General features: G+C 34.8%; 6 protein-coding genes and 2 pseudogenes across 11 annotated transcripts; 5 read left to right on the plus strand and 3 right to left on the minus strand.

The window, feature by feature from the left end:
* The first annotated feature begins 714 nt into the window (after positions 1–714).
* LOC147404152 (uncharacterized) lies at positions 715–7,515 on the plus strand. The gene is made up of 8 exons (XM_086439998.1): positions 715–1,125; positions 1,803–3,602; positions 3,699–3,789; positions 3,933–4,090; positions 4,229–4,280; positions 4,799–4,885; positions 5,013–5,105; positions 6,315–7,515. Exons 2-8 carry the CDS (start codon positions 2,583–2,585, stop codon positions 6,866–6,868), a joined length of 2,055 nt encoding a protein of 684 aa, XP_086296124.1. The 5' UTR covers positions 715–1,125; positions 1,803–2,582; the 3' UTR covers positions 6,869–7,515.
* Positions 7,516–9,745: 2,230 nt separating this feature from the next.
* Positions 9,746–11,399, plus strand: LOC147404153 (uncharacterized). The gene has a single exon (XM_086439999.1). The coding sequence runs from the start codon at positions 9,870–9,872 to the stop codon at positions 10,872–10,874; it is 1,005 nt and encodes a 334-aa protein (XP_086296125.1). The 5' UTR covers positions 9,746–9,869; the 3' UTR covers positions 10,875–11,399.
* Positions 11,400–13,677: 2,278 nt separating this feature from the next.
* Positions 13,678–22,775, plus strand: LOC147404154 (alcohol dehydrogenase 2-like; annotated as a pseudogene). The gene is made up of 9 exons (XR_015177282.1): positions 13,678–13,815; positions 20,553–20,689; positions 21,051–21,097; positions 21,212–21,536; positions 21,635–21,717; positions 21,824–21,899; positions 21,940–22,118; positions 22,207–22,302; positions 22,404–22,775. The product of XR_015177282.1 is annotated as an alcohol dehydrogenase 2-like (transcript).
* Positions 22,776–24,052: 1,277 nt separating this feature from the next.
* On the plus strand, positions 24,053–31,570 carry FAS2 (Transducin/WD40 repeat-like superfamily protein). The gene is made up of 12 exons (XM_086440000.1): positions 24,053–24,675; positions 25,538–25,649; positions 25,878–25,904; positions 26,044–26,116; positions 26,206–26,309; positions 26,396–26,607; positions 26,702–26,804; positions 27,819–27,891; positions 29,300–29,388; positions 29,705–29,843; positions 29,969–30,069; positions 31,145–31,570. Exons 1-12 carry the CDS (start codon positions 24,562–24,564, stop codon positions 31,357–31,359), a joined length of 1,362 nt encoding a protein of 453 aa, XP_086296126.1. The 5' UTR covers positions 24,053–24,561; the 3' UTR covers positions 31,360–31,570.
* A 1,661-nt stretch (positions 31,571–33,231) lies between these two features.
* Positions 33,232–35,802, plus strand: LOC147404156 (pentatricopeptide repeat-containing protein At5g04780, mitochondrial pseudogene; annotated as a pseudogene).
* Positions 35,803–35,986: 184 nt separating this feature from the next.
* Positions 35,987–36,859, minus strand: LOC147404157 (uncharacterized). The gene has a single exon (XM_086440001.1). The coding sequence runs from the start codon at positions 36,792–36,794 to the stop codon at positions 36,129–36,131; it is 666 nt and encodes a 221-aa protein (XP_086296127.1). The 5' UTR covers positions 36,795–36,859; the 3' UTR covers positions 35,987–36,128.
* Positions 36,860–41,186: 4,327 nt separating this feature from the next.
* Positions 41,187–42,166, minus strand: LOC147404158 (uncharacterized). The gene has a single exon (XM_086437709.1). It carries the CDS (start codon positions 42,100–42,102, stop codon positions 41,338–41,340), a length of 765 nt encoding a protein of 254 aa, XP_086293835.1. The 5' UTR covers positions 42,103–42,166; the 3' UTR covers positions 41,187–41,337.
* Positions 42,167–50,860: 8,694 nt separating this feature from the next.
* Positions 50,861–66,924, minus strand: LOC147404159 (zinc finger CCCH domain-containing protein 55-like). Of its 5 annotated transcripts, none has more exons than XM_086440004.1 (6): positions 66,764–66,920; positions 60,609–60,776; positions 55,569–55,686; positions 54,914–55,352; positions 51,350–54,152; positions 50,861–51,250 (listed from the first exon to the last, which is right to left on the minus strand). In XM_086440004.1, exons 4-6 carry the CDS (start codon positions 55,288–55,290, stop codon positions 51,221–51,223), a joined length of 3,210 nt encoding a protein of 1,069 aa, XP_086296130.1. In that variant the 5' UTR covers positions 55,291–55,352; positions 55,569–55,686; positions 60,609–60,776; positions 66,764–66,920; the 3' UTR covers positions 50,861–51,220. The 5 variants fall into 5 exon arrangements, with proteins under 5 accessions (XP_086296130.1, XP_086296129.1, XP_086296131.1 ...); XM_086440003.1 differs by having other exon boundaries at positions 55,787–60,776; XM_086440005.1 differs by lacking the exon at positions 60,609–60,776 and adding an exon at positions 62,406–62,518 and having other exon boundaries at positions 66,764–66,917.
* Between the last annotated feature and the right edge of the window lie 4,602 nt (positions 66,925–71,526).

The following is a 71,526-nucleotide window of genomic DNA, read 5'->3' on the forward strand; positions in this document are numbered from 1 at the left end:
GAGGAGAATTAAAGAAGGAAGAAGAAAGAGCTAAAGATGGAATAATAACCAACTTACACAAAAAGGTGGATACAATCTTGCTAAGGTGGATTGAAGAGTAAGCTTAAGATAACTCCCTCTTTGGCTACAAGCAAAGAATATGATTGTTATATTGTCATGCCACCAAAGGGCAAGAGATGGAGAAATATTAAAAACTACTTACTAAAAGTTAAGGATTTTATCTGATGAACCTAATTGAAAATTTCCTATCTATGTTGATGCTGTCGTCAATGGACATAAAAGGATTCGACCCTTGAATGCACCATTGTTGGTACTTACTATAACCCATGGTTTCTACAACAAACAAATGCCCCACACGAAAAAGACCATTTTTTACTTTGAATGATCGTAACAAATCGTGCTAGACTCCCCAATTTGGGCCAGAGCTTTAATACCATCAAGCGAGATCATTGTGCATCCCTAAAAAATGTGTCACGACAAGATCGATCGATGATCATTGGATTGACCTATCAATGGGTGGGTTGGGTTAACGGGTTGGTTCGTCCAATTCGGAGCCCATGACCCAAACCCTAGTTGCACCCCTAAACATTCCAAAATTTGTAAACCCAAGGAAACAAGTCCTTTTCAGGAGAGGACTAATCGGTAATTTTATCATACATTCTTCAAAACGACATGAACCATTAAAAAAGAAAAATTGAAAAGTGCAGAAAGCCATATCGGTCTTATCAGTCTTATCTTCTAGCACCGTTTATTTTCACTTCGGATCGGACAGCTGAGGCCATTTCCATACAAACCCAAACGGATCTCAAAAACCTAACGACCGTACGTACGGCTACAGACAAAGCGCCGCCCTCTTCCGCCACGTGTGCCCAAGACACACGAACGAACCTCTGTACTTTAGTCTCTCTCTCATCGAAAGACTAAAAACCCTAGATCTGTATATGTTTTTGATTTTTCAGAGATGTGAGGATCGAAAGATTGGTTGGAGATCACAAAGGAAGTTGTTTTTTAATGGGGGCGGAGAAAAATCTATTTGGATTCGAAGTGGTTCTAAATGATTCCGATTGAAATCTGATTACTGATTTTTTGTTTCGATTTGAATGCGGTTTTGGATTTAAATTTGTGGTAAGCTACGATTTCGAATTGTAGAAACCAGACTAAAAAATTGGAGATTTGTCTTCCAATTATTAATCTCAAAAAACTAAAGCTTGAACAATGTCTTTAATGACGGATTTTGTGAGAAATTAATGGATTATAATTAGCATCGACAGTCTCTGTTCCGCTGAGATTGTTTCCTCTTTTAGCCGAAAATCAGATCTCGATTAAAGAATTTTTAATGGCAGAAAATAACAGGAACACAAAACACGAAACCCTAGGATCCTCGGTTGCAGACGAATGTAGGTACACAATACAAATGAGAGAGAGAGAGAGAGAGATACCCTAGGTCTGACTACGGTTGACAACTGTCGGTTATAATCTCTGAATCGAGGGATCGCTTTCGCTCGCTAGGGTTTTATCAGGCTAGAAACCTAGCTAGCTAAACCTACTCCATCTTCTTTTGTTTCTCACAGCCTGTCTGGTTCGTTTTCTCTTCTGTAATTTTAAATGGTACCATTAATGCAATTAGAAAGTTTGATCTATTGTTTCTTAAAGCCTAAAAAAGCGAATCACAAAAAAAGATTTTTACACGTAATGCAATTAGAAATAGTTCGAAATCATTTATTAAATATTGTGGTTTTTGGAAATTTAGGATTTTTAATTTGTTAGGTTTATTTAATTTGGATTTTTTTTGGTTGTTTCAGAAATTGGTGGGCTTTACAGAGACGATTTCTTGCAGAAAATAGATTCTTGTTTCCCGGGCCACACCCTCGTGTTTGTCGCTCGTGCGCTTCTGCAATCTTCAAGTCCAGATCTCGAGGCCGACGTTTTCGCCTACTGTTTTATATAGTGGTGCCCTGGTTTATTTGGCTGTGTGTGTGTTTATGTGTTCCTCCGTATCCTTTCCTTTCTCCGCCATTTTCTGTGTGTAAAACAAACCTCCAATCCAAACCCATTGTGTAGGGTTCAATACAGAGGATTCTGGTTTCGTTGTTCAAGGTGTGTAATTGACCTGAAAAAGAAGCAATTACAGGTGCAAAGATCACAAACAAAGGTCGGTGAGATGATGAATATTGTTGTTTCTTTATATGGAAATCGAGGTATTTTGTTTGAATCTTGAAGGGTTTGATTTATGTTTCTAGGTTTGATTATTGCCAAGTTCCGGGTTTTCGGATTTTATTCTGTTTTTAAGGGGAGTGAAGGCTCTCCCTTTGTATGGAGTCTCTATTGAAGCTTTAGAATATAAAAATTGTGCCTTTTGCGGGTCTTCTGGCCTAGATACCTAGTACCCAACCCTTCATTTAAAAAAAAAAAAAAAAAAAAAAAGGAAATATATTCTAATTGTTTCAGTTGAATTGTTCTGAATCATCCTATTGGACCACGTTGTATATGGGTTTTTAGGTCTTTAAATGGTTAGAGAAGGGCGGGGGAATCTGTGATTGGGTTTGGATGTGGAATTTTGATCTAAAACTTCAGAGAAAAATATGCTGAGTTCTAATGATGATGGAGAAGATGTTTTCTTTGATTCCATTGATTATATTCGAAGTTGTAGTTCCTTGTCTTCTGAGGAGTCTGTGAGTGGGAGTGTAGAATTGGATTACGAAATTTGGAGAATGGAGCCTGGGAGTGTTCGGGAGCGTCGCGAAAAGTTTATTAGGGGAATGGGTTTCAGTGAATTCGAACCTTCGATATCAGGTTGTTCTCAAGAGAGCGACGAAAACATACTATCTGATATTGGGTTGGAAAGGATTACAGAATGCAGTGGGGCTGTCCCAAGTTCGTTGGGTTCTGTCAGTAACAGAGGAGATGAAGTCTCAGTTAGTAGTAGAAGGGATTTGGATGGTAGAATCAAGTTTATGACTCATGATTTAGGCCAACATGGGTCCGATGGACATGTGATGGGTTGTGCGTTTGAGACGACCAATGGGTCTTCATTGTCTTCTCCGCAACAAATGCATAGAGAAGATACAGTTCACAAAGAAAAACATGATGGGCATCTTGACACTAGTAAGAAGAAAGTCAGGAGTTGGTGGAACCATTTTATACACAAGACGATGAAGGAAAGAAAAATTACTAAGTCTGATATTTCCACAAAGAATCGCAAAATGCCTAGTACAAACCGAATGAAAGTCAGACACAACAAGAAGAGATGTATGGAATTCACCGCAGTTTACATGGGGCAAGAAATTCAAGCTCACAAGGGCTTCGTCTGGACCATGAAATTCAGTCCAGATGGTCAGTATCTTGCCAGTGGTGGTGAAGATGGGGTTGTTCGCATTTGGCGGGTTACGTCTACAAGCGCTTCTTACAAATATCACACTTCAGATGGTACTTCGACATTGGTTGATAAAGAGAAGGAGAGCAAGTTTGTTCTTGGAAGAAAAAAATCAAATCCAGCATCTGTTATCATACCTGAGAAGGTCTTCAAGATTGAAGAGTTGCCAATGCAAGAATTTCATGGCCATACAAGCGATGTCTTAGATCTATGTTGGTCCAAGTCTAACGTGAGTTGGTCTATCTAGCACAAAAAAAGAATATATAGTGTGTGTTAACTTGCTGATTTGATGTAAAGCTGAATCAATTTTATTTTTTGCTTGCAGTGCCTGCTTTCATCATCCAAGGACAAAACTGTTCGTCTGTGGCAAGTGGGTTGTGACGAGTGTCTTCAGGTTTTCTACCACAATAATTATGGTAAATATGAAAAGCTCAGATGTTTTCTTTTAATGTTTAAATTTGTTATAGTTGGAAATGAGCCTTCACCCGTAGATATTTGCTTCTGATGCTAGATTTTTCAGAAAAATAATTGTTTTTGCTCTCATTTTGAATGGAATCAGTGACATGCGTCCAGTTCAACCCTATTGATGATGAATACTTTATTAGTGGTTCCATTGATGGGAAAGTTCGAATTTGGGGAATTTCAGAGAGTAGAGTTGTTGATTGGGCAAATGTACGAGATATAGTAACTGCTATATGTTACCAACCAGACGGACAGGTTTTATTCCGACTCAGAAATTTCTTAGGATACATTTTTTCTATGGCTTGTTATTGTCTCCACTCTTTTGCTATGTTTTGATTTTAGAAATTCACTTCTTCATGGTGGTAATTGTCTTGTATTATTTTCTCCCAGCAGGGATTTGTTGTTGGTTGCATTACAGGCCATTGCCGCTTCTATGATTCATCAGGTACACATAGTTCTGCTACGTATGCTCCTAGTTGATTGGGAACAAAAATTTTGAATATAATTTTTTTTTTGACATGCAAAAATAAGATGTGATCTAAGATGGAACTGCAACCTATATTGAAGGATATATTCGTGTCTAGTTCCGCAATTTGGGATTAAAATCCGTATTTAGATGATAATTAGTTTCATCTTTTATTGTGAGGGTGGTTTGATCATGTAAAAATAGGATTCTTTCTTTGTCGGTTTTGGGAGAGCAGTATCGGATAAATTTTACATAACTTTATGTACTTTCATTAAAAAAAATCATGAATGCTTTTTTCATCTTGGACTTGACACTAAATTACTCATTTTTGTCAAAATTTTATAAATTCATGTACCACCATCATCATCTTCTTCAAAGCCCTAATCCCAGTACCTAATTATAGGTGAATTTACTAATAGGACACTAGTGGTTTGAGTTTAAATTACTCGTTATTGCCACAGATTATACGTTAATCAATTATTTATATGGTGGAATAGGTAATAATCTCCAGTTGGATGCACAAATATGTGTTCAGGGTAGAAAGAAGTCGTCATCCAGCAACAGAATTACTGGCTTCCAGGTTCGTTCTATTTTTAAACTTTTTTTTTTCCCATCTATTTTGATGCTGGATTTCTTATCCTTCTCAGCTTAATCTTATTTCCCGGTTCTTTTTTTTATATATATATTTAAATGTTTTTCTTCTCCTTGCAGTTTTCCCGGAAAATTCTCAGAGAGTTATGATCACATCAGCAGACTCTAAAGTTCGCATTTTTGATGGGGCTGATGTCATTCATAAATACAGAGGTAGATAGCATTCTTAGTTGGACAATGTTTTTCAATTTTTAGTAAATTGAATTCCCGACCAAAAAGTCCAAAATATTTCTATAGATTGGTCATAGTAAGGGGCAAGAACTTCATGATGTTTTAAGTTATATTCCTCAACTAGTTACAATTGTAGAATTTGTGCCATAATTTTGCATTATAAGTGCCCCGGTTAACCATAGGTAGTTTGATCATTTTTGGTTCATATTTTTATCTATGAATTAAAAACATGTTACCATGAACTTTGAACCATTGGATTTGTTTAACTGTAGGATAAAAACCAAACCCAGTTTTTGACTGATCGTAACTGATTTTCAATTTCGGACATAATTGCTTGTTTGCAGATCTATTAGTCATAGAAAAGTATTGATTTGTCATTTATTAGAAGCTGCTATATTTTTGTACAAGGACCTCCATGTATAACTTGATGGAAAAACTGTATCCTTGGAAGGCTTTATGTGATGGTCAACATCGAAACTTGGACTTAATTTATTTTCTTTGGCCGACCCCAAATCTTCGGATTAAGGCTTTGTGACTTTTCTTCTTCTGGATTTGGGTGCCATCTAACCCTTGGGGAACTTCGCTATCTGTTCTAGTTGTTTGTTTCCTTCAGTTCCTTCTGCTAAGTGAGTTGTTCCCTCTCAAAAAGTATTACTCAACTTGCTTTTTCAAACAGGAAGGGCAACTGTATGAGTGAATCCTCCTCCTAATGTAGTTCTAGAAGCAAAGGATCATGAATTACCTCATATGGCTAGGCTCTCCCACTGCCCACTTATGTACAACTGTAAAACCTCCTTTTGCTGACAAGTTTCACTAACCGTAACATTACCCGAGACGTGGTGGTGGTTTATAAGTGTTAGTGGCCAGATTCCTGTTTGAGTCTGATGTTTAGAGCTCCTTAATTCGAATGACATGTTTTTGTATATTATAAAAGGGGGAAAAAAGTAAAAATGATTAAACGGGTAATAGTAGCTGGACTCACTTGCAATACATTATTTATTCATCCTATTTAGTAATATACACAAGTTCAATACATAATTTTTTCCTACTTAAATTCCTTACGTTAATAATTTCAAGTTCTTGTAGCAATTAATTACCTTTATGAATTGGTTTTCCGTACTTAATGTTCTCTGTATTTCGTTATATCTAAAGCTGTCCATCTTACTCTTTGGAACTATTCTATATGAACAGGCCTTCGGAAATCAGGGAGTCAGATGTCTGCTTCATTCACCTCAAATGGTAGACATATCATCTCTGTAGGCGAAGACTCTCGTGTTTATGTCTGGAACTATGATGGCCTTTGTCTCCCATCATCCAAGCAAGCAAAATCCATACGTTCTTGCGAGCATTTCTTTTTCGAAGGTGTGTCTGTTGCGATACCATGGTCAAGGACTGAACCCGAACCAATGAGGTTGGGTAGAGAGAGTCTCACGTGTTCTTCGCAAACACTGGAGCAATTCGACACTACTTCATTGCCAAGAGATTCAGAACGTTTCTCTCTTGGAGGTTGGTTCTCCTTAGATGGTCCATCAAGGGGTTCTGCAACATGGCCCGAGGAAAAACTTCCATTGTGGGATGTACCGGTTGCAGAGTGCCGTCATAACGATCAGCCTCGGCAGGATCACCACCACCAACATCATAATCACACAGCCCCGTCAGCAACATGGGGTCTAGTGATTGTGACAGCCGGATGGGATGGGATGATCAGGACGTTTCATAACTATGGATTACCTGTGAGGCTATGAATCAAAAACACAGATCACACATTAAAAATCGATTATTTGCCACATATCCAACCTGGTGAAGCCATCTGAGAATGCCAGAGCCAATAGTACATGTTGGAAGGCTCCTTGTTAGACCGCTGTTGATCTGTCTATCGTTGAGAGCATATGGACATTCTGCAGGTTTAGTCCTTTTTGGCCATCTCATCCCCTTTTTGGCTTGTTCATTTTGGTCCATATCATAAAACTTAGGTACGCGGTGGACATCGATAAAGATATCTTTATCAAAAATAAAATGCCACGTGTCACGGTATCACCCCCAAAACCGATCAAATTCAGTGGTTAGTAATAATCTATAAAAGAATTCTCGACTCAAAAGGGTTAAAAATTCTTTGATGATGCTGAATTTTCATGTGTAGGTTCACCAATTCATGGGTCAAGTAGTCACATGTTTAGTAGATCCAAACTGGACCAGTTCCTAGTCTTTTTGGTCCGTTTGGGTGCGACCAGTTTGAAGAAGCAGGTCTGTAAATTTTCAATTATTTGTACTTTTGTATGTCAAAACCTGATTTATTTTAGTAGAAAAGAAGAATACAGAATTACATGAAGTTTTATAGAAATCAGTTATGAGGGTAATATAAGGTGGCCTTGGGAGAATTATTTTAATTTCATTAACTGCTGATGCAGGTCTCTAAACAACAGGGAATGAATTTTAGTTTTACTTACTTTGGGCATTTTTGTGAGGACATATGCAACAAAATTTAGCCTGGTTGATACTTTTCTATCCATTGGATTTGAGCATTTGTTTTTTAATCATGGTTATACGATATGGGTATGGATTGTGGTCGATTTGGGACAATAAGGAATCGGATTAGTACAAGGTTCAAACAAGTTTTTATCGGATTTCAAAAGAGAGTTGCTATTGCCACACCATTCTTAGTGATTTACATAGGACTTGGCATGGCATTAACAAAAGTTGGTGTGGCAATAATAGCTCTTATCTAAAAATTAGGATCCGAATCCAAGCCAACTAACAATCGCAAGGATTCCAGATTGGATTAAAATTGATTTGATGTATAAAATATAAATTACTTTCATGTGTGTAAAAAATTATAATGTAATTTACATACTTTCTCACAGATAGATTTGAAAATGGTTGGTCCATAATCAAATCAATAAATTATTATATCAGATCCTTATTGGAATCCCAATCCCCAATCTAGATCGAAAGTTATTTTATTTAAACCAATCAAATTTTAGATCTAATTCGATCCATTGGTAGTAGTATTACTTCTGAGTGCCACGGCTAGACATGTATAATGTGTGATTCAAAATAATGACATCACCTCGTAGCAAAAAGAACTTTTAAGCGGTCGTCTACTTCATACAATTGGAGGAATTGTTGGAACTAATGGCACGTATGTGAACTCTTGGGGAAGATCAGCCTGTTATCCCTAGAGTAACTTTTATCCGTTGAGCGACGGCCCTTCCACTCGGCACCGTCGGATCACTAAGGCCGACTTTCGTCCCTGCTCGACGGGTGGGTCTTGCAGTCAAGCTCCCTTCTGCCTTTGCATGGGTGTGCCTCTTTTGAAAAAAATAAAATATATATTTATAAGTTAATGAAAAAATGATTTAAATGATAAAAGAAAACATAGATTTTTTTTATTTAAATCAGCCATCTTCAACCTCTTTAATAAGAAGATGATAACCACAAATGATGGCCGTGACATTGAACCCATCTTTCATTAACTACACGCGTAAATTAAGGTTAAAGAATATGTCATCAATTTGAATATAAAAAGACCATGTCTCATGTAAAGAAGAATTTTGAAATGGTCAGGTCGCTTGGGATCAGACTCGTGTTGGTGGTTTAAAATTTGGAGAAAAGGTCAATCAGACACTAATAATGGTCATATCAAGTGAAAAATCATAAATCCTGAGGCAGGGTCGAACTCAAATATTTTCTATTAACCTTTTAAACTCGACTTCAAAATTAACTAATACCAAACCTGGCCTGACCTGTTAGTATATTTTATGATAGTTAGATGTATGATTTCTAACAGAAAAATAATTACCTTCCAAAAAAGAGACACAAAAGTAATTTATTTTCATACATGATAAGTATATTTTCTTCTATAATCATTATTTCAATTAGAATAAAGATTGGATCTCTATAATGATTAAAAATAATGTCGAACAATTTCAAAAAAATGCATGAATTTGATCTAGTCCAATCCATAAAAGCAAAGGTTAGGGTCTTGGTCGTTAGACCGCTAAGGCAAGGTTAGGTTAAACTTGGCCTATTAATATAGAGCCGTGTTCGAGTAATATTGAATATACATCGTTTCACGCATTGCTGACGTAGAGGTGCCCACAAAACCATTGATGCTTTTCATCTTATCCTGATGAAAAATATCTATGGCTCCATACTCACATCCCTGTCTGTCATGTGTGAAACGTATACAAAATTACTATAGCATTTTCCACTAACATATTTTATATATGTGTAGTTTGATGTATGATTTTATAATAAGAAATAATTAATATACATAATAAAACAAAAGTCTACTCTCATCTGTAACCATTTTTTCAACTAAGATGGAGATTGTACCTCGATTGTGATGAAAAGCGATATCAAATGACTCAAAATGATATTAAAAAAAAATGGCATGATTTTTTTTATTATAATAAAAGTCCGGTGGCTCATTAGGGTCAATTTTTTAATTTGATCGTATGGTATAAGATTGGTCTAAGGTATAATCTGCCTCTTCATAACCTATGGTCCAAAAATATATTAGTATGGGATATAATTTTTCTTTCATTTTTTAAATTCTTATCTTCTCAAAATTATTTATTTACTATTATAGCACACACATCTTGAGGTGGTCAACTTAAATTTTTGGCCCCCCACATTATCTACCCTACATTAATTTAACTAAAGCCTTCTAATACTAATGTGAAAGCTTTTATATTTCTTCTCATTTCCATTTCTTTCCTCTCCTCCATCTCTTATCTCATAATCATGGACTCCCTGGAATTCCCGACTTCCCGGCGAGAACTCCAGGGACCTCGTCCAACACCGCTTAAAGTTCGAAAAGATTCTCACAAGGTCAAGAAGCCACCGATCGCGCCACAACCATCACAACCACCTCAACATCGGCCGCCAGTCATAATCTACACCGTCTCTCCTAAGGTAATCCATGCCGACGTTAATGATTTCATGACACTCGTCCAACGTCTCACCGGCTCTTCTTCGTCGTCATCATCATCATCATCATATTCTACTACTTCATCATCTTCTCATATTAGTACTAGTGGTGCAATTTCACCTGCAGCCCATTTCGCGATGATCGAAAAGACAAACTCATCCTCGAAGAATCAAAATTTGAAGATGGGCAATCAAGGTAGTGTGGATGAAGTGGATCGAAGAGGCTTGTTTCCGGGTATTTTATCACCCGGACCATCTTCACTTCCACCCATATCTCCAAACTTCTTCTGTGGACTGCCTGATCAGAATTCAATTTCCTTCTTACATGATCTAAGTCCATTATTTCATGGTAACAATAATTATATAGAGAGCAACTTATTAGTGCCTCAAGCCCCATCTTTCTTTCCAAATTCTTTTACTTCATCATCTTCTCATATTAGTACAAGTGGTGCAATTTCACCAGCCGCTCGTTTCGCCATAATCGAAAACACCAACTCATCGTCGAAGAATAAAAAATTGAAGATGTCCAATCAGAGTAGTGTAGATGAATTTAACATGGATGCATCCATGGATCGAATGGGCTCTTTCCCGGGTATTTTATCGCCTGTACCATCTTCACTCCCACCCATATCTCCAAACTTCTTCTCTGGATTGCCTGACCAGAATTCACTTAACTTCTTTCATGATCTAAGTCCACTATTTCATGGTAACAAAAATCATATAGAGGGCACCTTAATACCTACACCCACAACTTTCTTTTCAACTCCTATGATTTCTCCTACTACTTTTGATCTCTTCAACCAATTCTTAGATTTCTAGTTTTTTGTTTAATTGAAGATAGAAAGAAGATTGAGGAGTGGTTAAGGAGATGTCTGACTTGTGTAAGCTAAAGAGGGTGGATTTTCTTTCAAGTGGTGCAGTTGGTGAGACTTTAATGGGCTTTAAATTTGGAGGGCCAGGTTATGGATGGGTACTTTCTATCCACGTCTATCATATCTTATTCACATATTCCATTTTCTTGTCAAAACACAAGGAGTTACGGCCTATAGTTTGCAAACATGATCATCTCTGCTTTATGTATTTATTTGCTTTTTTTGTTTTGTTGAAAATTTCTCCAATCTTTATCAGGTCATCTCTTAGCTTGATATTGTTATTTTGACATAACTAAGTAGTCATCGATACAATGGGTTGACATTGAGACATGGATCGTATTTCACCATTTACTTGGAAACTTTGCTAGGTCATGTGGAAAGAGATGCAAATGTTTAGTCGTGTATCATTATTATCATCAAAGCCTTATCTCAAAGATTTGTAGTCAATAAAATAAATATTAATGTTCCATAATTCAATTCTGTCAAGAGATAATATGTTCAAATCCCACATCTTTGAACACGCTTCCGCTTGCAATTTTTCTTTTCACAATTTTTAGCCCTATATTAAAAGCTTAAAAATGTCCCTAATTTTTTAAAAGAGTTTTTTGCAATATGAAATACTCGATTCCAACAATTGATATCGAAATGCAATTAGTAAATTGGATCTTGATTCTAAAGTTTGATATCAGAGTGGTCGTAGCATAGTATGGAGTTTGGTAATGAGCTTTAAGGCGATTGAAACTTTGAGAAGAGTATCACAATGTTTCTTCTTTCTTTCATTCTTTTTTTTGAAAAATTGACATTACGACAAAAATGTTTAAAGAGGATGTTTGATGTGAAGATGATGTGAGAATGGAAAAGTGAATCCTAAACCAAGAAAAAAAAAAACCGATAAAGCTTCAAGCACCATCAAGTCGAGGTCAAATAGTGCGCTCAAGCGTATCCCATAAGTTCAAAAGTGGCTCAGATCTCCTCTATTATCAAAAGATTAACTAATTTGGATTTGAGTAATTAACAAACTCACCCTTCACTCATTAGAATAGTTATTGTAATTATAGTTTTAAAATTTTAAGATATCTCTCAAGGTTTTAGTATATATTTGAGATACCTGAATTTTAAGCTAATTATATAGCCCCCCTTGACTGTGGACTTATACAAGAGGAAGAAAAAGAAGAAGAGGGGAAATGCCTCCTTCAGCATCTTGTTTAAAAACCTTGATTTCTTTAAAGAAACCCATCATTTTCAATCTCTTTATATATATACTTTTATCAAATCGAATGAGATCGGATGTGAATCAGAATCAGAATCAACACATTATACCGATTGGATCCAGAGCTTAACACGACAGATTCAAGTTGGGTTGCATCTAATAAATTTCTTGTCAAACTGTACTAATTTGATTCAAATTTAGTCTAGTTCGATTCAAAACTAATCCATTGACAGTCCTAATTGAAGAAACTAATTAAAAGAAATTTAACCTAGAGATTAAAGATGATGGCTTTTGGGAGGAAAATAAAATAAGATCATTTCGATTATTATTATTATTTAATGGGTTAGCTGGAGGACTTGAACCCATGACCTTTGAAGTTGCTTTCCAATGTGTTGAACCAACAGAGCTATGAGTCTAAGTCCATTTTAGTCATTATATTATAGTCTGTCAAGATAAATCGTGGTCAAAGAGAATGCTACCAATTTTTGAAGACCCCAAAGTGAAGAGAGAAAAAAAACGAGAATTTTTTGTGAGTTACTATTGCCACACCAACATTTGTTAATGCCACATTAATTCATATATAAATCACCAAAGAATTGTGTGCAATTGGTATGGCAATAACAACTCTCTTTTGTTTTTTTTTTTGCATAAAGAAAACCTAGAAATTTATAGAATCCTGAATAAACCATGGGGAAGTCGCATGTATCAAGAACTTTCCTAATGTGGGTAATTTTTTTTTTTTAGAATCGTGATAATCTGACTACCCACGTGATAAGCTCAATCGACTATCGTGATGTGACAAGTTCAAGAACCATAGATTTACATTCCTTGGGATACACAATTGCATTTCCCTATAAAAAATGTATCTCGAGGGAATCGTGTTTCTCAAGGAGCGTAGAAGTATGATTCCTGAACTTATCATGTCAAGTAGTTGATTGAGTATGCCATGTGGGGTAGTTAGATTATCACGACTCTTTTTTTTTTTAAGTCGTGATTCCCCTCAAACGTGCAACAATTGGTCATTTTCACTTCTATGAAATCTCATACAAATAGAGAGTTACTATTGGCACCCTAACACTTACATATTACACCCTAATTTCTTATATCATTCATCACACCCTCAATTAAAGATTAAAACACACCATCAAACCTTACAAAAGGTTTGACTCAAATCATTATCTCAATATTACATAACATTATAACACTCATATAAAACCTTAAACCCAAAAATTAGAAATTAAGAAAACCCAGAGAACAATGTCAAAATTGTCCTAAATCTTTTAATAAATATACAGTTTAGTCCGATCAAATTGAACGAAAATCAAAGCACGGTCCAAGTCAAATATTCTGTCCCTTCATCGATTCGGCAAACATTTGCAACAGGAGGAGGCCTTAAACTCTTCTTTGGGACACGTGGAGGTAATTTGGTAAACGTGGAGCAAATCCATGGCGCCGTAGCCCGTATTTTGCCAACACTATTTCTCCCTCTCTCTCTCTCTCTCTCTCTCTCTCTCTCTCTCTCTCTAACATTTGGCTTCAACTGAGGTCTAAAAGTGCCTTTTTTTCACACTATAAATATGCCCCACAAATGCCACAAACAATCTCATCTCACTCACTATAGTAAAGGGAGGAAAAGAGATGGCGAGTATCTCAACTGGTCAGATCATTCGATGCAAAGGTATCCCTTTTGGTCAAATCTTTGCTCTTAGTTTGTCCTTGGTCTTCCATTAATTTTTTTATTTTATTTTATTTTATTTGTGTGTGTGTGTGTGTGTGTGTGTGTTTATTTGGATTTGGGTTCTGTTGGATTGTAATTTAATGCATGGGTTTTGAATTTTGATTCATATCAGTTGGGTCTGTTTCTTCTGGAACACATTAAAAAGCTCAAGCTGATTTTTCGCTTTCTGGGTCATTTGGGATTTTGGGTTCTCTTACTTATAACATGTTGATGTGTGTGCTGGATTTTCAAGGAATGAGAAATTTAACAAAAACAGTTTAGAGTCGGTGCTTTTCAAAATGTTCACCAAATCGGTTTTTAATTATTTTGGTGAAAACACTTTTTTTTTCAAAATGGAAAATCTTATAAGTAGAACCAAAAGTACACCGCTTATAATAGAACAGAAAATACTCTCTTGGGTTATTATCAAAATATTCATGAAAAATAATCTAAAATGCGTATTTTATAGTAACAAAACAGAGATTCAGATCAAATGTTATGATTAGATCTTCAATATAATGAGCCTGTCGTTTTTCAGTTCGTGATTTATTGTCACAAATCATTGAAATCAATCAAAAGTTACGTCTAAATCTTCAAAATTATGATCATGCTAGAGCACACTAGAGGTTAAGGGAGTAAAAGAGGAGAGACTAATGTTTGGATAATATTAGAAAATGTGTATATGGGTAAAGACAAGAAAATTAGAGGCGTATTATTGTAAAATGATAGGAAAAAAAAAGATAATAAAATGGAAGGGATATCCTTGGAAAGGGAGGAGAGTAGATGAATAATGTTGAAATTGTTCTGGAAGATTGTGTGAGATGTTCTTTGTGGGGGATACACATTGAGGGAAGACAAACATTGTGTTTAATTATATAGATTGTTTCACATTTATCTTTAACAGTCGCAAATCATTAAGAAAAAAATTTACCACCCAAAAGTTATGGAGGTTTAGAAAAAAGTTTTTCAACTTTATTATCTTTCTTTCTCCTTCTTAATAATATTCTTCTAATTTTATTGTTTTCCCTCTTTTACTCCCTTTTAACTTTATTATATTTCATCTTTTACATCTTTAACTTGAAAGATTTTAATAGTATTCCTCTAATTTTTTTTTTTTTTTTTTGCTTTTACCCTCTTAATCCTAAAGAGGATGCATGTGCTGTAGGCATGGGTGAACTCTAATATATATAATAAAATACAAATGTACTACCATTCATCTTTCAACCCTATGTCATGGGCGAATTCTAGTATATAAACACAATTGTAGGCCCCACTTTACTATAATTTGTGAGGGATAAATGTCCCCTCTAACCAGGGGCAAAGCCATAATTTTAATTTGATTAGTGGGGGCTAGGTAGGGGTGTCAATGGGTTAGTTTTAGTTCAATTACTAAGAAAATTAGAACCGTAACCATTATATTTTTTCGATTCTGATTCTTATCGGTTGCGATTTCGATTATCAAATACGTAGAATCATTAAGAATCACGGGTATCCGTCAATTCCGATACTCAATAATCAAATGGGAAAAACATATTTCAAAATCATTAAAAAAATTGTCTTCCTTCTAAAATATAATATATTATCTACAAAGTATCAACCTAATTATAATTTATTTCACTAAACATAAGATTTAAGGACTTTTGTTCAAAAATTAAAATTCATCTTCTTTACAAGTAAAAAACTTTAAGAATAAATGAGTCATTTTAAACTCCAATATTTAGTCTCTATGAAAAATTGAAGAATTTTTTATAATATATGTTTTTAAAATCTAAGAAAACCTTAAATCATGTATAATGCAAAAATAAATGAGAAAATGAATCGGTTTAGGTACCTATTGTATATAACCTAATGATTCTGATTCCTATCAATTCGGTTCTATATTAGATGCGGCTCTAATCGATTCCAATAAAATGGGAACTAGAGTGGAGGTTTTCAGTTTTGGTTTCTATTCGGTTCTAAGTAAATGGGTACACATTGACACCCTTAGGGTAAAGTGTTGATGATGATCCACTAATAATCCTAATTTCCTTCAGTGCCAACTTTGGCTCATCACCGCAAACAATGGTTGGCCAATAATCTCAATAATTATATTTTTATGCTCCATTTTCATTTATAATGACAAAAGAAGATAAAATTTATTTTTAACTAGAGTTCAATCAAGCTCCAATAGAGAGTCTTTAATCAATAGTTTTTTTTTTTTCTAGAGAGATAGCATTTCAGATTGAAAGATGGGGTATGGTGCAAACTCAAATGGACGATAGTGAGCGATGACTTCATGAATAGCACTAGCAAAATAAGAATTTTGAAAGAGAAAGAGGGAGCACTTTGAAATTGAGAGGAAAGAGAATTTGGGAGAGAAGAGAAGACTTAAGAAAAAGAGAGAGGGTTTTGTTTTGCTTCAATTTTTTATCCACAACTATCCAAAAAGAGAGATTTACCTGGACCTAATTGTTGCATTTTTGTTACAAAAACTCTCTTGGAGTTCTAACAACTCCAAGGAGCCTTACATTATTATGAAGTTTGTTACCCAGGCTCATTTAAAATGTGTTACCTAGCAAATATACAATTCAAATTGAAGTCAATTTATTACTTAATTAACATACTTTAAGTGGATCTTAATCGCATCAATTTGTGGCTTCTAAAATCATGATATGTTGTCACAAGGTTATAAATGACAAAATTCTAAGAACTTAAAAGAAATATATTAAATTTTTTTGGCCGTTGGATTTTAGTTTTAAATTTGGGAGTTTGGTAACTATGATATTTTCAACACCTTTAGTCAAGCTTAAAAAGGAATTTTTTTCTTGTAATTCTGAGTTTTTCCAAGAAATCTAGTAGTCTTCGGTGTTGGATTGCCAATTTGATGATGATCCATGTGGGCCTAATAATGCTTAGTAAGATTTGAAATCTTACCATGTTAGTCATGCTAGCCTTATTTATAAAGTAAGGCCTATTCGATAACAAATAAAGTAAGGAAGTTTTTGTCATAAAAGTGCAACTTATGGGGTCTGCCCGATAAATCTCTCACGAAAAATGGTTAAGATTTTTTTATTTTATATATATATATATACAGGGAGCGGTTCGGCACCCCTAAAGTTTGCCAAGTTTGGTGTCAAATATTTTTTGTAAATCACTTTTGACGGGGTTAGAAGTTTTGGAATAGGCTGATTTTTTGCGAAGACGATCTCTACGGTGAAGAGATCATCCTCACAAAAAATCAGCTCATTTTGAAACTTCTAACCCTAGTTTATAAGTTGAAGAATCGTGGACCGTCTAATTTTTGTAAATCACTTTTGATGGGATTAGAAGTTTTGGAATAGGCTGATTTTTGGTGAGAATGATCTTCTCATCATAGAGATCATCCTCACAAAAAATCAGTTCATTCCAAAGTTTCTAACTCATATTTTGAAAAATGTTTGGCACCAAACTTGGCAAACTTTAGGGCTGTTGAACTGTCCCCATATAAATATATATATAGGGAAATGTTCAGCAACAAACATTTTAGCAAAACATTTTTTAAAACATGAGTTAGAGATTTTGGAATAGGCTGATTTTTGGTGAGGATGATCTCTACGGTAAGAAGATCATCATCACCAAAAATCAGTGCATTCCAAAACTTTTAACCCCATCAAAAATGGTTTACAAAAAATGGACGGTCCACGATTTTTCAACTTGTAAACTAGGTCCCGTTCAGCACCAAACATTTTGGCCAATTTTGTAAACGGTCCATATTTAATGAGATTAGAAGAACCTTTGTGGACAATTTTGTGAGAGTGATTGTAATGGATTTTTCTGGGTTGATCTTCACTTTTGGTGTTTTTAATGATTGAATTTCTCCCGATCTAGTAACGCTGCGTGAAACAATGATGGAATAAGATCAATAATCAACATCATTATTCCAAGAAAAACTGAAATCCACAAAAAAAAAAACAAAAAATTCTCAAAAATAAATTTTATTAATTCAACAATATCAGTGCATTACAGTTACAATCCTAATTTATTTTCATAATTATTAAAAATTATGAAAATGAATTAGGTATGAAAATAGATACTACTTAATCTTAGAAATACGTTGTATTATTTTGACTTATATAACTAAAGTAATTACCAAAACAAAACGTTTCTAAAATGATAAAATTACTTTTAAAAAAAAAAAAATTGTAAACAAAAGACTTAGACATAAAAACGGAAAGTCAACTGCAATCTGCCACTTGCCCGACATCATCTACACCTTTTCATGCACTTGTCGACAAATTTTTGAATCAGTCATTGTCACAAAAAATCTTTCTTTCCTAACTAACATAAAAGGATAATTTTAAAATGTTTTCTTATATAGAAAATTTAGCAAATTTCCAAAACGGCACTCCGTTCATTTTAATTTCAAAAACAGTAATTTGCCATTTTTAGAATTAATATTTTACCAAAATAGTACAAAGACAAAATCTGAAATCTTGATTTTACCAAAATATCCATTTTGCAACTCATGATGATCGATCTTGCCCTACTCGTTTTTCACCATTGTCATTCATTCACCGTTTCGATCATCGATGGCATCACCATATGATTTGATTGGTGTTGGATGATTTGAGATTCTTTATGAAACCATCCATGGATCTTCTTTTGAATTTTTTTCCTTTATCTTCAATGGATATTCTTCTTACACAATTCTTCCTCTTCAACCAATTTTTGTGGTCCAAGAGAATCACAATCAGTGTATGCTAACCCATCTCCCCATTTTCTCATTCTCTCTCGAAGATAATTTTCAACACACCAATTGCGATTATAGCGAGGAATTTAGGCCTTGGAGAGAGAGATTACTGTGAAATGTTCAGTGGGATGAACATTTCATGTTTATTTAAACAGCTCTTGGATGATCTGTTTTACGCAAAATTAATGGAAGGGCATTTCACTAAATTCACGTAACAACTTTACGAAAATTTACCCTTTTTGTAAAATATTTTAATTTTGATAACAGGAATTTTCATTTTCGGTACTGAAATGATCATGGTCTCGTTTTGGTAATTTTTCAATTTTCAATGCATATTCTATATAACATCCTCGAAATTTTTTTAATTTAAAAAAAATCAGGTAGCAAAACCTTTAGAAAACTGTTTTGCCAAAAGTTTGACATCCCGAATGGCACTTCTGATCGTGGTTTCAAATCTCGTTGGAGACTAGGGGCGGATTTATAGTGCAAGCACTTGCTCCCATAAGAATTTTAAAATCTATTAAGGACTAATGAGATATTACGATAAATAACAACGGCAGATAAGAAAATCTGTTGCCATTGCCCCCACAATTCTTTTTACACCTTTAATTACCCTTATTTCCACTCTTATGTTGCCCCCACAAAAAAAAGAAAAACCCCCCCCCCCCCAAATTATTTTCTACTCTTATGTTGGCCCATGTGGGTAAAATCCTAGCTCCGCCTTATTCGAGATCGAGATGTATTGTCCGAATCATCTCGATATCAGGCATGAATGAGATGGACGGACAAGTCAAATTTTTAAACGAGATTTAATGACCCAAGTGCATATTTTAAATTTTTGAATGAGACATCTCAAACATATTGGAATACTCGTTTGAGACGACTTGGTATCTGGTATGGACGAAATGAGTCACGAAACCGAGTTTTAAAACCATGCTTATGATAAATCTTTCTCTTTGGCAAAACGTTTTTAGGAAATTGGTTTTTTTTTTTTAATGGTATTTGTTTATCTATTATTGGATATTTTGGCTTCTTTTAGTGATATGTCGGATCTATAGGATTATTTTACATTTATTTGATCAAATCTAGGGTTCTTCCACTGCCTGTGTATTTTGGTCTATTTGGTGTTCAAGGAAATTGTTTTAATCTCCTCGTGTATGTTTGTGAACCCTACTAACTTGTATGCAAAGATAGACAAAGGGTTGACTCAGTAATTTGTTATTCATGGTTTTATAACCAGGTGTCTGGTCTCATCTCCCCCCACCAATACCGAGTTGAGATTATTCAAACTGTTTAGATCAGTTAAATTATTATTTGTTATACTAAAGATTTTTTTTTCTTATTAGTTACAAATTTTTATATAGATGATAAACATTTAAATCAATAAAAAATAAATTGTTTATATCAAAAATACAAAACTCAGTATTTTCAAATATCAGACAACTCGGATGGATTTCTGACATTTGAGTCAATGCGATGGATGTATGATTCACATTGATCATCTCGCCTTTGGGAATATTGTTTCCGAGACAACTTGCTTGAGTCAACTTGATGGACAATTCACATTGAGAGATGAGGATGACTCACCCGAGTCAATGTAATGGACAATCCACATTGACCATCTGGCCTGATTTCCTCTGAGATTGGGATGACTCGTCCAAATCAATTGGGTTTTGTGTGATTTTATCTGAAATAATCAATTTTTTTAATGATTTAAATGTTTTTTAATCTATAAAATTATGATTTTTTGACTGGCAATACCAGAGAATACGTTAATAATGAATGTATCAATAAATAATTTTAAATCGATTTAAATGGCTAGAAGATATGACTTGTATGAGTCAACTCAATCTCGATGAGGGCCTAGACGAGACAAGATACCGATCGAGTTTTAAAATCATGATTTGCCGTTGTGCATGGTTCGTTTGTTTTCTAGCTTTGTTTAAGCTTCCATAGTTCACGAGGATAATCGGATACATGTGTGTCGTAGCTGTGGTAGCATGGGAAGCAGGCAAGCCACTAGTTATAGAAGAAGTGGACGTGACGCCTCCACAGGTGATGGAGGTCCGTTTAAAGATCCTCTACACCTCCCTCTGCCACACTGATGTTTACTTCTGGGAAGCCAAGGTAACAAATAATTTCATTTATACAAGTAACAATTTTTATCAACCACATGGTGACACAGTTGACATGTGGAGACAAGGAGAAGAAGACCATAGTCTTCTTCCTTGGAATAAATCCTTGAAGCCATGAGAAAGATCATGTAAGAAATTCTAAAAATAAATAAATAAAATCAATTAATAACGATGAACAGAAGTCCCTTATAATTCATGTTTTTTTTTTCCCGGTCTTGCCACCGGGTAGCGGGAATTGAACCGAGGTCTATGATCACTCAAAAACCTCACCAACTAAGCTAGCTGACACCTTCACATGGTGGAGCTTTTCACTAGCTTTATATTGAAATTATAATGGGTAATTGACATTGCAGGGACAAACCCCATTGTTTCCTTGAATCTTCGGCCATGAAGCAGGAGGGTACATATTTCTCGAAACCATTTAGTGTCATATGTTACCAATGACCTTAGTCTCTAATTTCATGATCAACATTTAATTCTTTATTTTACTTTGTTCAATTTTATTGGTATTTAGGATCGTGGAGAGCGTTGGTAGTGGGGTGACGGATCTCCAACCCGGAGACCATGTTCTTCCCGTGTTCACCGGAGAGTGCAAGGAGTGCACCCATTGTAAATCCGAGGTGAGCAACATGTGTGACCTCCTAGGATCAACACCAATAGGGGTGTGATGCTCAACGATGGACAAACTAGGTTTTACATAGATGGAAAACCCATATATCATTTCCTCGGCACCTTCACTTTTAGTGAGTACACTGTTGTTCATGTTGGTTGTGTTGCCAAGATCAATCCTGCTGCCCCACTCAACAAAGTTTGCATTTTAAGCTGCGGAATCTCTACAGGTTTGAAGAACATAAATAAACCCGCTTATCTTCCATCGTATATTGTTAATTTCTTCTATTTTATGGATGGATTATTGGATGTCTGTAATATAATGTAGGTCTTGGTGCTGTTATAAATGTTGCAAAACCAAAAGAAGGTTCAACGGTAGCTATTTTTGGATTGGGAGCAGTAGGCCTTGCTGTGAGCGTTTTCTCTTGCATTCTTGATCTTATTATAGAACAATAAGCATTGTTTTTGTTTGTTAATCTGATTATTAAATTGAATTTATTTATTTTTACTTGGTTAGGTTGCTGAAGGAGCTAGAATTTCTGGGATTTCGAGGATCGTTGGTGTTGATTTGAACTCCAACAGATTCAATGAAGGTGGCTTTATCACCTAATTGAGTTTCTTGGATTGAATTCATGTTCTACAATTGCAAATCACAATATTGTTCTATTTATGGGTTTTTCTTTTCTACATGTATGTCACATTGGTATTTTGGGTCTTGGACTGATATCGCGTGCTTATGCCTTCTAAGAGTTAAGAAGTTTGGTGTTACTGACTTTGTGAACCCGAAAGAATGTAAAAAATCAGTTCAAGAGGTTAGTTTTAAACCAGTATTAGAAGTGATTCTATCCAATTATTTTATGAAGATCGATATTTGATGTATGATTTCATCATCATCATCAGGTAATCGTTGAGATGACGGATGGAGGTGTGGACCACAGCATTGAATGCACAGGCAGTATTAGTGCAATGATCTCAGCTTTTGAATGTGTTCATGATGTAATTTCCAACAATCCCTCTTCTAGGATTTTAGCCCATAATATGGACAATGTCTTTGAACACATTGCTTTCTAACCCAGAATCCTAACATTTGTTTGCAGGGTTGGGGCATGGCGGTACTCGTCTGTGTGCCTAACAAAGATGACTTGTTTAAGGCCTTCAAGTACATGCCTTCGGTGCATCATCCGCATGGATGCATAGAATGGATACAGCGGGCATTTTTAGTGTGCATGATATTATGAACAAATATGGGTCTGTTTTTCATTTGTTAGATCTTGTAAGATGTATGGGTTCAGGGAAGTAGTGTGTGTGTGTGTGTGTGTGTGGTGATGAGAACAAGTTTCAATGCTGCCTACTTTGATGATCACTATTACTGTATATGAAAATCATGTTTTGTGGGAAAGGATGGACAGATTGTATAAATATTAACTTATGGTACAAATCTTTTAGGTCAATTTTTTTATAGATATAAATGTGTGTATATATATATATTTATTTATTGAAGGAAATGCTCTGTTTATTTATGGACAAATAAGCATCAAGTAATTGAAATGTCCCTCTTTGATCTAACAACTTAGAGAAAAGGCACCAAAAAGATAATTGTGCGGGTCAATTTATAGGTTATCAAACCTAGGTTCTCTTTGCCGCCCACCCCCACAAGAGGAAGAGAAAAGGTGAGGAAAATGAGTTCCCTTTACTTTGTTGAGATATGAAATAATTGAAATGTCCCTCTTAGATCCTACAACTCATAATGCGATACATTTTTTTAAAGATAAGTGGCATCGAATAGATTATAGTACTGATTGATATCTAAAAACATGATCCGATGCTTCAATGTTGCAAAGGACAAAATTCTATGGACTTTGAAAAAAAAAAAAAAATTCTAAAAAAGGTTATTTTTCATTATTGAATTTCAATTTTTAGTTTGGGAGTTACGTGGAAGTTCAATAGTCGTCTATTTGAGCAAAACAACCCTTAATAAGGCTTAAAATCTTACCAAGGAAAACATCTCTCAAGATTTATAGGTTTGCAAACCTACGTCCTCTTTTATTTTTATTTTTGATAATCAGATATCCATGTATACAACAGACTGGGCCTGTATTTGGGGATATCCATAGACCATGATCTTGTCCAAGGCCTAGTCCCAAGGCACGTGCAATGCTTGTCCATCACACACAAGGTAAGTGATGGTGTGCCCTCGCAGGTGCCCCTTGAGGAATTAATACTCATATTGAATATCGAACTTATGACCTATGGGCATTAACCACTTATCAGTCTGAAATTGCCATTGAGCCAACCCCTCAATTAAACCTACGTCCTCTTCTGTAGATGTTTCCACTAGTTAGCCAATAGAGGGATGAAATCTACAGTTTATTGAGTATATTGTGATAATGACATACATGACTCGTATCTATGTTCTTAGATCCAAGATCACATGATCACCATTCAAGTATGTAGTTTACAAGGGTCTTTTACTTCAAAAGAGAATCTGAGCTATTGAACTGGTGGTACATCCATCTCTTCCTGGAGGCCTAAAACCTTGATTAAATACAAATTAAGGTGATTTAAATATGCCCACCTCATGTTTCAATCGATATTGGAGATTACCCTTATATTTTGAAACTTACGACATGCACCCTTGACCTTAGTTTTTTGTAAGACTAATATAAACTAACCCAAATGCCCTTATATCCAATCACTTTCTGAAACCCTTTGATTTTTTTCTTAGAAAATCCATCATCTTCAACATTAGGATAAGGTTTCTTATAAACGCCTCAACCTTCAAACCTCAATACCAAGAAAGATTTTCTTGTAAAATTATAAAAATGGAGTTTTGAGTAGAAAAATCGAGTTCTAGCAGTTTGAGTCCTCTACTTAGCAGTTTGAAGATCGACAGAATCTTTTTGAAAAAAAAAAAAGGAAGAATTTTGATTAGTTATAGGAGACAAGGGCCTTTAGGTTAGTAACATTAGTTTCTCACACAAACCTAAGTCAAGGGCGCCTGAAATCAGCTTTAAAACATAGGGGTATCTCTAATATTAACCCAAACATGTCTAAATCACCCTAAAAACTACCAACTTCATCTTCTTGTATATAAAGGAAATTTGAGACAGTTATTAAGAGCCATTTCCCGCCTTTAGAAACAGTCCCGCCAAAATCCACAATCCATCGTCTCTTCTTCCTTTCATCAGTCCTTCGCCACTTCTCAGAAACCCTAATTTCTTTAATTTTTCATTCTTTCCAAACCCTAATAGAAGAATGAGGGGAGGGACCGTTCAGATCAATTGGCACGAAACCAAACCTGTTCTAACCCTAGATTTTCACCCCCAATCTGGACTCCTCGCCACTGGTGGTGCTGATTTCGATATCAAGGTAACCTCTCTCCCTTCTATCTTTCTCTCTGTTTTCTTTGATTCGAGTCATACAGTAGTAATCTTTGGACATATGGTTTGTAATTTTGTGATGCAGTAAAATTCTAATAAATTTGGCAGTAATTTCTCTCACAAAATTGGTTTTTTGCTGAGTGGGTGTTGTTTTAAATAGAATTTGGATTTTGATTTTTTTTTGCTTAATGGGTGTCGTTTTTATTGAGTCCTTTTGGAATTTGGGTGGATTTAAGGTTTGAGATAGAGCAAATCAAAATGGTTGGGAAGTGTTGATGGTGAAAGGTTTTATCTCCCAACCCTCAATTTGGAAAATTTCTGATAGGGGGGAATCCTTTTTTAGTGGTTTGTAAACTTTGAATTGAAGGCCTGGTGGGTGTTGTCCAAAGGGCAAATATTTTATTAGACGTGTTGTGAATTAGTCATGGTGATACAAAATGTAGTTTGACTCATCTTCAAAAATATGTTCAGATATGCTTTGGGTTTCTATTTGAATGGTCACTTAGTTTTATTTTGCTTAATGTTCTGTGATTGCTTTTATTATAAATGATTTATTTTCAATCGTTGAAGAGGTGGTTTCGACGTTTAATGTACATTGGTTTCATATTGAGATATGAAAGAAGAATTTGTTGATTTGAGTCTCTGAGAATGCATTAGCTTTGCTTTAGGTAAGAAGCTTGCTTACTGTCTTAAGTTGGAAAGTTTCGTGGTGCATTTCATTTTGAGATCTTTGTGTTGGAATTAGACAACAACATCTTATATACTCTAGCGGTAAAATTTTAAAGCTAGTATTAATTTCCTTTTAATTTTTTGTTGGATCCATTGTAAGATTATTTGATCTGATTTTTCAGCTTTGGCTAATAAATCCATGTGAAGTGCAAAAGAAAGCTCCAACAGCTTCTTATCAAAATAGCCTCTCTTACCATGGATCAGCCGTGAATGTTGTGCGCTTCTCTCCTTTTGGTAAGAGTTTACCTATATACTTTGTAATATTGGCTAGTTTCGAAATATTGATCGTATTATTAAAAAAAAAAAAATTTGGGTAATTCAATATTGGCTCAAACCACGAATAATGAGCACTGAAAGTTCTGCAATGTTTTTATTTTATCTGTTTAGACATCTGTCACTGTTAATGGCTTAAAATGTATTTCTTGCAACTATGACTAAAACATTTTCCGTGAAATTATGCAGGAGAACAACTTGCCTCTGGTGCAGATGGTATGGCTTACCTCAATTCATTCGAACTTTGTTTGTTTGTTTTTTTATTGGTTTGCAATCCAATTCTTTTCCCGTTCAAATCAAACATTTCAACCTGTTATTTAGAGAAGGTGTTGTTCATGTGTTTCTCTAATGGTAGGAGGTGAGCTAATCATATGGAAACTACACTCCACTGACGTTGGTCAAACTTGGAAAGTACTCAAGTCATTATTGTAAGTCTCTCTTTCTTTTGACTCCTCACTAAGCTTCTGTTGTCTTCAGCATTAGTTTTATAGGATTTACCTGAACTTTAATGGGCCAGGTTTCACCGCAAGGATGTTCTAGATCTTCAGTGGTCTACAGATGGTGCATATCTTGTTTCTGGATCTGTTGACAACTCCTGCATCATATGGGATGTTAATAAAGGTAGCAAAAACTTCACATCGCTTAACAATTTGTCTGATCCAATAAATCAGTTTTTAATATAATTATGATTATGTTTTATACAATAGGTTCGGTCCATCAGATTTTGGATGGTCATTTACATTATGTTCAAGGTGTCGCATGGGATCCTTTGGGCCATTATGTTGCTTCCCTTAGTTCGGATAGAACTTGTCGCGTTTATGTGAATAAGCCTAGTAAATCAAAGGGCCTCAAGACAATGAATTATGTTCCTCATCATGTCATTACAAGGGTAGAGCAGCTTCTGTCAGATGATTCTAAGGTTAAAAAAAAATGCTAAATCAACTTTCACGTCGTACATTATAAGTGGGTTTATTCAATATTATAGACCTTTATTTTCTTTCTTTATTTTTCAGATTCCGTCAACTAAAAATCATCTCTTTCATGACGAGACATTGCCATCCTTCTTTAGAAGATTGGCTTGGTCCCCTGATGGATCATTTCTTCTGGCGCCTGCAGGTGTGGACCTAAGTTAATGTTCCTTTCTGCCTGATTACATGTAATTACTGGTATTTATATTTATTTCTCTAAATATAAGTTTCTAAAATGGTTAAATATTTATCATGTACTTTTTTTCCTACACGTAACTGTTTGGTGGTGGTCTTATCATGTGTCTTTTTCCCCCCGAATCATCATTTTTAAATATATAATCTTTTGTGAATCGTCATTTCTGAAAAAATATGGGTTTGAGGCAATTTTTTGGTTCCTTTCTTGATAAAAAATTGTGGTTCTTTATTTAAATTGTGTGAATTTCAAAAAAAAAAAAATCTTGTGTTGGAAAATCAACTTGGGTTGAATTTTTTAATGACTTTCATATCAAAGAAACTAAGTGGTACTTGGAAGTTAATAAAATTGAAGTGGAGGACTATAATGTCTGAATTTTTTAGAGGTTTTTAATGGGTGGGGATGGTTGAATGGTGCTTTACGGGCCATTGCACTTTCTTCAATACCCAATTTGTATCTCTGGGGCCATAAGTTGTGCTTGGGGTATCTAATGGACCAGCCTAGGCCTTGATTTGGACCTTGCTTATAATTGGTTTTCAAGACAAGTTTATGATATCTAACTAGAAAATAATTATAATAGATGAATCTAGGAAATATGGTAAGAATCTATTCCACAAAATATTTTACCATTTTGAGACAAAGAAATTTGTTACATCGATATCTCAAAAATTAGAATGCTAATATTCCCTGGTTTTGAGGCAATCTGAGCTGACTTGGTTGATTTTCAAGTTGATTTCAATTTTCCAACTATAATACCAACTTTTGCTGTCCGAATATCTTTATCTTTATTCTTTTCTATTGATGGATTCTACCTTGACTTCTTTTTGGGAATCTTATTTTCTCCAATTTCATATATTTTTAGTTTTCCCTTTGTAGCTTCTTGCCATTAAAAACTGCAAAATGATGGCTGTTGTATTTATCCTTATTTATGTTTCATTTAGTTTGCTCCTATTGTTTTCCATGTTTCAGGTTCTTACAAATTCTTGCCTGTGTCAGACACAATAAATACAGCATATGTCTTTTCAAGAAAAGATCTTTCAAGGCAAGAGATTTAACTCTTTATCTTTTCCCATATTGTTGGATTCCCTGAATCATTTCATGGCAAGTGTCTTGCTCTTTGAAGAAAACGCTAACATTGACATGTCCTCTAATGTTGGACACAGACACAAGAGATCTGACATACTTCAATGGTATGCCAAGACATCCATACAGCCGTATTCAAGGATTCAAGTTTATTATAGTTAAATTATTATACTAACAGTTATTAATAAAATGAAGTAAAACTATAACATTATATAATATGAAACTAGAATAACTTCAATAGGAGAGAGTACTTTGTTGGAGGATTACAATGGAGCAAGAGACTATTCACCGATTCGCCATTCACCTTACACATATAGCATAAATCAATTAAAGTAATCCCGAGAAATTATATGGTCCGCAGTTTGACATAAGATTAGAAGGTATGGACTAATAGAATGATTTTAACTACGAGTATATTCAGATAAGCTGATATTCATGAAAATCATATGAACACTATATAAACACATCTGAAAATTTTTAAATAAATCAAGAGTTTTTTGGTATAGTTCTGTTGAGATCCATTTTTTTCTTGTATTTTTTTTTGGATCGGTAAGCTGGAGTTGAAGGGTCCCCTCCCTTTTTATTCATTAAACTCGAACATAGTTACAAGATAGATCTTCGGTTACAATGTTCATAAGTTCTTGAGGTATTAAATCAACATCCTCAATTACAAAAAACTCATTCCCACTCCCACATGCTCCAAATCTTGCCAAAAAATCTGCCGCTCTATTTGTTTCCCTCCAATGGAATGCTAAACTACAATCTTGAACTGATCGTGCCAAAATCTGGATTGCTGTGATCAATTCTTCAAACCACCAAGATGGAATCATCACCTTATTCAAAAAATTAATGGAATACATTGAATCCGAACAAATTTAGATTTTCGCGTACCTTTCCTTTATGGCAAACAAAATAGCCTCCTTTATTGCAAATAATTCAATGACTATGATTTCATTGTCATCGAACCCTCCGTATTTATCTTCGCAACTCCTTATGGACAAGACCAAAACATAGGATATTCTGTTCTAAGTTTTTCCCATAAACTTAGCCGAGCAATTCCAACTATTCAAAAAGAGACAACTTCCTTCGTTGTGATCATTTATTTAATTTCCACTTCATCAAAGACCCTCCTTACATCTCCTCCAACTCTTTCAAGGATATAGAATTTATCATTTTCTTTCCATTGTCATTTAACTGCATGGATTCATTTATTGGATCCATGCTTTCTATAGGTGGTACAAGAGAAAAGAAGACAAACATGAGTTCTTAATAAAATTCAATTCAAATAAATAAATAAATAAATCTGGAGACAAGTTTTGTATTCTGTTTGTTTGTATTTCAATATTTATAACCTTCCCTTTCTACAGGCCTGCTTTGCAACTTCCAGCTGCTGGTAAACCCATTGTTGCAGTACGCTTTTGCCCTGTTGTTTTTAGCCTACGGGGATCAAATTCAGGTAGTTGAATGCCATCTGTACCATTATCCTTTTGGAGTCTGACCATGAAGCGGCCTAGCCGCCTCAAAATTTTGAAGGAACCCTCCTTGTTACAAGGCACATGGCTTTTTGTATTTATTTCATGCCCCTACTTTTTCGTTAATATTTGACATACTGATATACATCCTTGAAAACACCACGTGTATTCCAAAGGAGAGGGTTGTACCAAATTTTTGAAGCAGGATGACCACTTCAAAGTTTTTTTCCTTCCTTTTGCATTATATTAGTTCCGTAATTTTATGAGAAGAGACTGAATTGTTTCCGGTCACGTGAGCAGCTGGATTTTTCAAGCTCTCATATCGATTTGTTTTTGCGGTGGCCACATTGAACTCTCTATACATCTATGACACTGAGAGCATTCCTCCTATAGCAATTTTGGCTGGTCTTCATTATGCAGCTATAACAGATATTGCATGGTAAACTGAAATTTCTTTTTTACGTCACGTGCTTCTGGTTTGATGCAAGCTTTTAACTTTTTGATGATCAGATACAAATGTTTCTCTATTTTTTTTTTTTTATTCTCTCTTTTTGTTTTTGCAAGGTCATCTAATGCCAAATATCTAGCATTGTCCTCTCAAGATGGTTATTGTACTCTTGTAGAGTTTGAAAATGATGAACTAGGATCACCTATCTCCATACCAGGTTTTGTTAATCTTTCTCATTCATTTTTTCTTATTTAGTTCTTGTACGATACATGTTTTTCAAGTGTAAAGATTTCATTGAAATCGGAACTGAAAGTAAAAACAAATCGGTTAGGCCCGATTGGAGGTCGAGGAGACCTACTTAAGGGCACAGCCAAGAGGCACTAGAGAAAAGAAAAATCCCAAACAATGCAAGGGTTGGTGAAATTATCTCATATACATCTATATAATAAAACACAATGGTAGGTCCCATTCTCTCTGTCCCAAGATTTATACCCCATAAACAACGTATCTTTAGGGCAGGTTTTACCTTTTCTCTTTTTCCTCTTTCCAAAAATACCCATAATTTTATTCTCTCTTCTTCCACTCTCCGTTCTTTTAGTAATGTCTCTCTAACTTTATATATTTTTCTTCTTTTACCCTCTTCAACTCTGAAGATTTTTTAATAATACCCCTCCAACTTTATTATATTTCCTCTTTTACCACCTTAACCCCCAAAGAGGATGCCCGTACCCTAGGCATGAGCAAACTTTAGTACCTTTATATTTTAAAACATTAAGGGTTGGTGAAGAGACCCTTTGTGTGACAGTATTTATGAGATCGTCACAGATTTTTTCTTAGTTCTTTCTAAAAGGAAATCATAGAAAATCTAACCATCTCAGGGATGGTTGAGTGGTAGACTTGGGTATCATTAGGTTTGGTCCCTAGTTGGTCTCAAGTTCGAATCCCACCAACTATATTCCTGTGGTGGCCACGTACTGGCTTGGACCAAGCAGGCACTAGCCATAGCCTGGGTGCGGGGCGTAGGGACTAGTCAGGATGCGCGCAAGCTGGCCCGGATACCCTTTGTTATAAAATATTTAAAAAAAAATCATAGAAAATCTTGGAATGAAGTGGCATTTTACTGAATCACCTAAGGAATTTATGTCATGAATGATTTGTGTTTGCATGCTTGCAGTCTCCACATAATGAGTGAACTTATTACTATGTGGTTCTATGAAAGAATTTTTTCCTTTATTTTGGCATTCTCTACCTTTTGAACCTAATAATCATAATGTACTTTTAATCTGCTCCAGAAACTAAGAAAGCCAAGGAAGAAGAAAGCAAGAATATAATTGCCCAAAAACCGGAGGCAATGGTGTGTATGCTAAATACTGAAGCAGTCGATGAAGTGCACAGAAGAACAGATACTGAAGAAAATGAAGGGAGACAAGCATCGCAAAACATTACTAGTACTTCCATCTCAAACAAGCCTGCGAAGAGGCGTATTACTCCTATTGCACTTGACTAGCCATAACTGTAAACCCACTGTTTTAATTTTAATTTTATTTTTTGGGCAGTAAGTTATAGATGCCGTCGACTTCTCCTAATTGTTTTTAGTAGATAGTGTATCAATATATGGTTCTTTTTCAGAGAATGGTCGATGCCATAGAAAATTCACTGTATTCATGGACCTCTAATGTACCAACTTTTTATCGTGATTATTAGCGATTTGCCTTTTAGCAATCCTAGTTTTAGGTCTTAATGAGAGCGAGTCACTGATCTCATTAAAAATAGGCTTTCCGAACAAACAAAATAAAAGGAATATTTTGTATCAATTGATCTTCAAATGGTTGTCATTATTTTCTAATCTTGGAGGCGTGTTTTCTTGGGTTGTTTTTGCTGCTCGTTTGGTAGGTCTTCTCAACCTCCTCTTGAGATTTATTATTATTATTCTTAGGGACTGACTAGTTGCCCACTACCCATTATCAGTTGCACTTCACCACTTAAAATTTTCCTGGTCGATTGTGCTCCAAAAAATTTTGTTGCACTCCTTTGTGTGTTTCTTTTGTTCTCTCATTTTTCTCTTTTTCAACCATGCTTTCAGAAATCATTGTTTGTTTAATAATTTTTGTAAGAAATACTTAATCTTGTGGCAAGCATGTTTGCAATTTACAAGAGTAGATAAGATTGAATGGGAAAGTGAATAAACCCTAAACCTAAGGTTACTATAATGAAGTCCAATTAATTGGTTAAAATAGAGGTTATATAAAATAAGCTATTTTTTAAGGTTAGTGTACAATTAGAAATTAGTGTTTGTAACTTGTTGGTACCTATTATTATTAGTATTATTATCTTGGCTTTAATGAAATGTGTAATTATAATAGAGTTGTTTACAAAACATTATAACTCTCCTTCAAACATATCTAGTAGTTGTTTATAATTATGATTGGGTCAGGATCAAGGGCCATATGAAAAAACATATGTAAAAACAATGTAACATTAATAAAATTTCAAAATATGGATTAAAAGTTTCAGATTGAGCTGATTTTTTGTGAGGATGATCTCTATGATGGGAAGATCATCCGAAAAAAAAATCAGTCCAATCTGAAACTTCTAACCCTATTAAAAGTGATTGAGAATGTGGACCGTCGATTTTTTGTCAATTTTTATCTATAATTTATAAACCACTTTTGATGGATTTAGAAGTTTCAGATTGAGCTGATTTTTTTTTTTTTGGGATGATCTTCTCATCATGGTGACCATCCTCACAAAAAATCAGCTCAATCCAAAACCTCTAACCCATATTTTGAAAAATCATTGTTTTTACATATGTCCCTTGAACCGCCCTCATTATGATTAGGCTCATATAAATTTCTAAACCCAAAATAAAATGAGAGTTTCTAGTGGCACCCAACTTTTACTTATTCTCATTTCTCAAATCATTCGTTTATTTACTTATTTTTAGTTGGAGGGAAATAAGTAAAAGTTACAGTGCGAATAGCAGCTCTCAATTTTAATCCATTAAAAAAGACTGATCTACTAGTTTCTTTTAATAATGATAATCTGACACTCACATGTGACATACTCAAAATACTCTCTTGACATGGGATGTGCTACGATCATATATTTTCTTTCATTAGGATACACAATTGCATAGATTTGTAAGGATTTGAAATTATGTATCTCGAGGCATAAAATCTATAATTCTAATACATGCCACGTAAGGGAGTGAGGTTATTAGAACTCTTTTTCTCTTTCTATTGAACAATGATGAATGCACACAATAAATCATATATAATCTATATGCGATTGATGCGGCAAAGGCACAGAACTGCATATCTTTTTCCAAAAATAAAAGATGTATGATTTTGAGCTCTTGTAATGTCAATCGTGTATGGGCTGCATGCATTCATCACCATTTTTATCTTTTTGAGTCGTGATAATATGATACCCCCTCTTGAAACACACTCCCATTCATCCGAGAACCTAAGATCATTTGCCTCGGGATTCACGTTGAAATAATATTGTGGAGGACTCATGTCGGACATTTCTGACGTGGAATGTCCCCCGTGAAAACTACCAATTAATGCTAAAAGTTTTTTTTAAATGGAATAAAAGAGGTGCAATGAGCATATTAGACTAGCAAAAGGGCTAACAAAACGAATTAAGAAAAGGCGCTCATCGTCGCAACTTAAAAAAGCTTCCTTGTTCCTTCCATCTCCTTCCCGACCGTTACATTTTTAAAATTTAAGAGCGGAAGAAGAACAATGTCGAAAATAACCGCCATCACCTTGTCTTCCCTTCTAAGAAACTCTATCCCTCTCTCTGCAATCTATCAAGCGAAGCAAACCCACGTTCAAATCCTGGTTCGTGGATTCCTCCCCAACGTTACTCTTCAAACTGATCTCTTGTTAGTTTACTCAAAATGTGCCCGTCTCGAAGACGCTCAGCAAATCTTCGACCAAATGACAGAAAGAAATATGCACTCTTGGAACATTTTGATCTCTTCTTATGTTCAGAACTCCCTTTATTATGAATCTTTAAGTATTTTTAATGGGTTTTTGAAATTGGGTCTTCGACCCGATCACTTCACCTTTCCGTCCATCTTTAAGGCTTTTGCGGGAATTGGAGGTTCTTCACGTCTGGGAAGAAAACTTCACAGCTGGGTTATTAAACTTGGATTTGAAGCCCATGTTATTGTGGGGAATTCAATTTTGGATTTTTATGCAAAATGTGAGAATCTATTAGATGCTCATCAGATGTTTGTGGAAATGTTGAGGAGAGATGTTGTAGTTTGGAATTCGATGATTTCTGGGTTTGTGAGGGCTGGATTTTCAATAGAAGCATTGGGTTGTTTTCGGAAAATGCAGGGAGAAGGAGTGAAGATGGATTCAAGGACGATTGCAAGCATTTTGAGTGCTTGTGGGAAGGAAGGAGACTTGATGAAAGGGAAAGAAATTCATGGGCAAGTGTTAAAGAGTATAGTCTTTAATGGGGATGTCGCAATCGGAAATTCTTTGATTGATATGTATGCCAAGTGTGGGTGTTTGGATGATTCACAAAACGTTTTCCGGTATATGGTTGATTTGAATCTCGTAACATGGACTACGTTGATATCTTGTTATGGAGTTCATGGGAAAGGTCAAGAGTCTTTGATTCTTTTCGAGAAAATGATAATTAGTGGATTTAAACCTAATTGTGTCACATTAACTGCAATTTTATCAAGTTGTAGCCATTCGGGTCTTATAAACCAAGGTAAGAGGATTTTTTACTCGATGAGTTTAGATTATGGCATCGAGCCCAGTGTAGAGCACTATGCTTGTATGGTGGACCTATTAGGTCGATTTGGGCACTTAGAAGAAGCACTAGAGTTGATAAAGAAGATGCCTCAAGAGCCTTCGGGAAGTGTTTGGGGTGCACTACTTGGTGCATGTAGGATACACAAGAATGTCGAGATAGGAGAAATTGCAGCCTATCGGCTATTCGAATTGGAAGCAACAAATTCTAGCAATTACATTGCATTGTGCAATATTTATGAATCTGTCGTTAGATGGGATGGTGTTTCGAGGATTAGATTGAAGATGAGAGAATTGGGCTTGGTTAAAAAACCTGGGTGTAGTTGGATTACTATTAATGGCATGGTTCGTACTTTCTACCGAGGGGATATTTCTCATACATGGACAAAGATGGTATATGAGATGTTAGATGGGATGATTAAGGAGATGTTGTTGCCTAAAGATTATGGATAGTTTAGCTGAGTCACTTACTTATAGGAGGCATAACTTTTGTTGCATAACCCTTTACAGATTGTATCTACAGAAAATGGCAATTGAGGCAAAAAAATGGTGGAAACAATCAATGTGGAGTGAAGGGTTTTAAGGAAATTTGTGACAAACAACAATGGTGTGGCACTTCACCCAGTTCAAAGTGCAGTTTACACTTCACAGATTTTTTTGTCTGGGTGGAAGAGGCCTCCGAGTATTATGGTTTTGTATACAAGATCCATTGGAACAAAAAGAGGTGTTGATAGTCGTGTTATTGTGGCTGAGTTTGGTGGTGGAGCTATTAGACAGGAAGCTACACCGGAACGACATTCTTTAGTAAAAGTGGCACAATTCATTGTGGACTTGAACATCATATAAGAAAATTTTGAGCTCTTTGATTGTTTGGGACATCTTCTAATGGTTGCTATTGCAGAAGCTGTAGCAGCGCCAGCATCAATGCCTTGTTTATTGACAACTAAGCATAAGAACTTTATAGTTGCTACTGAGAGGCATACTTCAAGTGGTTCATTTTGAATTTAAAGGTGCAACATCATCGAAATACCCTTCTCATATAGCACGATGATCACAACTGCTTCTCGACATGACAACAATTTCAACGACGGTCTTCTATTTTCTTGTGGAACATGTCATATTAGACTCTCATCATTTTATGTTGATAAGGTGTGTATATCCATTCTTGAGAGCCATTTTTCGTTTTTTTCTCTTATCATTTTTGTCTTATTATAGTCGTTGTGATTGCAAACATCTCATGATGTATTATGACATGAATTATCAGAAACTTTACTTCAAAATTAACCATTGATTTTTTTCTCCTTTAAAAAAATAAAAATAAATAAGTAAATTAACCATTCATCTTAAACCTTGGGTTTTTATGACATTCTATAGTCAATTTAAAAAGAAAATTAATAGAAACACAACAATCAACACTCCATTGTCAAGTTTGTATATGTTGAAATAACATAAAAAATAAGACCGTGGGAAGCCTTAAACCATGCAAATAAATAGCCTGTGATCAATGCTTCTGGTCAATGAGGTGATGATGACTGGAACCAGACGAGGCCGCCCCAACTACGGTAGACTTAGTGTGCAAACCTTCACTGACCTGGTCATTCCTCTTGATTTCTTCTTGAATATGAATATCATCATCAATGGATAGTATCACGGTTTGTGTACCATGTGGGCCTGGTACAATAGCCTCTTGCACCTTCAAATGTTCCTCAACATTGACAATGTCGGTTTCTTGAACCATTTTCTTTTTCTTATTCCTCTTGATGAAAAAACAAAGAGCGATTGAAAGGAATGCTAAGAAGAAGAGACCACCTAATGACACAAACACGATTATAATTGTTGTATGGTGATTTGAGGGCGGTGAAGGTGGTGTCGGAACAATATGAGGAGGGGGTGGAGAAATGGGATGAGGTGGTAGTGGTGGTGGTGTCACAATTGGAGATGGAGGTGGAATTGAATGATGAGGCGGTTTAGCCGCCGGAGTTGGGGGTGTTGGTGCGATATGAGGTGGGGGTGGTTGTGGAATTGAGTGAGGAGATGGTGGGGGTGTAAAGGGAGAATGGGGTGGTGCTACCTTTGGAGGGGGTGTAAAAGGGGAATGGGGTGGTGCCACCTTTGAAGGGGGTGGAGGAGAAAGATATGGGAAGCCATAGTCTTGGATAGAAGCCATGAAGGTAATTGAAAATTTGAAATGATGTGTGTTTAGTAGAAGAGATGAAGAAGATGGATGTTTGTTTGTCTATTTGTAGTGGTAGCAAAAGGGTTTAAAAATATTTAATATTTTGTAGAAAACTTGCAAGTTTTTTGTGACTTGACTCTCATGCTAAGATTTTGAAAGGTTATCATTGGTTGCATAGAAATACATTACTTCTCATGCTTAATCCTTAAGAAATGGAAATTTGATGGAGAAGATGAGCTTAATATACCATTGCCGTAGCCTCCCTAGACCTTTCACATGGCCAACTTCACACCATATAAACATTGTACAAAGATTGTGAAAAGAGATCACTTTTACTTTGAGATCGATTTCTAAAAATATCACCTACTTTTGGGACCAAAACCCCTCTTTCACTGGCTTTCTTCTATTAAAAAATGATAATATGGTTCTTATTTTGGGAAAAAAGATTAAAAGAATGTGTTAAGTTAATTTAGGAAGAAGAAGAATTAATGAAGGTTGAGATGTTCGCATCCTCGATTTAATCGATCGGTACCTTGTTCAGTTTTTTTTTTTCCTTGCATTTTTAGAAAAATCAGATAAGTTAGCATGGTTTGTGTTGGAGAAAATTTTAAAGTATAGAGAGAGATATGTACAAATACAAAAAACCCAATCCAAGATTTAAGAAATATTATTGTCTTTAAATCAATATTTACCCCAATTAGAATTCATGATTAACAATAGATTATCTCCAAATTTGATTTTAAGATACAATGAATCAATTATGTATTCTTATGATAGATTTGTTGAATTTATTCATGCTCATAGAACACCAAAATATTTACGAATCATTTTAAATATATATTAAAAAAAAAAGAACTTCTAGAGATAATAAAATAAGATTTGTAATAGAGTTGTGTGTACAAAAAGAGTGAAAATAATCCCTTTAAATAGATAATCAAAGGATACGAAAGATACCCTTTTAAATCAAAATGACATATGTCAATGGTTGCCAAAACAACCTTTGGGTCAAAAACCAAGGTTCATGGGACACAACTTTAATTTTTCTTTGGTTAAAAGATAGTGTGTGTGCCCGCATGTATTGGACATTGATAAAAAACAGTGACAATGTGGTCAAAGTAGAGCAAGGTTTCTTTTACTTGAAAAATATTTCCAAAGCGGTAATGGCAACAATGGACCCTATTTTAAAATATTAAATTCTAAAAATCTCCCATTTTCAAATTATAAGTCAAAGTATACAAAATATGTGAATAGATTAAAGTATCTAAAAGATTTGAACCTTTACTTAATTATAAAAATAATTAAATTTTTTCAAGATTCTTAATGAAACTAAGTCTTGAACTAAAGATCTTATATAACAAATAAGAATCATTTCCAATACATCTTTCAAAACTATAATAGTGTTCAATACAATATTAGCATATTTTAGGCCTTACCATGATTTTCATAAGTGTGTAAAGAATTTTTTATTGAAAACTGCGGCATTTCGAACACACGCACACACATACAAAAATATATATATATATATATATAAAGAGAGAGAGAGAGAGAGAGAGAGGCTTGAGTAGGGGTGGCAATGGGTCGGGTCGGGTCATGTCGTGTTTGGATCTTATGTTTACAAGGTTGGCAGGGGTGGAGTTAGTAAGGAGCTGGTGGGGGCAATTGCCCCCACAGAACTTTGAGACACCCCTATATTTTTAACTAATTGCATGTCCCATTTGTCCTCACTACCTCACCTCTCTCCCCATTTGCCCCCACACCCTCATCTGCCACCAATTTTGGCCCCGACACCCTTACCTCCCTCCAATTGTATTTTCCAGCACAAATAATTTTCCTATCATTCAAGTTCTTCAACTATACAACTAGCCATAGTTTGCCCTCATTACAAGAAAATCCTAGTTCTGTCTCTAAAGGTTGGGATCATGTATTTTTGCATGAGTTATTCTTCGTGACATGAGTCAATGGATCCCCCAACCCATTTATAAATAGGTATTTGTCAAAAACGATATCCATGTAACTGTAATATCTTAACACATGTTATGGATCTATTAAAACCAATGTTCTCACTACTTTTGCCCATTAGTGGTAAAACTCTACCACACCAATTTTAATTCTTGATTTATAATACTCCTTTATCCATAATAAATTTACAATTTCTTTTCCCCCCATTGAATATGAACATTGAATAAATTAACAAATATTAGGTTAGGACCTCACTGTAAATAATTATTTAGTTAATTAGCTTTAAATCCATCCATTATGAAGTCTTATGTGCTCCATCTTTTCCAATGCTTTTTGTAAACGGGTCAATCATATTCTGAGAAGACCTAACTCGAATTATAAAAATTATTTCATCTCTTAGTTATTAAGTTACATAGTAATGTTCTAGACCAATTTGTATATATTGCTTTTTCATCATACATTTTACCATAATCGTTTGATAGTTTTGGGTCACAATCAAAAGTTGTAGTTAGATATGGGTAGCAATGATTTAATTATTAATGAAATTTTTACAAATAAATTCCATATCAACTTTATTTTCAATCTGACTACATACCCATTGACAGTGATCTTCTGTGACAGGTTATAAAAACTTACCAAAATAATACTCCATAATCAACCTCTTACCAAAAAACCTAGGGACTTGTTCGGAAGCAGATCAAGAATTAGGGGGTTAAAGTTGAAAACTCACAGAAGTTGTTATATAGACTTCAGGAAGTTGTATCCCTGCAACTCTTCCTAACTCTAGTTTTTTAAGGAGTTACAACTCGAAGTTCGATAACTCATACTACAGCCCTATCTAAGCTAACTGCTAGGTGTAAATCGGTTTGTTTGTTTTTTTGAATAGATCAAAGAGAAGTGGAATCCAAATTAAATGGAGAGAAAGAATAAAAACTTATCGGTTTAGAGAGAAAATTCAGAAGATCAAGGCTACACGTGTTGAGCGCGATGCCCTTAAAATAGATTTCTCTCATATTTTGGTGTCAACAGTTCGTAGGCGTCTGTCTCCCAAGATACAATGTGTAACAGAGAAGGTGACACTCTAATTTCTGTTAGTGGTGAACCCAAATGTATAGAGTACTCTCATATATTATAAATATAAAGTAATTAAAGAAGAAGAGATTGAAAATCTGGTCCATTTTCTGAGTTAAAATCAAAAGCAAAACGAGATTTAAGTAGAGGGAGAGGTGAATGTTGTACAGACATGGTATCTATGAGAGACACATCTATGTCCAGAACAATTACAATAGATAACTCTTACCAGAAGATACAAATTGGTTTCCAATGGACACCAATTTAAGAAAAAAATAATTAAATATGAACAAACAAGGAATTAAATAAAATTTAATTCTAATTTTGTCCAAAAGTAATGATCAAAGAGTGAAGCCCACAAATGGGCCTACAGCCCATGCTCGCACACCCCGCTCAGTGTGCATGCGCTTGTGGCTCGAGAGGCACACCTACAACCAATCTTTACCAAAGATCATAAGGGACCAAGGCGTCAAATATTAATTTTTCCGACAGGGTGAAACTGTCAAATTAATGGAGGATGGGAGAAATTTGACGACTCTAAACTGTCAAATATGTGGAACATCAAAATTTCAACAGCCCTGGGCCATCAAAATTCGATTTCTCGAATTTTCCAGTTTTCAATATTACTAAAAACTCAACTCTCTCCTTACTCAAGTGCAACTAAAAGAAAAACACTAAGGTTAAACAAAACAACATTGCAAGTAGGGAGGTTTTGGATTGATTTTTTCATTCACCCTTAAAGATGTAGGGTCAACTAAAATTAAGATAATTATCTCTTCATAATAGAGATTACAAAACAACAAAGTCCCTTTCAAAAATATTAGTGGACCCACTTTTAATTATATACCCAAAGATGGCTAAAAACCACAAAAGACCCTGCACTTTTCCAACAATAACTAAAAGGAAAATCCTGGGGTGACATTGGGATTTATTTCGATTCTTACATTTCTGACGTGGAGGTGTGCACATAGCCATAGCTTTCCTCGAGATAAGAGTAAAAAAGCATCTACGGTTATGTGCCCACCTCCACTTCAGAAATGTGAGAATCGCAGTAAATCCCAATGTCACCCCAGCAATATTACCCTAACTAAAATGATCATGATGATGATCATTGGAGTTGTAATTCCAAAATGAATTCTCACAGGCATCAGAAACCGAAATTGTAGTCGATTTAAGTGGTCAACTTTCAGAAGTTGAACTTCAAAAGTATAATTCTTAGAGTACAAATCCCTGAACCCAACAAACCATGATTTTTTTCCCAAAAAACCCTTTCATCTTCAAACTTGAGTTTTGGTAACAATCTATAATGAAACTTAAAAGGAAAATTAATAGAAACACAACAATCAATTCTTTTTTCCATTGGTTTATTACAAAAGAAAGGAAAAAAAAATGAGATATCTCACAGTTTAATTATGGTTGAAAATGGACAACTTTGTATTGCAGTAAACGTATAAATATTAAGACCTTGAAAGCCTTATTAATCATGAAAATAAATAGCCTGTGATCAAGGCTTCTGCTCAATAAGGTGATGACTAGAATCAGAAGGAGAAGCCCCAACTCCGGTAGACTTAGCGTGCAAACCTTCGCCGACCCGATCATTCTTCTTGATTTCTTCTTGAAATTGAACATCATCATCAATAGATAGCATCACGGTTTGCACACCGTGTGGGCCAGGAACAATGGTCTCCTGCACCTTCAAATGTTCATGAACATTTACAATATCAGTTTCTTGAACCATCTTTTTCTTCTTCTTGAGGAAACAAAAAAGAGCAACCGAAAGAAATGCTAAGAAGAAGAGACCACCCAATGAGACAAACACGATTATAATTGTCGTATTATGATTTGAGGGTGGTGAAGGTGGTGAAGGGACGATATGAGGTGGTGGTGGAGCAATGGGATGAGGTGTCAGTGGTGGTGGTGTCACAAGTGGAGATGGAGGTGGAATTGAATGACGAGGTGGTTTTGCCGCCGGAGTTGGTGGTGTTGGTACAATATGAGGTGGTGGTGGAATTGAGTGAGGAGATGATGGGGGAGTAAAGGGAGAATGAGGTGGCGCCACCTTTGGTGGGGGTGTAAAAATAGATGGTGGGGGTGTAAAGGGAGAATGGGGTGGCGCCACCTTTGGTGGGGGAGTAAAGGGAGAATGAGGTGGCGCCACCTTTGGTAGTGGTGTAAAAGGAGATGGTGGGGGTTTCAAGGGAGAATGGGGTGGCGCCACCTTTGGTGGAGGGGAAAGATATGGGAAGCCATAGTTTTGGATAGAAGCCATGAAGGTAATTTGAAAATTTGAAATGATGTGTGTTTAGTAGTAGAAGAGATGAAGAAGATGGATGTTTGTGAGTTCATTTGCAGTAGTAGCATAAGGGTATAAATATACACATTAAAATAGAAGGAAGTTGAAATATTTTGTAGAAACTTGCAAGTTTTTTGTGACTTGACTCTCATGCTAAGATTTTGAATGGTTGTCATTGGTTGCATAGAAATACAGTACTTCTCATGCTTAAAGCTTAAGATAAGGAAATTTGAAGGGGAAGATGAGCTTAATATCATTGATGCCACATCTTTCACATGGCCAACTTCACACCATATAAACATTATACAAAGATTGGATTTTTTTTTTTTTCAAAATTCTCATTGTGAAAAGAGATCAGTTTTACTTAAATCGATAGCAAAAAATATCACTTTGCTTTTGGGATCTAAACCCCTCTTCCACCTGCTTACACCTATTAAAAAAATGATGATATTTGAAAATGAATAATAAAAGAATGTGTTAGTATAATTCGGTGTTTTTATTTTTATTTTTGATTTTTTGAAAAAATCAGAGAACTTTGTGAGGTGGTTTGCCCTGGAGAAAACTTTAAATTAATGGTAAATTACTTAAAGGACCTTGGCAGAGGAATCTATTTCTAAATAATCCCTAAGTTTTGCCCTCATTTAGTTAATTTTCTATTTCTTAATGGTCCCTTATAATCGGCCAACTCACTGCTTTTTTATTTACTATCGAGTTCAATACTTTTTATTTATTGTCAAACTCGACGCTCTTTTATTTAATGTCTAGTTCACACTTTGTACCGTCGAACTCACCACTATTTACTATCGAGTTCACCTCTTTTTATTTATTGTTGAACTCGATACTTTTTATTTAAAAAGTGGCAAACTTGACATTGGTAAAACTCACTCATTTTTAATTTTTGAATTTTTTCAACTAAAATACATGGAATGATCGACTAAAAATTTGAGATAACTACTTGTTTAGATGATTTCAACCTAAAAGAACCATTTTTGATCAATTTTCACCTAAAAACTATGAAAAAATCCTCGTTTTTTACATATATATTCAAAATATTTGAAAAAAATCTTTGAAAATGATTTTTCTTTCTTCTTAAATCCTTTCCGACGGAATAAAGTCTTCAAAACTCGATTGAGATGCTAAAAACCCAAGTTTTTTTTTTATGAAAACAAGGAGTTGAATAGTTACAGCATTCAATCACAAGAATGTGGAAGATGAGGTCTAGGGACAATGAAGAAAAGAAAATTTTATTAAATGGATTATTAAGAGATCACACAAAACTTAGGGACTATTTAGAAAAAAGTCCCTCTGCCACGGTCCTTTAAGTGATTTTTCTTAAATTAATTAAAAAAAGAGAATAAAAAATACAAAAATCAATTCAGAGCACAAGAAATATTGTTGTCTTTAAAATGATATTTACCCTTAAAATGAATTTGTGATCAACACAAATTATCAGCAAAGTTCATTCTAGGATACAATGAATTGACTATATATTATTCGATGATAGATTTGTTGAATTTTTTATCTATTTATTGCTAGGCAAGCAAGAGAGTTAGGGGCTAGTGTGAAGGTAGGTTCAACGAGTTTTGAAGTCAGGTCATGGTATCCACACTTCACAAACTATACCAACTTAGCTTAGTTGGGACCTTCAAATTTGTTGAATCTAGTCATGCTATCATTGAATACCAAAATGCTTGTGAATCACTTTGAATAAAAAATGGAAAGAACTTTTGGAGATAATAAAATAAGATTTGTAATTGAAATGTGTGTACAAAATGAGTGAAACTAGTCCCTTTAAGTAGATGATTAAAGGGTGCCAAACGGACCCTTTTAAAATTAAAAAACATACGTCAATGGTTGCTAAATCAACCTCCGGGTCAAAAATCAAGGATCACGGGGGCACAAAAGATGTGACCATTTGATCAAAACAGAAAAATGTTTCTTTAATTTTAGGGAAAATTATTTAAAAGGACGCTAGTGGAGGGAATTTTTTCTAATTAATTCCTAAGTTTTAGGCTTTTCTTAATGGTACATTTAGTCAAACTTTTATTTCTATTCAATCCATGAACCCCACTCCACACATCTCTTACATTGAAATGTTAAAAGTGACCTTACCATTCGAATTCATCATTTTCGTAAAAAAAAAAAAAGGATTTCCAGCATCCTAGTTGAGTTTTGGAGACTCTATTCTAAGGAAAATAATTTGAAAAAGAAGAAAAGATCATTTTTAATGGTTTTTCAAGTATTTTGAAGATGTATGTAAAAAAGTTAGGATTTTTTTTTCAATTTTTTTAGTTTTTTTAATAAGAAAATCAATAAGGATGATTATTTTTATTTGAAATCATCTACACAAGTTGTTATGTCAAGTTTTTAGCCGATCTTTCCATGTATTTTATTCAGAAAAACAAAAGTGGGTGGATATTACCAGCATCGAGCTCCCTACTTCTTATTTTTGGGTTCAACATTTTTATTATAGCACATTTTTTTTTAAATGTCGAATTCAACAAAAATTGGTGAGCTCGACAATAAAAATGTTGAACTTGATAATAAATAAAAATTGGTGAGCTTGACACTATAAAATAAAAATTTTGAATCTTAGTTTCGTTATTCGTTTTTTGTTTTAAATCGTCAAAATAGATCAAAAAATACATGTAAATGTTCAAAATTAGAAGTATATATATATCATTTCCATCCATCATTCATGATAAAAAATTGTTGGAATGATTGCAATTATAGTTGAAAAACCTAAATGTGGAGAAGATGAAAATAGAGTAGTTTAGGCATTTTAAAAATATTATAACCTGAGATGAGGATGAGGGACCATTAAGAAAATAAAGTTTTAGTACTAAATGGACTATCAAGCAACCACCCAAAACTCAGGGACTAATTAAAAAGAAATCTCTCTGTCAAGGTACTTTAAGTAATTTTCCCTTTAATTTTAGATATATTGGATTATTTCACAAAATTGTTGCACCAATGGATCATACTGTAAAATATAATTTTTTTTAAAAAAACCTCTCACACATTTTCAAATTATACAATGAATTTTGTGCATAAATGAAGGTGTCTAAGACATACTTAGCAAAAAAAAAGGAACGTGTCTAAGACTTGAACCTTCACTTAGTTATAATCTTAATTCAGAAATGATCAAGATTCTTAGTTACTATGTCTTGAACTAATGGTCTTATATAACAAATCAAGATTATTTAATATTCACCCTTCGTAAATATAATGGTGCTCAATATTATCAAATTTTAGGCTCTACCTACCTGATCATTTTCATAATTGTATGTGAGGCGAAGCATATTTTTATTGAATGTACTACTGCACTTTCACATTTGTATATATGTATTTGTCAAAAATGATGTCCATGTAATTGTAATATTTTAACACAAAATATTATAAATCTATTAAAAGCAATACTCATACTACTTCTGTCCATAACAGATTTATTACCAGACTTTGGATGATAATGAGAATTTTGATTTCGGTTCATAATATCTCTTTATCCATCACAAATTTACAATTTATTTTCTTCATTGAATATGAACATTGAACAAACAAATATTAGGTTAGATTCTCACTGTAAGTAAGTGTTCAGGTAATTATCTATAAATCCACCCATTTTGAGTTTTTATGCACTTCAAGATTTTTTGTAAACGGATCAATTAGATTATAAGAAGAGCTGACTCCAATTATGAAGATTATTTCATGTCCTAAGCCAAATTGTCTATTTTTATCATCCTACGTTTTACTATCCTTTGATGGTTTTGGTTCACTATCAAAGTATATAGATATGGATAGCAAGAACAGCGGTAGCCAAAGTTTTGATCTATATGGAAATATTTTTTTTGGAATGAGCTGATTTTTTGTGAGGATGATCTCCTCACCGTAAAGACCATTCTCACAAAAATAAACTCATTCTGAAACTTTTAGCCCATATGAGACTAAACACTTTGGCTCTTGAACCCGATCCAGATGGCAATGGTTTAATTATTAATGAGATTTTTTACAAATAAATTCCTTAGTAAATGTTTTCAAACTGTGTTCTTCTATGACTGGGTAAAAGAAAATTTCTCATGATCAACCTCTTACCATAAATCCTAGGAGCTGTTTGGAAGCATATCGAGAATTAGGGACCTGTTGTAACCCTACAACTCTTCAAAGTTCTCCTTTTTGATGGAGTTACAACTCGATCACCTCTTAGGAGACCGTTATAACTTCTTAGGAACTAAGAGCTGACAACTCGTACTAAAGCCCAATATAAGATGATGAATGATAACGATCACTGAAATTGTAATTGACTCTCACCGTCAACTAAGTACAACTCTTAGAAGTTAGATTTTTTCCTTTTTTATTTGGTAAGCTGGACTTGAACCCACGACGTCAAAGTTGAGAGGCTGCAATATGTCAACCAACTGAGCTATGTATGGGTCTAAGCCCATCTTTCATTTTCAACTAATAGAAACACAACAATTAATTCTTTATTCCATTCAATTATTACAAAATGAAAGAGAAAACAATGAGATATCTCACAGTTTTTGGTTGAAAATAGAACATATAAATAAGACCTTAGGAAGCCTTAAATCATACAAATAAATAGCTAGTGATCAATGTTTCTGCTCAATAAGGTGATTACTATAACCAGAAGAGGCTGCCCCGACTTCAGTAGACTTATCGTGCAAGCCTTCGTCAACCATTTCATTCTTCTTGATTTCTTCTTGAATTTCGACATCATCATCAATAGATATCATCACGGATTGTGTACCGTGTGGGACGGGTACAATGGCTTCCTTCACCTTCAAATGTTCATGAGTATTTATAGTATCGGTTTCTTGAACCATCTTCTTCTTCTTCTTCTTCTTATTCTTGATGAAAAAACAAAGGGCAACTGAAAGAAATGCTAAGAAGAAGAGACCACCAAACGAGACAAACACGATTATAATCGTGGTATGGTTGTCTGAGGGTGGTGAAGGTGGTGTTGGAACGATATGAGAAGGTGATGATGGGGGTGTAAAGGGAGAATGGGGTGGGGCCCCATTTGAAGGGGGTGGAGGAGAAAGATATGGGAAGCCATTGGTTTGTACAGAAGCCATGAAGATTTGCAAAGGTGTGTGTTTAGTAGAAGAGATGGAGAAGATTGGTTTTTGGGTGCTACTTGTGGGAGTAGTAAGAGGGTATAAATATGTATCAAAAGAGAAGGAAATTGAAATATTTTATAGAAACGTGTGAGTTTTTTGTGACTTGACTCTCATGCTAAGATTTTAAAGAGTTGTCATCGATTGGATTGAAATATACTTCTCAAGCTTAAAGCTTAAGATAAGGAAATTTGATGGGAAAGACGAGCTTAATTCCATTAAAGTGGTCTCCCCACGCATTTCACATCATATATATACATTGTACAAATATGGAATTTTTTCAGGACTTTTGTTTGGGTAAAATTCATTTTTGTACTTAGACAGAGATAGCAAAACATCATTTGAATTTGGGCTCAAAATCCCTCCTTCACCTACCAAAAAAAAAAAAAAATCACATTGATTCTGATAGTAGTTGATATGAAGTCCCTTTCCAGACTTATGGTCAGGAGCAGTATTTCATCTATTTTGAAAAAATCAAGGGGTTTGGCTAGACAATGTTAACTTTGTTAATGAGATTTTTATGCATGAAAACTAAAAACAACACAAATTTGGTTTAAAAACCCTTTGCAACCATTTATTTTAACAAAAAAAAAAAAAGATGATTTGAAGTCAGCCACCCTTTGTACTTCTTATTTTGTATAATGCAAATCGGTTCAGGCCTTCAATGGCCTCATCTGTTGTCAAAATATATTTAAGATCTAATGTGTTTGTTTGTTACATAGCAAAGTTCTTTTTTCGGAAAGTGCTATTGGCACTCCAAATTGTATTTACAACACACCAATATTTTCTTATTGTAGATGAATAACCATTCTTTATTTTTATTTTTTACTATAACACCCCATTTTGCCTTCTAGACAATCTCGAAATCCATTTCTTCTCCTCGAAATACTCACTTTACAGAGAATCTATTTCTTCTCCAAATGTTCTCATCAAAGAGAGAGAGATGAAAGAATAATGCTAAAGTGGCCTCAGGCTGGAGCCTCATATCGCACTTCTTGACGTGAAAGTAGACAGGAACCATAGATGTTTTTTCACTTGTTTTTCTTGACGTGAAAGTGAAAGTGGAATAGGAACCAGTTGATATGAGTGAAGAAAAAACATCTATGGTTCGTATCTACTTTCAAGTCAAGAAGTGCAATATGAGATTCCAGCCTGGAGTCACTCCAGCACGACTAAATGAAAATTTCATTCATTGAGACATGTTGAAGGAGAGATGAACCCACTTCTTCTCCAAATGCACCACCTTTAAAGAGAGGTTTTTTTTCGAAGAGTACCATATATGAAGAGTTTTGCAAGGTAGGATTTCATAATGCCCTTTTCAGTTCGAAATAAAAGATTGTTTAAATCTAGGATTTTGAATACAAATTCATTCTCCCTCTTTCTCATGATCCCTCCCACTCTTTTTGAGAATTCATTCTCTCTTTTTTTCGCCCCGAAAAATCCTCTCTTTAAATTCAAGAAGACTTTTTACGAGGTTCTGATCTCCATCATATGGACAATTCATCGGGTCGCAAGCTAAAATCAAATAAGACTAACTAATGAAATATAAAAATAAACAAAATGAGATCATTTCAATGGGAGGAACTGATGGTTGTCAGCCTTCCAAAACCAAAGGGAACCACCCAATATCCTTAAGAATTCGTCAGTCAAACTACCCACATCTGCCTGAGAGAGAGATTTGGAATGCCCCTACACTTCAAAAGCTTAGGGCCTGTTTGGATTGACTCTCCATGTACTTCTGACTCTTGTGGGGAGCCAGAAGCACTTGTGCGTGCGTTTGGATGACTTTCTACCAAAATAAGTACTCTCGTTAAGAGCAATTTAAGTATTGTTACACGAAGTACCCATCGAGGTACTTCTCAAATGTGTGCTTGCGGGGACTAAAAAATCACGTCTAAATAACAGCTCATTGAACAAAAATGCCCCCATGAAATCTCCAAATTACACTTAATTTTCACGATAATTCTCAACCGAAATAGAGATTCTCTATTGGAGCTTCAAAGGCAATGGTCATTTTCTCCGCATCGTCATCTCCGTCAAAGGAACAATCATCTTCTTCATTAATCTTGTCACCGTTCATAGGTAAGTTGGTTTAAGATTTTTTTTTTTAATTGTAATTTTTATTTTTTAAAGAAAACCATTGTTCATCTTCCCCAGATCTGAAATTGTAGGGGTTTTCAAGGCTGTCAAGAATCCAAGCCATGTATACATACATACAAATACAAATATTACAAATGTGAATGATGGTGCAAAACTGGAAAAATGGGAGAAAAAATGGCAACAACATCTCAATCAATCTTTCAGCATTTTCATTTGGGTTTTTATAGCAGAGTTCTATTGAAAAGACAAACATAAGAGAAATTTTTTAGGGAGAAGATAGGTTCTCTGAAAGATGGAAATGGAGGAGAAAGAGCAGAAGAAGAGCCAATTTTGACAGAGAATTCTCAGAGATTTTGTACGCCACGGTGCTAGTTAATAACCAAATGCAAGAATTAAAATCGCCAATCAGACTGATTTTAAGTTTATAGGTTCATCAAGAAAGGACCACAATAACAGCTGATTGGATGAGTCCCATGTATCACACAAGAGGAGTTTGGTGTTGAGTTGCAATTCAACTCTCTCAAGTAAATGGTCTAAACTCAAGTACTATGTAATTTTTAAAACAATGATCTACATGTGATATAATTAGCCCGTGGTATTATATAAACATATCCCAAACAACAATTTTCTTCTTAAGTTCATTAGATTGGTTGAGCATGATCATATTGATGCTCGTTGAACATGATCATATTAATTTAATTGAGTACTTTCTCTTAATTTATCATTTATTGTAATTTGACATTTTCTTCTCTTTTAAATATTTATTAGAATCATATGTAAAAAAAAAAAATAGTATATTTTTAAATTTAAATTGTTAGGATAACTTTTTTTATGGATAAAATAGTAAGCGTTATTTTTTAGGTCATAACTAGTTGGCTTTTAATGTTAAAAACAATAATTTATGCATAAAAGGGTATTCTGGTCATTTTACTAGAATCCAGAATACTTTCTAAACACAAAATTTTGTCAATAATACTTCTAACAGTACTTCTCAAAACCTGCATCTAAATGCACAACACTTATCCAACTACTTCAAATAATACTTTTGAAAATACTTAATTCTAAATTCTTCTGGCTCTTGTATCCAAACAGGCCCTTAACTTTTCTGCATTGCTGTAGACAAGTATATTCTTCTTAAAAGACATTTTACTAGAACCACTTCTATGAATCTTGTCCATCAAAGCATGGAAACCACACAAACCAAACACCACAAAAGCTCCAAATATGTGGGTTAAAAAGCCAGACCATAGAAAATTAAAGAGGGCAATGATACAGTGAGAAAACCATTAAGTTTGAGCCAAATATATGGTGCAGCTTGCACAGAATGCAAATAGCTGGACATAAAAGTTCAATTTCAGTATCACCACCACGAGATAGATACACACTGGTTTCCAGTTTCACATCAGTAACTTTATTCCATTGTTTAGCATCTAACTCTCAATTCCAATAGAGTAAAATCTTCAGATAATGAAGTGATCATCAAAAAGATGATTCAAATATGCATGCATAAACACAATACAAGTGTACGGTCCTCGTTCCATTGCACTCCAAGCTCAACCTGTCTTCTTTTGTTAGACAAGCGGAAAAAAAAAGTTGCATTATTAAAAAGCAACATACTTAAGAAGGGATGAACCAAAACAAAAAATTCGGTATCTATTATATCACATCTACATGCAGGAGTTTTGTCTATTTCAACCAATTACCAAAGTATACAAAACAACAGAAGTTAAAACCAACAACAAGATAAAAGGTGGTTGAAAGCCAAGTATAAAAGAAAATTTCCAGAATGGATTCAAAAAATTTGTGAGATCATGATGTTGGATACAATGGATTCAAGAAACATACAAACATTGAAAGTTTCAAGCTTTCAGATATTTTTCCACATATGCCTGCACAGAAGGAAAAAAAAGGCAAGTCACTATCTCAAACATAATTTCTAATCCACAAATAGAAATAATTATCCAACAGAAAATAGAACCAACACTCACCTTTACAAGTTTGGTAAGCTTGGGTTTCGAATGTGATAAATATTGATCAATTTTCTCCTTTGTTTGAGGGATATGAGCCCCTTGAACAGAACCAGTTACTTTATCAACCACTTTCTTCACTACGGTTTTGTGAGCCTCCTTACTCAGTCGACCTTCCTTCCATATAGGTTTTAGAATTTCTTTGACAAACTCCACAAGTGCATATTTGAACATTCGCATACCCTTATCATCCTTGTTTTTTTTACTGTCTTCATCGACGTCTGCATCCATGTCCTCTGAATGAACAGCATCTTGCTCTTTCACCATAATGGCATCCATGTCCTCTGACCGCTTCACATAGTGACTCTCTTGATGAAGTTTTTCCTCCAAAATGTCACTCTTGACATGATTGCTTCCATTAGGCTCACTCGTAATCAATGGAGTTTGTGATTCTTGGTTGGCAGTCTTATTCAGCTCAATGGGATTTGTTGAAAAACCTGGAGGAGGTTGGGTACTGAAGCCCGACTTACTCAACTCAATACTATCACTGATTGGATCATACTGCTTTTGAGACCAAGTGACTTGATTAGGCTGAACAAACGATTCAACCAAATGTGAAACTGGGCCCACATCGTTGGGGCGGATAGGCACCGATGAGTTCGAGGAATTTAGATCAGCATATAGATGTGGTAGCTGTTGGACTTTCCCAAATATGTGAGCCAGAGATGCTGAAATATTATTTAATTGGGCAACCTGTTCACTAGTAACTATGTTTTGAGTTGTCGGAGTTCCAGATGTAATTTGTGGATCAACCATATCAGGTTTTTCAATTAATACATTTTCATGAGATGGGGTCAGATGGTGTAGATATGAAGGCTGAGAAACTATCTGTTGGGCTGATTCATTAAGGTCAAAACTTATTCCCCTCCGAGTCCGAGAAGGTGGAGGGACTATTTGTTGACTTGGCCCATTCATCGTATCGAAGTTTGAATGGGGTTGAGGATCTATGCTTTGAACATTATGGTCGAAGCTTTGTCCACACAAAGGAAACATCGGTAGTGCAACATCTGAGGAACCATTGATCACATTCTGAGATTTGGCACTGTTTGTGACGGCATTGCCCTCTTCTGTTGGCTGCATTGATTGTGAATCTTGATCATTGTGTCCGGTTTCTTTGTTATCAAGGAAGCATCGATACTCCTCTTTGTTAGCCTCTACAGAAGGCATGTTTGCTGCATCGAGTAATTCTCCATGACCCCTTGATTCTCTAACACTCATGTTTGCACCCTTTTTGTCACTTCTCCATCGAGGGGATGTGTGTACATCTGTTCTACTCACATCATCATCGTTTGAAGATTTCTCGGTGGACAGTGATTCAGGAATGCCAATTTTCCAACCATCCATGTCAGTTTTCCACTGAGAGGACTTCGCTATATCCGAGTTGGTGGCTTTGTCACTCCATTTTGGATCTCCCAACGATCTATTCTTATCGTCCAAATTATGGCCCCACCTATCATTCGAAGACTTCTCAGTGGACTGTGATACATGAACACCAATTTTCCAACCATCCGTATCAGTTTTCCACTGAGAGGACTTTGTTACATCCGAGTTGGTGGCTTTGTCCCTCCATTCTGGATCTCCCAACGATCTATTCTTATCGTCCAAATTATGGCCCCACCTATCATTCAAAGACTTCTCAGTGGACTGTGATACATGAACACCAGTTTTCCAACCATCCGTTTCATTTTTCCACTGAGAGGACTTTGATACATCTGAGTCGGCAGCTTTATCGCTCCATTTCGGATCTTCCAGCGATCTATTCTCATCATCCAAATTATGGCCCCACCTATCATTCGAAGACTTCTCAGTGGACTGAGATACAGAAACACCAATTTTCCAACCATCCGTATCAGTTTTCCACTGAGAGGACTTTGCTACATCTGAGTCGGCACCTTTGTCACTACATTTCGGATCTCCCAACGATCTACTCTTATTATCCAAATTATGGCTCCACTTATCATCAAGAGTCTTTCCCTCTAAGCTACCATGAGTCACATCAGCTGCTTTATCACCCCATTTTGAACCAGTCCACGGTCTATTCTCACTATCCAAACTATTGCCCCACCTATCACGCCGCGGCTTTCCTTCTGGGCTACCATGTGCTGACTCAGCTGCTTTATCGCCCCATTTTAGGTCACCCCAGGGTCTATTCTCACTATCCAAATTATGATCCCTCCTATTGTCCCAAGACCTTCGTTCTGGACTATCACAGGTTGCACCCTCATGAGAGAATCTGCAATTTTCCCCGTTTCGGCAATTTCCTGCAGCAAAATATTTGCAAGGAGTATCCTTAGTACTCCTGCGAGGTTCACGCCTACTGCCATGCCTAAAAGACACATCTGTGTCACTTCTGTCGTGGGCCCTTCCTCTTGTCCCATGACCATCATCCGAAGAACCATGGTGGGCATACTTGCATGATGATCCCCTGTAGCATCTCCCTTTCAGAAAATTGTTACACTGACTGATTGGTCTATTTTTCCTTGGGGATTCATGTTTCTCCAAGTCTCCATCACAGGAAATCTTTTCCCGTAAGTAATTACTTTGTTCGTCATAGTTAGAATGCCCGGAAGATCTTCCCCTCTCATGCCTCCTACCCTCGTAATCATGGTTATCCTGGTGAAGAAACCTACATTGATTGCCTCGCCTACACCGCCCTGCCACAAAATCTTTACATGGTGGGGCTGAAAGTACGGATCCACTACTTCTGTCATTCCATCCCTCTACTCCGCGCCTAGAACCATAAACTGGGCTCCTGCTTCTACTCCTGCATACCATATCCAAATATAATGCTAGTCAGCATAATGAAACCAATTAAGAAATGGAACTTCTACTGACACACCAACTTTTACTTATAACATGCCAATTTATATTTAAACAATCCTTCAATTTCTAAATGATGGTGTATTATAAGTAAAGTTGGTGTGCCAATAGAATCACTCTTAAAAAATTGTATCTGCATCTGAATAATCACCAAAAAACTACCTTCCCTTAATATTTTCAAAAACAGATTCGAATTTGAGTTTAAAAAAAAAAATATATATATATATATATAGGGGGCGTTCGGCTCCCCTATTCTCACAACACGTTTGTCCTATGTGACTTAAAAGTTTCGGATTGGGCTGATTTTTTGTGAGGATGATCTCTATGGTGAGGAGATCATCCTCACTAAAAATCAGCTGAATCTGAAACTTCTAGGTCCATCAAAAGTGGTTTACAAATTTTCAGTAAACAATCGACGGTTCACAATTCTAAAACCACTTTTGATGGACTTGGATGTTTCAGATTTGGCTGGTTTTTGGTGAGTACGATCTCCTCACCATAGAGATCATCCTCACAAAAAAAACAGCCCAGTCCAAAAAATTTAAGCCACATAGGACAAAACGTGTTGTGAGAATAAGATAGTGAGCCGAACCCCCCCCCCCCCCCCCCATATATGTATATCAGAACAAAAGATAAGAATAGAAGAACCATAGAAGTTTAGTTATAAGAAAATTTGGGTGTTGTCAAGAGTTGCTATTCATAGACCTGCGTGACCTGCTCCAATCATTCTTCGGAGAATGACTACGATTTCGCTGTCTCTGTCCATCAAGACTAGGAGACAAACTCATACTGCAACTTCGATCGACGTTCTCATCCTTCTGTTCACCTCTGTTTCCTGGTGAGTGTTCCCAAGATGTCCATCCAGAATTACCTTTAGATTTCACAGCACTGTTATCAGACCACGTTGGATCATAACTACCAACACCCTTGGAAGAATTCCACTCTGAATGTGATATTTTATCATGAATGGACTCGCTTGCTTTCCCGGACCATGTATTATCTTGTTTGGTTTCAATTGGAAGAAGATGGGGTTCATCTTTCAGATCCCATTTAGAATTTCGTCTCCTGACACTGTCAGTCATTGAACTCCTCCCTTTCGAAGCACCGTCCAATATTCTTTCTCCCAAATAAGATTCAGTATAATCTGGAAAAATAAAAAAATATGAATCTCAAATTCATAAAATTTATATTCCTTTGTTTCTTTCCGTTGAACTTCTTTGGTGCATTATAAGTACTTTTACCATCAGCGTTGTTAAGATAAAAGCAAGGCTACAGCCCCCATTAACTTCACATAATAGAGTAAGCGAGCAACTCACACCCCACTTGAGTAAACCATATTATGAAAGTCATTGGGATCTACCTTGTCGCAAAAAATTGGGAGCAGTTCAACGAATCCAGTTCTTCAGTTCAATTCTATCTAAAGCCATGTCATCAGTCCAAAGCCTCGAGCAACAAAGTTATGCTACACACATATTAAACTGGAGCAATAAAATAAATATTAATGTTTATTTTCAATAAATGAAGAAATAAATAAAAGCTGCCACCTAAATTCATGCAAAAAAAAAAATCATCAAATACCTAAATTTTCAGATAAAGGTATTATGTGCGTATGAGCATTATGCTGCTTCCACCGACTAATAAAATGTCTGGTTAAACAAACCACGTATAATTCAAGGATCTCCGTATTTTATCACAAGAGCTACTACTTCAGTACTAAAATCAATTAAACTCAAGATCAAACATGTACACAACTCCCAAATTATAACTTGGGGAATTGAAGATCCTTGAACAGGTATTACACACAAACACGACGAGAGAATATTTAGAGAACATTGTTTTTATAAGTAAAATATTTAGAGAATTAAGGGAATAGGGATAATCTTTCAGCACCTTCATCACTTGTAGTAAGAAAACAATGGCATGACTACTGTTATTTGAGAAATCAAAGAACAGAAGATATGAATGACAAAAAGTGGCAACTATAAATCTATTACGACCACTAAACTGACTCGATGCCATATAAAACACCTAGAAATAAGCAGAGTTGAGATATTAAAAGATATAGTGGGTAACTATATGATGGAGAAGAGTAATGAATATTGAAATTAGGGTTGACAATTTTAAGTATACGTGACTCCTGGCCAATCTCCAACCATACTAAAATCACTCAGCAGTTCACAGATCCTGAATTAGGGTTTGCAATGAAACTTGTCATGCTCTGAGTTTGCAATGTGCAACCTCAATAACAACAAAGTGGTGCAAAACGTTTCAAGTTTTGCTAAGGATTAGGGTTTTAAAGAAAAGATGAATTAAAAATAGAGGAAAAGAAACTAAGAGAAAAGAGCAGAAGAGAAGATGGGAGAAGGAGAGAAATAGAGGGGAGTGGGGATCAAGTAGTATGCCAATGGCTCCTTCTCTCATACATAATTCAAGAAGAAGAATAATAAACATTATAATCCTACTTAAAGTAATAAAAATCAAAACAATATTCTACCCTCATATACTTGTAAATACCAATAATCAAATATTAACACTCCTCCTCGTCCAAGTGACTTGGTGAACATATATGAAGTATGATCGCCAAAGAGAGGGCCCATTGAGTAATTCTAATGTAGGACATCTACAACTCTAAACAGTTTTCTAATTCTATTAGGTTTTATTTTTATTTCTAGTTCTAGTAGGATTTTTATTTCAAAATTATGTCAGGAGTACAATTTCTTGTTAGTTTATAATTTATTTTAAATTCGTTTTTATTATTTAGACTATAATTAGAAGTGCTTAGAAGTGTCCAATTTGAATTCTAATAGGATTAGAAAATTAGTATTATATTATAGATATGTTAGGAATGTTAATTTTTAGTATTTTAGTAGGATTTTAAATTGTTATGATGGAGTTATCTATATAAAGAGCTTCAAATCCGAAAATTAATGATAATCAATCAATCAATTGAATTACCTTTTCTCTTTTAATTACTTGTTAGCTTTATGCTATATTTTCTTTCAAGCTATTGCTTGTTTATCAATTGAATTTATTTATTCAAATTGATTTAGAATATTTCATTGAACACAACGTATCAAATCTATTGATTCATACACTTCTACTACATCAAATTCCCATTAGGGTTCCAAATCCAAAATCTTTCATCTATAGATCTCAAGGCTGAAAAACAAAAACATTGAGTCTATCAAGGAAGAGCAAGGGAATCAATCTCCCAATCGTTCAAATTTATTCGCAGACCAACATACCAAGGGATATCTCCTTTATCTCAAATATAACACTAATTGATCATCCTTTTTTATCTAATTGGATAAGACATATAGCGATGGAGGCAAATAGCCACATCAACAAGAATGCCTTAGGAGTGCCATGGTTCCTTCCAAAGAAAGGTGTTCTCCCCATTGCCTATGATGCGGCGAATAGGACCAACAACATCTTCCCTTGCTTTTAAAATTTTCCTCCATAACCAAGAAGCAACTGATGGGGACACTACATTGTCCAAAAATTCTTGTTCTTTACTCAATTCTCTCGCATCCAATCAGCCCACACATTGTTTCTTCGAAAAGAAATCAACCATAGGTTTCTACGGATGGCTGCCTTATTCCAAATTACAGTATTCTTCAAGCCTAGACCTCCTTCCTTCTTTTGGGGAGCAGATTCTATTCCAAATGATTGGATGGTACTTAGGGTTTAAATCTAGCCCTGGTCATAGAAACCTTGACACAGCTATCCCACTTCCTTGGTAACTTTCTTGGGAAGAAGAAAACATGAAGACCGATATCTGTGCATGTTGGAAAGCATAGCTCTGGCAAGCTAGAACCTGCCTACAAAGGACAAAAACCTCACCTTTCAAGATTTAGTTTTTTTTCCCTTAATCTTTTCAAGAAGGGGTTCAAAGTCATGATAGACGAGAGGAAGGCCAAGGTATTTAACTGGTTAAGTACCTTCTCTCCAACCAAAGCATCTTCCTATGGGCCCTTTGGTTTTGCTTGGGACATTTGAGTAGAACACCTTGCTTTTAGCTTCATTACCTTGATAACCAACAAAGGAAAAGAAATGGCTGAGAGTGTCCTTTAAAGCATTGGTTGACCTCAAGTTTGCCTTGAATAAAAACATTAGATAATCCGCAAAGCAGAAATGTGGTAACATAGGGTTCTTGCATTTGAGATGAAGCTCGAAAGAGCCTTCATGGACTTTGGTGTCTAACAGGCTCGAGAATGCTTCCATAACAATAACAAACAGAAATGGGTGATAAGGTGGTTTAAAAACCAACCTTAATTGCAAGAGCCAAATTTACTATCTATAATGAATCCATAAAGGATTCCACTCTCCACAATCACTTTCCTCATAAATGATGCTCATTTCCTTTTGAGTTGATACTACAGCCACTGAACACTTTTCTCTTGCCAAAACTTGTTCCACACCACTGAGTGAAACTTACGTGTATTATCTTTGCCGTCCCATAAGAAGTCCATAACCCATTTTTCAAGTAACTTCTCCATAGACATCAAAATGGAGAATGAGGATATGAAGCTTATCAGAAGGCTGCGTAAGGTATTTAGAATGATTGTTTCCTTTAGAGAGAATGTTTCTTCAACAAAACTCATTTTGTTTCCAATTTTTGCACCATCCGATCCAACCTAAATTTCAACTTGTGAGTACCCACAAGAAGGTCAAGGTAAGAAAATGACAACTTGCCTAATTGGCATCACGATCAATCTGGTAACTCCCCCATATCATATATTTCTCCAATGCCAAATATTTGCTTTTAGCCAAGTCAACATTCAAACCAAACACATGCTCAAAGCATTTGAGAATGCCTACATACCTCCTAACTCCCCTACTCTTGAATATGGGAAGTTGAGGGGCTTGAGCAATAGTTTTGTAAGGTCTACCAACATGCTTCCTAACTCGCCTTCACCACTCATTCCTCTTCATCAATGAATATTTATAATAAAAATGAAACAGAAGAGGGCCGCCCTATCAAACTCCTGCAACTTGAAAAAGCCAACATGAGATCCACTGACTAGAACCAATGAGGAAGTGTGGTCAGAACACAGGTATTGATTCACGTTCTCCATTTTAAGTCAAAAACCATTATTCCTAACATGTAGTCCCAAACATTTATGATCGAAGGCCTTTCCGATATCCATTTTCAAATCATCACAACAAAATATGGAATCAATGCATTCATTGGCTATCAAATCAGGTAAAAAATATGCCTTCCTTAGACAAAGGCCCCTTGGGAAAGCGAGATCGTCATTGCCACTACCACTCCCAACCTAGATGCCAACACCTTAGAAATAATTTGGCACACTACCACTAAACTAATCTCTCGAGGATTATGCACTCTCAACCTTCCGGTATAAATTGTTTCGCATCATCTCCACATGGATGCTAGGAAAAGGTTCAAAAAATGAAGGGTTTCAAGTTGGGGCCGAAAGGGTAGTTCATCAAAAAACAAAGGAACAAAAAAAAAATTTTGAAAAAATAGCAACAATAGAGGGAGATTCCTTAGGCTAATGCACTTTGTGGGAGTTCCAAAGGTAGTCCCCAACTAATGCGCTCCACAGGAGAGGGATTCGAGAGGTTAGCATCAAGTGGTTGATGCCAATATCAAATTATCTACCTACTCTACCATCTCAAGTACCTCAGTCGCTTTGGTCCCACTGGCACACCAATCCCTATTTTTTGTTTGACATCTAGTTGCACAAGGGAATGACAGTTATTGTAGAACTTGTAGAAGAAAAAAAGATAATAAGAACCCAATATGCCTATGGGTGTCAAATGTTCAGTAGATGAGTATCAGGGGTTATCATTGAGGTCAACTCTGGTAAATTGCCTAAGATAGCTGCTCAAAGATTGATTCCTTATGTTACTTCACAACCACTCCAATGCGTTGCATCGTTTGTCCCGATGAGGCTTCTACTTTTTTGAAGAAACAAAAAAGAGCTCAAATTTCTATGTTTTCGAGCCTCTTGGTTGGTCTCCACCAAGCCATAAAGATAGTGTCCATCAGTTAATAGGCCCTCAATGGCTCATCCCGAGACTGATCTCTATCACAATAATACCTTTTCATTTGTGGATATTTAGAATCAACAAAAAACTAAGCCATTCCTCAAGGGAATTCGTCGAAAAGTGGAAAGGAAAAAACAAAACAAACTCCTCTTTGCTTTGTCAAACATAACATCAGATTGATAGGAAAAGGCATGATCCATCAAGTCTATTCAAATCCTTGATAGTGGGGAAACTTTTATTGCCCAAGTGGAAGTGATATCAGATTGTAGCATGGCAAAGCTTCACCCACTGCGAACAACCAAAATCAAGATCGAATATAATGCTAAGGTGGTGTCTCATCAAACTCGTGATTCTAACACTCCATAGCAACATGGTGAAACTTCACCTACAACAGACGACCAGGATAGGGATCGCAAAAGATGCTAATGTGGCATCCTATCGACCTCATGGTTCTATCCTCTTGGTCGTACCACCATGCAAGATTGGTGGTTGGCGTGAAGTTTCTTATAAAAACTCTGTTGAAAAGGAGTTGGTGGCTCGTCTCCTTCTCAACCTGCTCAAGAAGAATTCAAAAGAAAAAAGTCATCAGTATAACCAAATTAGACAGTAGGATCACATGTCAACCATTTACACTAATTCCATATCATTACACCATTATGCATCTGAAGTCAAAAATCTAGCCATTGTGCCTTTTAAATATAAGGGCTTAAAAATTAATGGTGGCAAAGCAGGCTCTATCACAACTTATTTTTTAATAAAAAAGACTTGATATCATTTATTTTCCTTTTTTATTGTCATGAGAAATATAACTCATACTGAAATAAAGATAGAAAGAGAGGATAACAAAAGAGCTGACCATAAAAGCAAGGAACATACAGAAATGTCAGGGTTATTCCAGAAGGAAGACTTCTGAACGAAACAGTGTTATGTCCTAAAATTTATCAAGGACTCCATCACAAACAAGAAGCCCCATGGGAGTAGCTATGAAACTACAAAATGTGATGATCTTAGCACTCAAAAACCACAAAAATAATATCTGTTAACACTCACAAAGATGAGGAATCTGTTCCTTCAAAGCCCTCAAGAAAACAAGTATTGTGTCCATAATCATCCCAAAATATCTCTACAACGGGTTCCTTTACAATTCCACAAACTTCAGCTATATGTGAAACATGGCACATTCAAACACGCTACAAAAGATGCACAGTAGTTAATGAAACTTACAAACTGCAATGGTTGCATCTCTTTGCAAATAGAGAAAATGTAGACAGTGAAACTCAAAAAGAGCTAAATCAATCATGGACCTTCATGCTCATTCCTAAGTATCACTCTCACGTGAGATTATAGTGTTCCACCCATAATTCCATTAAAGTTGATATACAGCTGACCATAACAGAGTCATATCTACGTGTCTAGCTCACTGCAAAAGCTTTTGTGCAAGACCAAGCCTTCTTGTGCTCCAACAGTTATTCAAGGTTGACTTTGAATTGTGAAAGCAAATGGAGAGTCAGCCATCACATTTTTTTATATATAATAAGTATCAATCATCGCGTTTATTGGTTCAATTTACTTGCAACCATCAATTCTGATCACCTCAAGGTCACTGCCACAAAACAAATCCTCCCATTTCATATAAAGATATTGGCTGGATGTGAGAAATCATCAGTAAGCACAAGAAGCCCCCCGTGCATATACCATGTCCACATATATGAAGGAACTCAGATATTCCAGTCCTATTTGAATCTAATTCATTCTAAGCCTCATATTCTGAATTGTAAAACATTAACAAATAACAAAAATAAAAACACACTCCCACATTCCAATAGTCATATGCTCTGGAAATGTTGAATTCCTTTCCTAACGAAGCTTGAAAATATGATAGATCAGTTACATGTTTCCAATAACTTTCTTGATGTGCTTGGACTTCCAATAAAAATTTGACCAAGGCCTTTTTCAACAATGATGGATGCCCCAATGTACTACTGTCACTTGCGTATGATCAATGGATTGAAACCCTCATAACGGATTGGAAAGATTGAAGCCTTGTTATGTACATAATTGGAAACATTCAATCCACACAATAAAATGCAATGAATAAAAGTTTGCATGCACAATCTTCTTACATAGACAATATATATATTATCGTTCAAAAAATTGTATGTATGTATCAGGCGTCAAAGACCTCTTTTACTGAATGCTTTCTGATCTTGGTTTTCAACCTATGAAGTAGGACTTATGCGACCCTTTGAGCACCTTCTGAAAGAAAATCATCTTATAGCATGATGCAATAATGCCCTGAATCAACAATCTAATCAGACAATGAATATTTAATAATAAATTTCACTTATTACTTACAATAGGCCAAGCATATAAAATTAGAAATTTGTAATGTTTGCCACAAAATACTTGTTAATTTTGAGAACCGTACAAGCAATTAATGTAGCACTCTTTCCTAAAGAGATCAAATTCTTAATTCAATGGGAATGAGTTAACCGTATTACATATAGTATGTCACAGCAGACTCGACACATTAAAATGACACATAGTCAAGGGCTACATTTAGGTGAAGATTTTTCACTATGGAAAACACCCTCATTTTATAAAAAAATCTCTTTTAAAGCATCTCATCATCATCATCAAAGCCGCATAACAAAAATTTGGGGTAGCTGAATGAATCTTGCTACTCCATTGAATTATTTCTCAGACTCATCTTCTATCATTTTACAACTTCTAACAACAAAAAATGTGTAGTTCACAAACTTTTTTTTTTTTTCCAACTTACATCTGTCAATTGATAAGTTCAGAAATGCAGGAATGAGTTAATTTTTTGTTAGGATGACCTCCATGGAGGGAAGATTATTTGAACCAAGATCACCTGGATTCATCTCCATGTGGGCCCCATGAGCACATGCATTAAAAGCATTGAATTTGGAACCAGAAAACGTATTAGTTATTTTATGAATAATGACTGGGATTCCTCTAATTTATTATGTAATTGCAAGCTAGTACACACACAGGCATGTATGTATATTCATAATGGAAAGGATATTTTTGTAAATGTGTTTATAGAATTTATTACATTAAAATTTTTAATATTAGAAAACCAAAAAAGAGCTTACCTTTTTCAATAAGACAAGCATTTAATATTTAAATTTTAAAGTACCAAATTCCCTTACCTTTTTATGTGAATACAACTAAGGGCATTATTGAAATATAGAAGTATTGGAGGATGCTAATGTTCCAATGAAGCATTAGATGTTAGCAGCATACATATATATATGTATGTGTGTGTGTGTTTGTGTGTACAATATTAAATTTCGACATTTCTCCACTGAATATTTCCATTTCCCCAAGGTCCAACACAAAACTTAACCGACAAATTCTTTCTGTAAATATTTCAATGGAAATCACTATTGGACTTCGACCAAAATAATCAAATTTTAGGCTAAAAATGCAAGATTTCAATGAAAATATTTGGTGAATGGTAAACTTCAACCAAAATGTTGTTTTTCGAAGGAAAAAAATATTCAAAAATATTGATAAAAATTTATAAATATAACAAATAATAAATTGCTTATAGAAAGGACTTGCGAATTACGCATGATAATAATCTTTACTAATTTGAAAATTAAACATAATCTTTACTTATTAGTATAAACAAATAGTGATTAGTTAAGTATCTATATCATCTTATTTGATGTATTTAAGCATATTAGTACATTGATATTAGCATGCACACAATCATCCATGTTTTAATTGGTTGGACACATTATTAATTTATCTCTACATATTCAAAAGATAAAATAAGAATGAAAAATATATAGTTTTTATAAGTAAAAAAATCTAATAATATATGAATATAGTACTTAATAGTTTATTCATTTTTAAGCAAGTTTTTAAGTATTAAGGTGTATGCAGTTAATGTGATATTATTACTTCATTTCCAGATAAAGTACTATTCGTTTCCACAATTAAGCTCTCAAATACTTGCACTTGCATGTATTTGTAGCTAAACATTGTTGTTTTTAATTTCCACATTCCACATGGTTCTTTAATGTATTTTGACGATTTAATGAGAGTGTATTATACCTATTTTATCCTTCCCCACAATCTCAATGAAAATTTCCTCAATATTTGTTATTTCCATCATTTTTAAAAATTGTATTAATTTCCGAACTGATCAAAATATTTCCACAAAATTTATTTCCGAGTTGGCCGAAATGTACAATGAAATTGAAATTTAATACCGTTTATACATATGAGTATGACTAGAACATTAGAAGAAACCCAAGTACTTCCTAACCTAAATAGCTTAGGAAACTTCAAACTTTGTGGGATCTTAAGAAGGTATAGAAGACTCACATTCACAGAGTAGGAAACTCCTAAGCAAACAAATTTGTGAATATTGAAGTTCTCAAGAGCTTTCTAACAAGTAACAACTAGGGATCATCCTCCTACCCCCACCTGACTGCTAAAACTGAAGTTCCCCTTGAAGGGCCCTTTTCTTATTTGTGTTTTTATTTATAAGTATTTTTGTATTTGTTTTCTTCTTGAATTTTTGTTAAAACTATACTTATCAAACAAAAAAGAGGGAGAGAAGGGAAGGGAGGAGATATATTTCTATTGATTTGACTTGTTTTCTTCTTGAGTTTTTGTTAAAACTAAACTTATCAAACAAAAAAGAGGGAGAGGGGGGAAGGGGGGAGATATATTTCTATTGATTTGACCTTGTTCCTTAGCAAAAGAAAGAAGAACAAAAAAGGAAGAAGAAGAGAAAGAAAATAAATAGATTTGTTATCTAACCTTGTCACTTATTATGTATGGTAAGACCATAGTTCAAAAAACCAGAATGTATTACAAATGAACCAACCAATACGCATCTATATTGGCCAAGACCAACACAAAACATTGATTCCGAAACGTTGAATATTTCAAAATATTACACTCGAGAAAGTATAGGTTTTTCTCTTGATCGAAACATTGCCTCAAGACGAGAGTTTAAACTTTGGGTAAGACCATTCCAAGTTGCCATGTCTTATCTTTTAAGTTTCGATACATAATGTATAAATATAAAAGACATAAAACACTAAAGCACACTATTCTCTAACTATTCACCTTGACACCATAAAATATAGTCCACAGATTTAGAGTGTGTTTGGTAACAATTTTCAAGTCTGACTAGAGGTGGTCCACCTTTAAAATTCAAACTTTAGAAACTTTATTGTCATTTGTTTCATTTCAGATTTCAACCTTAAGAACCAAAATTCAGAACTTTTGGTTCAACGATGGGGGGATGCTGGATGAAACTTCTGAATTAGTATTTTTTTCCTAAAATACCCTCCTCAAAACACTGATTTATATCACTTATCCCTCTTCTTTATACAAACCCTAAAATCCTTATTTTTAACTTTTCTACCTCACCTTTCTCTTCTACCTCTTCTTCCACTACAACTGTGTTGTCAAGGTCTCTCCACTTTTCCTTTTGATTAGGTAGTTCACATCTCAATCCACTTTTCCTTTTGATTTTGTTGTTAAATTTGTACTTTTTTTAACTAGAATCTGCTTATGTTGCTGGTGTTTCAGACTTCTATCTTCTATGATGTCTACTTGTATTTCTCTCTATTCTAATGGAATTCTTTTGTAGTGTTTCTGTTTCAATTCTACTGCAAAACTAACATTTTAAAGATAATGTAGAGTGCATTTTATTGATTTAAATTCTGTTATATAGAAACCCAAGAAACATCGTTCATTATTTCTCGATAATTCTCAATCTTTTTTGATCCCTATGTAGCTTTTCGGCTTGAACAACTTTCACATTCCAATTCCTTATAATTTTCTCCTCAATTGTCGATCAACATTTCATAGCCTTCAATAGTTCCCAGCATCAAGAGTGCTCTACTCCCTTACTTCTACACTGAGATTGTTTTGGTCTTCGATGACATCTCATCTGAACTCATTCGGTTAACAATTTATTAGAATTACAAAAGGATGATATTGTCAAAATGATCATTATGTTTTCTTTTAAAACGAACAACTTTTCCAGAACAAGACTTCAGATTCCAGATTTCAGAAAACAGAAACTAGACTTCAGAAGTGTTACCAAACATACCCTTAGTAGGATTCTCAAGAAATCAAGTAATATAGTGTGAATAATCTGAAAGATTGTTTTCTACACTTCTACAATACAATAAACTAACAACGAAGCTCAAACTAAGCAAAACAAGGAAAATAGCAATCTAAGTTCCAACTAAGTAACCATTACAATTAAAACCCATATTGTAATAAGATTTCCAAAGAGGAAAATTAGGGTTTTTTAAGGCTTAGTAAGTCAAACCCATTTGCATAAACAAAAAACCCAAAACAATAGCATTACGAGATCGATCAAATACCTAATTGAAGAATCCCATTAACAAACAAGCTAGAACAACAAAGAAAAACCCTATAAATAATTAAAGACTTGAGAACTACAACAAAAAAAATAAAACTAAAATAAAAAACATGGGAGAATGAATCAGGAGAGTTTAAAATGTAAAATCTCACCTTCGAATTAACGAAAACCCATCTTCGAGAGCGTTAAAAGTGAACCTAAAGGAGAGTTGAATGAAATTGAAGAGTCCGCTCGAGACAACAGACGTGGCGAGAGAGTTCAGTCTTTTTAAAGCAAATCCCAAACTGATACCTTGCCTCTTTTGGAATTATAACGAGGTGCGTTCAAATGGGATGGAGAGTGGAGACATGGAGTTCTATTGACACACCAAATTATTCTTATAACACACCAATTATATGGACACTAAAAAGTTTTGTTAAAAACATATAGCATGCAAGATCTCTCTCTCACCAATAAACTTTCTCCTTATTATTACTGGTACTAGTATATGAAATATCCTTAATAAGGATTTTCTGATTGAATACTAAGAACACGTGGACCATGGGAGTTTGTGATTGGAAATTTTTTTTGCTCACGTTACTCATAGGATCCTAGATCCACACAAATCACATGAGTTCGCGTGTAATGAATGACACCCCAAATTTACAAAACTACTCTTATTAGGCTTGACGTGGCACACAATAGAGTGTGAGCATTACCATGAAAAAGTTTGAACAAAACATTTCTCTAGTTATTACAAATAGTGACAACCCACTTTATGTTGTTCTCTTTCTTTTTCATGAGCTTTCTCTCTCTTTCTCTCTTAGTGTGTGTTTAGTAACACTTTTGAAGTCTGAATGAAGCAAAACAAATCGTTATCTCAAATTTTTAGTTGATCTTTCCATGTATTTTAGATACAAAAAATTCAATAATTGAAAATATGTGGATTTTACCAATAGTGAACTTGACAATAAATAAAAAATTGTGAATTTGACAATAAAAATTGTGAACTCAACAATAAATAAAAATGTGGTGACTTCAACAATAATAAGAGATCATTAAAAAATAAAAAATTTACTAAATGTCCTACCAAGTTAGTGTCCAAAACTTAGGGACTATGTAAAAATAAATTCCTCTATTAAGGCCTTTTAAATATTTTTTTCTAATTTTTAACTCAATTGGTGGTTGTCCTAATCCACACAACAATAAGATGCCACGGCTACTATCGCAACTTAAGTGGGACTTTCTTTCTCCTTAAGAGGCCTTTTTTCAGAGAAGAAAATAAGAAATGGAAAGTGATGTGTTTGGTAACATTAAAACTCTCTTCTTGTTTGTGCTCCTATAAACGTTGATGTAGAAATATAAGCTATTTTCTTTTGGCCACAACATCTAAAAGGTTCTGTAAACCTAACCTACTAAAATTAGAATCTAATTGATTGTCTTCATGATAAAGACCTCGGGCAACTTCATTATTTAAGGTGTTAAAAATTAAGTTGGTGTAGAAATATAAGTTTTTTTCTTCAACTACACCATAAAAAAGGAATGGTAAAACAACCTAATTAATACTACTAATTTGGTGCGTAGGCCTTTTAAAGTAACAAAAGCAAAATAAAAAGTTGGACTCTCAAAGATTTTTAAAATGGCTATATCTTCTAAAATAATATTGAATGCACTCGGTAAGTCATACACAATCTGTACGTGGATGATCTGACCAAGGCACAGAATTGTAGATCGTTTTCCTTGTGTATCCCAAAGAAAAAAATCTATGGTTTTGTACCCTTGCTGCGTCAATCGCGTACAGACAACATATGATTCACCACGTGCATTCATCACAATTCTATCTCCTATATTAACAATATTTTAAATTTTGTAATAATATATATTTATTTGGACAACAACGTGTTCGGACTTATATCCATCTACCAAATAAGGTAGGGTCGGAACCCAAGCATATGGGACCCTCTCTAGGGCAAGTGTGACACCCGCACATCACATGCACCAAGTAAGTGGGGGAATACCCCTCGTGGGTGTCCCTGATGAAAGATTGCTCAAACTAGGTATCAAACATACAACCAACATATTCTAACCGTTTATCGGATTTGAAATTCCATTGAGCCACCCCCCTCGGGGTTAAATTTTATAATAACATCATTTAAGATAATTTCATAATCTATGAAATGCACAATTAAACCAATCTTTTAAGTTGTCTAAATTTATAATATGGTTAAGTCACTTCATTTCAAACAATCAGGATTTTTTTATATGCCTCCCATTTTCTCGTAAATTTTATTTTATCCTATTTAATAAAACTATTCAAATTCAACTTTGTAAAATAACAAAGATTTATAGATGATTTCTACATAAAAGAATAATACCTTAATTAGGACCAATGGAATCAATATCGAATGGATTTTGTAATAAAGTTGATTTGATCAATGAACTAACAGTTTTTTTTTTTTTTTTTTGTGATAAAATAATACATATTTTTGACATTTACAATGCGTCTGGATAGAGTTCCTTGACGTTTTTGGTCTTACGTGAAGAGATTTTTACTCTTTAATAAGAAATTCCAAAAACTTACTATTGCACGGAGAGGTTGGGCTTTTGCTTTTGCATGGAGAGGTGTATCCACATAGGACCTTAGTAATTATGATTCAATCAAAACAAATTGAACCAAGGTCTGACCAATTTGACAAATTTCAAGTGATAGAATGCATTCCTTATTTTATTTTATTTTTATCATATAAAAGATGGGAAAGATGCTCTTGAGAAAGATTGTACCATCTTTTGTATTGGCTTTTTTTTAGGTAGTAAGAAATTTCTTATGAAATGATAATTTAGTAATACTCCTATGAAATTGGTGCTATTAGGTTTACCCCTTGCTAAATGCATGATTATGTTTACCTCTATCAATTGAAAGTCAACATTACTTTTTGTTGAAGGTTTAATCGTGAAATTTAATTATTATTTTTTTCAAATTTTCATATAGCAATTTAATTTTTGAAGGGCATTTAAAACGCCTTTAAATCATTTGAAAAAGCAACATTGACTTTCAATAAGGGGTAAACATAATCTTGAATTTTGCAAGGGGTAAATTTGATATTATCAATTTTGGAGGGGTATCTCTAAATTATCCAAAATAAAAATGCTAGTTTGTACATGACTTTGTACAAGTTTGGGATTGATAAAAGACACTAAGCACAATACAAAATTTTACCATGATTTGTGAGACACAACAGTCCAATTAGGGCTGCAACGTGGGCGGATTAGAGGGTAAATCCAGGTTCAACCCAACTAGCAAAACTCTCAACCCGAGCTCAACTTAATAAGACCATTAGGCCTAAGTTCATTAACCCAACTCAGCCCAAGTTTGTTATTCTAAAATTGAGTTGAATTCAAGTTAACCAAAGTTAGGTAATTTTTGGATATTTAGTTAGGTTGGGCTCATTGAATAACCCTAAACTCCTTTTGATTAACTAATAATTTCATATTTTATATTTTGAAAAAATATATACTATATAAAAAATAAAAATACTAATAAATAAATTTACATACAACTTTCAAATCCATCATTGTGATAATATTTAAACAAATCATAATAAACAAAAGTTCATATTAATATTAACTAAATAAAAGTCATAACAAGACGGAATAAAAGCCAAAACAAAAAATCTATAATTAATATAAAAATATTTAACATCGCATTCATGTTTAGTCGGGTTGCTTGTACCTTAAACCCGAACTGAAATTGGGTTGAGATATCCTAACCCAGGCTCAACTCATCTTCTACATAACTCGGAACAGGCTCACCCATGAATCAGTTTGAGTTCGGGCCAGCCCGCCCCGGTTGCAGTCCTAGGTCCAACGTCTATATAAATCGGTAGTAACTTAATCATGATAGTGCTTAACCACAGGATATATAGAATGGCAAACATGTCTTTTCACATGACAAAGAGGATTAGGGTTTTGTGTTGAACTGTTGATACATCTCCCTCCATCTCTATATATTCATAACGAGCAGCTCCCCAAGATCAAAAGCTTAGGTCCAATTTCCTCTCTCTCTATCTCTGTTTTTTTTGTTTTCTTTTGTTGTTTTTGTTTTAAAGATCTTATTTGAAGGAAAGGTTGCGATGAGGATGAAAGATGTCATGCACCACTCTGATGTGTGATGAATAATGACTCACCAATATATCTGAGCACTCACTCCCTATGTTTGATCTTCAATTTTTTATTTTATTTTATTTTTTTTTTGTTTTTGTTTGAGTCGATTTGGTGAAGAAGAAGGAATCAAGTGATGCGGTCTTCTATTAATTTAGAAGTCCAACCATGATGCGGACCGTACAGCTTTGCTACTGGGGATTAAATCTGGTTTCTGATGATTTCTTCTTCTCTCTCACTGTTTGCGTCCCAAAATCGATTTTTTTATTTAGTTTTTTCAAAAAATCATTTTTTCCTTGAAATTATTGAACCAAATTTTTATAACGATTCTATTGCTACACTTACTTTTGCTAACGCCACCCCAATTCATAAGTAATAAGTATCAAAGAAATAGCATACATATTGGAGTGGCGTTGGAAAAAAGTTGGTTTGGCAGTAGAAGCTCTCTTTTTTAAATCGGTGAGGGTTTTCTTCATTAAAATCGAATCTGAAATATTTCCGATTTTATCAGATTGATCCACAGCTCAATTTTATCGAATTTGAATTTCTACTACTCGTGCAAGTGATTTAAATAATACAATATTACACTTTTTTTGTAATAATTTTGCAGATTCCGACTAGACTACTTATAAGAGAGCGAGAGACCTTAAAAAGCTTCCCCCACCTCAACCCCAAAAATCCCAATCAAGAAGACCTCGAGATGTTCAAAATAAAACATCAAAGGTCTTTTTGATGGTGGATGGGGCTTAGAGCATCTTCAATGGAGATAGTTAAAATC

This window comes from Akebia trifoliata, chromosome 4 (genome assembly GCF_017979445.1).
Source record: "Akebia trifoliata isolate Shusen 1 chromosome 4, ASM1797944v1, whole genome shotgun sequence".
NCBI classification, from domain to species: domain Eukaryota; kingdom Viridiplantae; phylum Streptophyta; class Magnoliopsida; order Ranunculales; family Lardizabalaceae; genus Akebia; species Akebia trifoliata.

What these genes read in the sequence shown, in the direction of transcription:
- LOC147404158 (XM_086437709.1), bottom strand. Translation starts at nt 42,102, where the DNA reads ATGGCTTCTATCCAAAACTATGGCTTCCCATATCTTTCCCCTCCACCA.
- LOC147404157 (XM_086440001.1), bottom strand. Translation starts at nt 36,794, where the DNA reads ATGGCTTCTATCCAAGACTATGGCTTCCCATATCTTTCTCCTCCACCC.
- FAS2 (XM_086440000.1), top strand. Translation starts at nt 24,562, where the DNA reads ATGAGGGGAGGGACCGTTCAGATCAATTGGCACGAAACCAAACCTGTT. An exon ending in TCAAGAAAAGATCTTTCAAG is followed by an intron (nt 27,892 to 29,299) that starts GCAAGAGATTTA and finishes CCCTTTCTACAG; the next exon opens with GCCTGCTTTGCAACTTCCAG. An exon ending in CCTACGGGGATCAAATTCAG is followed by an intron (nt 29,389 to 29,704) that starts GTAGTTGAATGC and finishes TCACGTGAGCAG; the next exon opens with CTGGATTTTTCAAGCTCTCA.
- LOC147404153 (XM_086439999.1), top strand. Translation starts at nt 9,870, where the DNA reads ATGGACTCCCTGGAATTCCCGACTTCCCGGCGAGAACTCCAGGGACCT.
- LOC147404152 (XM_086439998.1), top strand. Translation starts at nt 2,583, where the DNA reads ATGCTGAGTTCTAATGATGATGGAGAAGATGTTTTCTTTGATTCCATT. An exon ending in TTTCTACCACAATAATTATG is followed by an intron (nt 3,790 to 3,932) that starts GTAAATATGAAA and finishes GAATGGAATCAG; the next exon opens with TGACATGCGTCCAGTTCAAC. An exon ending in AATTACTGGCTTCCAGGTTC is followed by an intron (nt 4,886 to 5,012) that starts GTTCTATTTTTA and finishes TTCTCCTTGCAG; the next exon opens with TTTTCCCGGAAAATTCTCAG.
- LOC147404159 (XM_086440002.1), bottom strand. Translation starts at nt 55,290, where the DNA reads ATGACTGACAGTGTCAGGAGACGAAATTCTAAATGGGATCTGAAAGAT. An exon ending in GATTGGAGCAGGTCACGCAG is followed by an intron (nt 54,153 to 54,913) that starts GTCTATGAATAG and finishes TATGGTATGCAG; the next exon opens with GAGTAGAAGCAGGAGCCCAG. An exon ending in AGCTTACCAAACTTGTAAAG is followed by an intron (nt 51,251 to 51,349) that starts GTGAGTGTTGGT and finishes CCTTCTGTGCAG; the next exon opens with GCATATGTGGAAAAATATCT.